The sequence below is a fragment of the Arabidopsis lyrata genome (assembly GCF_000004255.2).
Source record: "Arabidopsis lyrata subsp. lyrata unplaced genomic scaffold ARALYscaffold_6, whole genome shotgun sequence".
Classification (NCBI taxonomy): domain Eukaryota; kingdom Viridiplantae; phylum Streptophyta; class Magnoliopsida; order Brassicales; family Brassicaceae; genus Arabidopsis; species Arabidopsis lyrata.
Genome location: NW_003302550.1, coordinates 13502889 through 13556059, shown reverse-complemented (window position 1 = coordinate 13556059; position 53171 = coordinate 13502889). Strand labels below are relative to the sequence as shown.

At 38.0% G+C, this 53171-nt stretch overlaps 7 protein-coding genes across 23 annotated transcripts; 2 read left to right on the top strand and 5 right to left on the bottom strand.

The window, feature by feature from the left end:
* The first annotated feature begins 5249 nt into the window (after positions 1-5249).
* On the top strand, positions 5250-6770 carry LOC9308373 (MLP-like protein 34). The gene is made up of 2 exons (XM_002874367.2): positions 5250-6214; positions 6302-6770. Exons 1-2 carry the CDS (start codon positions 5998-6000, stop codon positions 6577-6579), a joined length of 495 nt encoding a protein of 164 aa, XP_002874413.1. The 5' UTR covers positions 5250-5997; the 3' UTR covers positions 6580-6770.
* A 64-nt stretch (positions 6771-6834) lies between these two features.
* On the bottom strand, positions 6835-12350 carry LOC110227323. Of its 12 annotated transcripts, none has more exons than XR_002331083.1 (6): positions 10060-12350; positions 9585-9990; positions 8853-9212; positions 8244-8621; positions 7876-8146; positions 6835-7771 (listed from the first exon to the last, which is right to left on the bottom strand). XR_002331083.1 is itself a non-coding variant. In XM_021021293.1 (3 exons), exons 1-3 carry the CDS (start codon positions 8341-8343, stop codon positions 6850-6852), a joined length of 675 nt encoding a protein of 224 aa, XP_020876952.1. In that variant the 5' UTR covers positions 8344-8456; the 3' UTR covers positions 6835-6849. The 12 variants fall into 12 exon arrangements, 1 of the variants encoding a protein (XP_020876952.1); XR_002331081.1 differs by having other exon boundaries at positions 6853-7283; positions 7631-7771; positions 8244-9212; XR_002331082.1 differs by having other exon boundaries at positions 6853-7771; positions 8244-8999; positions 9078-9212.
* Positions 12351-12450: 100 nt separating this feature from the next.
* On the bottom strand, positions 12451-14861 carry LOC9308372 (bifunctional L-3-cyanoalanine synthase/cysteine synthase D2). Of its 3 annotated transcripts, none has more exons than XM_021021295.1 (10): positions 14720-14861; positions 14393-14450; positions 14142-14309; positions 13796-14059; positions 13571-13708; positions 13432-13483; positions 13154-13233; positions 13022-13081; positions 12844-12924; positions 12451-12748 (listed from the first exon to the last, which is right to left on the bottom strand). In XM_021021295.1, exons 2-10 carry the CDS (start codon positions 14429-14431, stop codon positions 12656-12658), a joined length of 975 nt encoding a protein of 324 aa, XP_020876954.1. In that variant the 5' UTR covers positions 14432-14450; positions 14720-14861; the 3' UTR covers positions 12451-12655. The 3 variants fall into 3 exon arrangements, with proteins under 3 accessions (XP_020876954.1, XP_020876953.1, XP_020876955.1); XM_021021294.1 differs by having other exon boundaries at positions 14393-14444; XM_021021296.1 differs by having other exon boundaries at positions 14393-14437.
* A 12509-nt stretch (positions 14862-27370) lies between these two features.
* LOC110227333 lies at positions 27371-28829 on the top strand. 2 transcript variants are annotated; one of them, XR_002331098.1, is made up of 3 exons: positions 27371-27901; positions 28008-28629; positions 28717-28829. XR_002331098.1 is itself a non-coding variant. In XM_021021323.1 (2 exons), exons 1-2 carry the CDS (start codon positions 27512-27514, stop codon positions 28095-28097), a joined length of 480 nt encoding a protein of 159 aa, XP_020876982.1. In that variant the 5' UTR covers positions 27371-27511; the 3' UTR covers positions 28098-28829. The 2 variants fall into 2 exon arrangements, 1 of the variants encoding a protein (XP_020876982.1); XM_021021323.1 differs by having other exon boundaries at positions 28008-28829.
* Positions 28830-32473: 3644 nt separating this feature from the next.
* Positions 32474-35322, bottom strand: LOC110227318. Of its 3 annotated transcripts, none has more exons than XM_021021273.1 (7): positions 35233-35322; positions 35018-35125; positions 34890-34949; positions 34692-34781; positions 34337-34611; positions 34164-34248; positions 32474-33235 (listed from the first exon to the last, which is right to left on the bottom strand). In XM_021021273.1, the coding sequence occupies exons 3-7, from the start codon at positions 34917-34919 to the stop codon at positions 32576-32578; spliced, it is 1140 nt and encodes a 379-aa protein (XP_020876932.1). In that variant the 5' UTR covers positions 34920-34949; positions 35018-35125; positions 35233-35322; the 3' UTR covers positions 32474-32575. The 3 variants fall into 3 exon arrangements, with proteins under 3 accessions (XP_020876932.1, XP_020876934.1, XP_020876933.1); XM_021021275.1 differs by having other exon boundaries at positions 35239-35322; XM_021021274.1 differs by having other exon boundaries at positions 34890-35125.
* On the bottom strand, positions 35263-38360 carry LOC110227328. The gene is made up of 6 exons (XM_021021310.1): positions 38068-38360; positions 36062-37817; positions 35850-35975; positions 35639-35761; positions 35441-35566; positions 35263-35355 (listed from the first exon to the last, which is right to left on the bottom strand). The coding sequence occupies exons 2-6, from the start codon at positions 36341-36343 to the stop codon at positions 35350-35352; spliced, it is 663 nt and encodes a 220-aa protein (XP_020876969.1). The 5' UTR covers positions 36344-37817; positions 38068-38360; the 3' UTR covers positions 35263-35349.
* Positions 38361-38432: 72 nt separating this feature from the next.
* Positions 38433-40094, bottom strand: LOC9308371 (aquaporin TIP2-3). Its single transcript, XM_021021325.1, has one exon. It carries the CDS (start codon positions 40041-40043, stop codon positions 39627-39629), a length of 417 nt encoding a protein of 138 aa, XP_020876984.1. The 5' UTR covers positions 40044-40094; the 3' UTR covers positions 38433-39626.
* Between the last annotated feature and the right edge of the window lie 13077 nt (positions 40095-53171).

Below are 53171 nucleotides of genomic sequence, written 5' to 3'. Positions count from 1 at the left end.
TTTTATACAAAAATTGTGGTATTATTGGAAAAAAATAAATTAGTGATAATAATTTTAGAACAAAAGTTTAATAGTTAATCAACTAATGCTATTTTTGGAGGTTTATGGACTGTGTGCTATAATTGTCCATAAAACTTGTTTTAGTGCTATTTTCGGGAATTCCTCTAAAAGAAATTTTCACATTTTCTTATCTTGTGTGAAAAATTGTAGAATGACATGTTTTGTGAAACAGAGGGAATAATAAAATTCTTAATGGATTTAAGAAGATTTGGTAGTTAAACATACATTCACTCAATTCAATATAATCTTCGTGTTGTCGATTCTTCTGACTATCAACGGTTAAGAAAACTATTTTTCTTTTCGATGACTATATAACACGACGTCTTGTGATTGTGAATAAAGACATGATAAACATGTTGTGTTCTTAAAAACCTTTCTTATGGAGTTAACAAAGCCCCATGTTATTAATAGGGTACATGTCATTTCGATGTTCAAAAAATCTCTAAATAGTGAATGAGCATTCGCAAAAGACCTAACATCTATATAAAAATAAAGATTTTACAAGGCATCTAGGCATCAATTAATTATTTACCTGTTTTTTTTTTTTTTTTTGTAAAATTGAAATTTAAAACAAAATTTTTTAAAAAATGGAAAATATACCTCGTGAAAATGCTTTCTTTCTAGATAAAAATTTATGGAGTTCACCTGTCTAAGTAGAAATCTTGTAATGTTTTTCTTCTGAGAAAAAAAAATTAAGAATTCAAGCCTTAACAATTTCGAATAAAAATATAAGTTCAAAAACCTTAAAATGTAAATTAAAGCATATAAATATGTACTAAGTATAAACATTTTCTTATACAAGCACATCCATGTTAACAACCTGCTCATTATCAGATTCAAATTTGATATCAATGGCAATATATGCTCTTCATTAGAGTCAATGATAGGTTCAAAGGCCATGAATACCTCAACGTGTGTTGTTTGTAATTTAGTGGGATTATGGGCTAAAAGTGTTTAATTCCTATTATTTAGGTGTTAGTTATTGTTTGATTATGTCTGTTTTTGTTTACGTTTGTGTAACTTGGTATGGAGGGAAACTTGTCTTAAGTTACTTGTGTTCATTTTTTTTATTTTTATTGTCTTGATCAACACTTAACTGGGACCTATCAGTCAATATCTCCTCCTCTATGTTTGTCATTTAGAGCGTAAATATGTTCAACATCATGCTCTTCATACCTATCACCTATGAAGTTGCTTTGTACAAAAAAAAAAAAAAAAAAAAAAAAAAAAGTTGCTTTGTACAAATTATTCTTCTACGTTTCTTTCATATCCATCATCTAATAGCACGTAAATATTTTTTGTATTTGAAATTGTTGTTGAACTTCGCAACCTGTTCCAAGCTTGGTTCGGGTCCCGACGTTCTAGCTAAAGTTCTCCACAAGTATTTGTGCTCTGTTTACGTTGTCTGTTAGCTACTTCAAAACTCTTTTGTACATATTTATTTTCTCAATCAATTTAACATTTCATCAAAAAATTTGTAATTGAACTAGTAGTTGGCATTGAATTGAATATATACTAGACTATAAAATTGACTAACATCTAGTATATTCCTTTTTTTAGTACGAATTCCCCTATATAAGTTTTAGACTCAAAATTTATGTTCTAAGTTAGATTTTTATATCGAAAAGATGCACTTTGGTCATCATAAGAAGTAGAAGATTTAGGATAATCCATTTTGGAGAATATCGATTCCGTTGGAAAGATATGAAGAGCTTATGGAATAAGAGAGAAGGCCTAACATTGGAGCACATACAAGCATTCAAAGAGTATGTTAATATTGTTTTAGTAAATGCTCCACACTACACATGCTATCGTTTCCTAACATTTGGTCGCTTAAACATCGATAAGCCTAATCCATGCAAAATAACTGGTTTTGATTATTGGACTATGGTTTTTTGAGGTGACCTTAATTAGCAGAGGTAGGTTGTAGGTATTGACTGTTCTAGGTATTAACTTAGAACAGTCAACACGTTAGACTCTCCTAGCTTTCCATAGCCACCGAGATCTCTTGATTTGGTAATCGGGAAGACCTCGAACGGACGCCATACTTCTGAGGCATAGAAACAGTCTTGAAACGGGATTTGATCGTCTTTTACTCCTTTTTGCTTGAAAACACATTATTCATTCTTGAAGCATAAATACTTGAAATCATCCTTAAAATCTCCAATATCTCATGTTTTCTCCATGGAAAACCTAAATAAAACATAGTAAAAGTGGGCTAAAATACGATGTTATCAACTCCCCTAGATTTAGACTTTGCTTGTCCTCAAGCAAACAAGAAAGCGAGAGGTTTGAAAAACCTTGGGAATTCTCTTAGTATCAGAGACCATGTACTAAAAGATATCCTTCGGACGCATAAAGATAGGGACAACACGTTAGAATATACTCACTATAGACGACTCAAAACTTTCACCATCCTTATCCTTCCATCTCGAACCTGTAAGAGAACTCTGAAATCACATTAGTTAACTCTCTACATTCATTAATAAGTGGCGTGAGCCTTTCTCATTAGAAGATGTCATTCGGGGTAGACGGCACTTGTAAGAAAGGGGCTTTTTGGTGTTTAGTGGTGGAGTTTAAGTGTTTAGGATTCCCGTAAGTCTCGAGAATGCAGGATATGTCGCAAAACCGCAAGAGAGAACGGATCTGTTGAGGTCCACAGTTTCCAACTACTTCTTCTTGAACACCTCATCTCCTTACTTCTTTTCGTCTTTTCGATTCCCCCAGACTTAGGCTTTTCTGTAATGATTCCATCTCTCCTCTAAGTGATCCATGTCTTTCCTTGGGATCTCTCTGTACTTATAAGACTTTTTTTTTGTAACCGCTTCCATTTTTTTTTTTTGAAAGGAGAAGCGGTACTTATTATATACACGAGTCTTATAAGCACGAAATAAGTACCTTTTGAAATCGGATCCCAAGGAAGAATAAGCTATGTACCAAATCATCGCATCCTCTCTGTAGATTCTGGATCTCCGTCTTCGTGGCGGGAAACCGTGTCGTTCCTTTCTCTCCGATGTTTTTGCACATAACTGCTAAAATGAGAAAAAGAAAAAGAGAATGCGTGAGGTCTGAAAAGAGGATATGGTTTTAAGGGTAGGAACCACTGAAAGTGAGTGGCCATTCAGGATCAGCAGAGAGTGGTAAAAAGGGATAAGAAGTCCTGAATGTATATGCTCGTTTCCCCGATCTAACACCTCTTCATGAGAAAGAATTAAGTTCAGGTTAGATCGTCCAAATAAAATAGAGTTAACTTCCGGTCAAACAAAGTCTTGTAGCTAACAATCTCCCTCTGTGTCAGAAAGAATGTCATTCTAGATTTTTATTTTTTTGTTTCACAAAGAATGTCATTCTAGTAATTTTTTTACTAAATTTTCTGATTTACCCTTAACCCAAAGCTACTTTTCATTGAATTTCAATCATTAATCACTTAGTAAATAGGTACACATGTATAATTTAAGATTTTCATAATTTTTGTTAAATGTGTTGACATTTTTTATGAAAGAGAGGGAGTATAAATGTGACATTTAAGGTTATCAACAAGTTTTATCAATATCATAAATGTGATGACTACCACATTTGATTAACTCCGGAGAAGTGGCATTTAATTTGGGCCTCGAATATTAAGTACATATGTACCTACAAAAAAAAAGTTACTTCTAAATAAAGTATTAAATAAATTATTATTATAATTTTTTATATAGTTGAAATGTAGTAAATCTGAAATACATTTTTTTGTCAACTAAAATATTTGTTTTTATGTTTGTTTTAGATGTTTTTTAGAATGAATAAAATTTTTGATTCCCTTCATTCTCTTGCCAAAATATTGTAGGAAATATTTCTTTTAAGTTTGTTAAACTTTTTAGAATGAATGAAAATTTGAAAAATTACTTTGTTCAATCAATTTTTTTCTAACCAATGGCACTTCACACAATGACAATGGTAAAGAAAAATATCAATATTGTTTCTGAAATTTACCTAGTTTGACCCAAATTTAGAGAAAAATAACTAAATTAACACCCAAATAATGTGGTTTACTAGAAGAACATAATTTTTATGTTAAAAAACCAAATACCCATCTTATTTTGAATTCTATTAAAATAAAATAATTAATCTATAATAATTAAATTAAATAGAAAATTAGAAGAAAAAAATAAATAACAAAAAAAATATTAAATGAAAAAAAAATACAAAATGATAAAATAACAAAAAAAATATAAAACCAAATATATATATATATATATATATATACAAAAAATAAAAATACAAAATGAAAAACTATTAAACGAAAAAAAATACAAAACGAAAAAAATACAAAAAAAATAAACAAAATACAAAGCGGAAAAAATATTAACCTAATCCGCAAAAAAAAAATAAAAAAAAACAAACTTATAGCCTTCTGTCATTACCTATTGTGCATATTAAAATTATATTTTCATCAATAAAACTGACATCATACAAAAACAGGGCTCACGTTGCTTCAATAGAGAAAGAAAAAAAATAGGTCACGTTATTTTGAATAAAAACACTAAAATTGTTATGTTGACATATAATGATTTTAATGTCAAATATGGTAACTGATTTAAACAAGTCAGTCATGAAAAGAAAAAAAAAATGTCATCATTCTAAGTCATATTCTACTTATAGAAAGCAGCCAGAAAAAAAAAAAAAAAAAAACTTTCATCATAGGAATTCAAAATTTCAAATCTGTCGTAACACAAAACATTATAAAGGTCATTCCAACAATTTTGTTTGTCTTTTAGCAAATCTGTCATCAAAAGACAGATATGTGGTTATATAACTTAATTTGTTACTCTGTCATTACATAAAAAAATTATATTTAAAAGAAATTTGCTGACAGCTGTTACACGATATCATTACATATAACAAATCTGCTATCATTAGACGTCATTCTAGTTATTAATTTTTAGTCAACAAATCTGTTACAACATGACAGATTTTTCAGAAAATTATAAATATGTCGTTTCATACAAAATAAATCAACCACACATTACAATAAGCCTGTCACAAATTTTGAAAGTCTGTGGTTGAATAAAAAAAAATATCTCTAATCTAATAAAGTTGTTGACAAAAATAAAAAATATCAAAATCTGTCAACAAAAAATAAATCTGCTACAATTGTTTTTAGTCTGTCATAACCATATTTTAAAAAATCTGTTCAACCAAATAAGTCTGTCAAAAGAAATATGTCACGAACACATAAATCTGCAGTATATTAATTAATCTATCACAACTAGACAGTAGCTTTTGTAAAATTGCTGGAATTAATTTTGAAAGACATTTTTGTATTTGTTTTTTTTTTTCTACACATGAGACAAGATTATTTGAAACATGAAAATAACCCAATTAGCCCAAATTTTTTTTGAGACAATCTAGTAATTAAACTCATAATTTGGATTAATTTAGTATCTTTCCATATTGTTTTCTGACGTTTTCATCAGCTGTACCATTCAAGCAAATATTATTTCTTTGCGTGACAACTTAAGACAAATTTCTAAAAGAATAATAAACATGGCAAAAGTTTTTTTTTTTTGGTCTTTTCTTTTGACGTTTTCGCCACACTCGTTTTTATTATTCTAGCAAAGACTGATTCTTTTGGGATACAACTTTGAAAATTTTCTAAAATATTATAAATTCGCTGGAGTAGGTATTATAAAGGTATTAAAATCTTAAAGATCATGTCACATATGGTTGAACAGTCCGCTGGAGTTATTAATAAATTTTATATATGGATCTGCTTTGATCATTTCTGAAATTTCGCTGGACCCTGAAACTATAATCTATGCAACAAAAATATATATTATCTATCATATAACCACTTGTGGAGCCTATATGATTAAAGTGATCAAGTTTCATATCCAAAACCTTTTGTGGAGCCTATATTGCTAAAAAGGAGAGAAAAACAGTCGGTGAATAAATATGGCAGACACGGTGGAGGCGATGCCCAATCCTTCTCTATTAGGAGAGCTTGAGGTAGAAGTTGAGATCAAAGCTCCCGCGGCAACATTCTACCACATCTATGCAGGAAGACCACACCATGTGGCTAAAGCCACTCCTCGCAACGTCCAATCATGTGATCTCCACGATGGGGAATGGGGTACCGTAGGCAGCATCGTCTTTTGGAACTACGTTCATGGTAATCTCTAAGATATCCTAAATATTTTGTGACTATAAGATTTGATTAAAAAAAAAAAGATTTGATAGGTGAATGTTTTGGGTGTAGAGGGGCAAGCAAAGGTGGCAAAAGAGAGGATTGAATTAGTAGAGCCAGAGAAGAAACTGATAAAGTTTAGGGTCATAGAAGGAGATGTTATGGCCGAGTACAAGAGTTTCTTGATCACGATTCAGGTGACCCCGAAGGAAGGAGGAGTTGGAAGTGTTGTGAAATGGCACCTTGAATACGAGAAGATTGATGAGAACGTGGCTCATCCAGAGAATCTCCTCCCTTTCTTCGCCGAGATGACCAGAGAGATCGACGAACACCTCTTATCCGAGGAATAAATAGACTCTTGGTAATATTTATATATTGTGTGCTCTAGTTGTAGATAAAGTTTATGCGTTTGTTGCATGATGATCATATGTTTGAGATTGCTTATAGTTGACCTCATGTTTTATTTTGTGAGTTGCAAATTCTAAGGTTATGCGTTTGTTACATGATAATCATATCTTTGAGATTGCATAGTTGACTTCAAGCAACTAATATATATTGGTTAAATGTAATAAATGTATTGTTTTTTTTTTTTTTTTTTTTTGTCGTCAACTTAACTTTCATCATATTGAAACTGAAGTTACATCATTCCATGATATTACAAAGTTTAATTTTCTAATTCTGGCATCTTTAGCTAACCTATCAGTCACACAATTAAGCTCGCGAGGAACTTTGAAAAAACTTATACAATCACAGCAAGCGTTTTTATATCTATTACATGAGCTAAAAGAGCTGAGTGTTCTTGCTGTTGGCGAGAGGCCTAGCTTGGCTTGCTGAAGTCGTGAGAAGAGATTAAGTGCATCTCCACAGAACGTAACGTTTTTATACCCCATTCTGTTTACATGAATCATTGCAAGCCTTAGCGCCTCTGCTTCAGTTTCCAGCGCTGTATTCATGGGATTGATAGCAGCCATTCCTCGGAGTACAAACTGCGCATTTTGATTATATAGGACCCATCCTATGCCTGCTCCATCTGTTGGAGAGATCCAAGAGCCATCTACAAAACATACATAATTTTGCTCTTTATGAATAAGATCTTTGAGGACTCTGGAAGCATGTAATATATCCTGAGGAATGTTTCTATCTCTGGTTTGACCTCCTGCTGATGTGTCCTTATTAACTGTGAGGCTTTCTTTCCATTGCTGGTAATCCAACAGAGCTTTATTAATAATATCTGGAATAGGCGAATAGCCCATTGCTTATTGTTGAAATATAAATCATTCTTCATTTTCCAGATACGCCAACCAATGAAAGGGAATAAACTTACATCCTCTCCTTGGTTTTTGCTCAAACTCTGTAGTGATTCCAGATTTTGACTAAAAGAATCATGGATAAGGAAAGTACCTGGGGCTGTTTGGTTTAGGACATGCTCCCAGATCTCTCTGATGACTCTACATTGGAATAGAAGATGATTGACTGTCTCATCAAAATCTCCACATCTCTGGCATATATTGTCAGCAGTCATCCTCCTTTTCCTCAAATTATCTGCAGTAGGTATGGCATTATGAAGACATCTCCACCAAAAATGCTTAATTTTCTAAGGGGCATTGAGCTTCCATATGGTGGAGAAAAGATTTTGAGATGGAAACCTGATTTGTAAGAGAGAAACGGCTTGAGGTCTCTGCAGATAGTTTACGCCAGAGCTGGTATCCTGATTTAACTGTGTATCGACCATCTTGAGTATATATCCAATGAAGTATATCATTTGCACCAGTAACCGAAGGCCTCAGATTTATGATACACTTGATATCTTCATGGTCAATAAGCTGTTCAATCAAATCTTGATTCCAGGTACCCTGTTGTAGCAGATCAGCTACTGTCAAATTTGGGTATATATGTTGTCCAGGGCCTCGAGCTGGTCTGGGAGGTTTTAAAGGCAACCATGGATCCTTCCAAACATTAATTGCTTTGCCATTCCCTACTAAATATTTGAGACCATAAGATAAAAGGTGTGTACCTTGAGTGATACTCTTCCAAGCATAGCTATCTTGGGTTTTTGTTTTTGCTTCAAAGAGGGAATGCTTAGGATAATACTTGGCTTTAAATACCCTTGCCATCAGTGAAGTTGGTTGGTGAAGTAGTCTCCAACTCTGTTTTGCTAATAATGCAATGTTGAAATCTTTGAGGTCCCTTATGGCCAGCCCTCCATCTCTCTTTAAATTAGTAATTGTCCTCTATGCAATCCAGGGAATCTTATGTTTTTCTTTAGAGCTAGACCACCAAAAACTTATCATAGCTCTTTCAATCTGGTTAGTGATTTTCGAAGGCAGTGAGAAGCAGGACATACTATATGCAGGGATAGCTGTAATGATGGACTTGAGAAGTACTTCTTTGCCTGGAGGTGAGAGAAATTTTGTATACCAATTTGACATTTTCTGATCAACTCTCTGAGCAAGATATGAAAAAGCATTCGTTTTATTACGTCCCACAAACTCCGGGAGGCCTAAATATCTACCAAAGCCCTTAGTTTTATGAATTCCCAGAATCTGACTAATACATTTTTTTGTTTCTGAATCAGTTCCTATACCAAAAGTAATTGCAAATTTCTGGATATTAACAGCTTGACCTGAAATTTTCTCATATTGATGGAGGATGTGAAGTAGAGATGAACACTCGCTTTCTGTGGCTTTGCAGAATAGCAAAGAGTCATCTACAAAGAGTAGATGTGAGATTGCAGGACCAGTTCGGCTTGCTTTGAAACCATGAATATTTCCTGATTTAATGTTCTTTTGGATTAAAGCAGATAGACCCTCTGTACATAACAAATATAAGTAAGATGATATGGGGTCACCTCGACGAATGCCTCTATGGGGAGTAATATTCCCAACAGGCTGACCATTTACAAGAACTGAGTAGGTAACAGTAGTGATTCACTTCATAATCCATTTGCACCAAGTCTCTGAAAATCCCATCCTTTGCATCACAGCTTCAATAAAAGACCATTCAACTTTATCAAAAGCTTTAGTAATATCAAGTTTAGTAGCAATAAAAGGTTGAACACGCCTTCTAGTATTGAGAGAATGTATTAACTCATGAGTAATCAGAATATTATCAGTAATCATCCTTCCTGGAATAAAAGCAGTTTGGTTTTCAGAGATGATAGTGTTCAACCAAGGTTTGAGCCTTTCTGCTAGAACTTTTGATAAAATTTTATAGGCAACATTAGCAAGACTAATAGGCCTATAGTCCTTGACTTCAGTAGGATGGTCTATTTTTGGGATCAGACAGATATGTGTATGATTGATAGCAGGATCCAAATTAAAATTTTCAAAGAAAGGCTGTGCAAATTTCAACACACCTGATCGAATAGTAGCCCAATGGCGTGGTAAAAACCTGGATTTAAGCCATCAGGGTCTGGAGCCTTTTCTCTTGCCATTTGATGAACAGCTCTATATAGTTCTTCCTCAGTAACAGGTTTTACAAGATCATCATTCATTTCCTGGGATACACGAGGTTGAATGTGCTGCAAAGCCTCAGCCATATCTTCTTGACAATCAGAAAAGAAGAGAGCATCAAAATAATCTATTATTACTCTGTTAAGATCCTCTTCAGAGTACCAAACCTTGCCTTGAGAATCTGCAATTGCCGTGATTCTATTGTATCCTCTTCTTTGCTTTGTTTTCTCATGAAAAAATCTTGTGTTTCTGTCTCCCGCCTAAAGCCATTGGATACGACTTTTGATTCTCCAATACTCCTCTTCCATCCTGTATTCAATTGTTAGCTCAGATTTTAAAGCTTTTATGCGATTGAAATCAATGGGAGAAGTATTATACGCTTGCTTGATTTTTTCCTTTAGATCTTGAATTCTTTTAGCTGAGTTGTGGAAATTATACGACTTCCAGCGGGACATACAAGATCTGCATCTTTTCAGAGCTTCATGAAATTGATCTCCAGGTAGATCTTGACAATCAGCTGTCCAAGTTTTTTTCAGTTCTTCCTTTAACTCCTTGTTAAATCGCCAACGATTATCATATCTGAACAAAGCATATCCTCTTCTTTTTTTTTAACACCCGTATCAAGCAACAGTGGACGATGATCAGATCCTATCCAATCCAATAGCTGTACATAGGCTTAAGGAAAAGAAAAGCATCTAACCAATATGCTGAAGCTACAGCTCTGTCAATTCTTGATTGGACAGTATGTGTGTATCTTTGACCATACCATGTATATTTTGCACCCACTGTTTTCAAATCATGAAGACCAGAGGATTGGAGCATTCGCCTGAATATTTTGAAAGAATTCTCAGACCGTACTAGACCTCCTATTTTTTCAGCATTACTCTTGATATCATTGAAATCCCCAAGAACTAGTCGAGGCTTGCTGCGATACATTCCTCCTTGGGCCTAGACCATCATTTTCTCCCACATAGCATTCATGTGTTTCTGATCTGGATCGCCATAAACATAAGTGAGGCAAAAAGTAGGATGACTAGAAGAAGATACATATCCGTGTAGTTTAGAGTAGGAGGATCCAAAAAGTCAATATGCACACTGTCATTCCAAAAAATAGCCATTCCTCCACTAAGGCCGTCTGAAGGGATAATATAGCTATGATTATAGCAGAGATCCGTAGCTAGACTATTCACATAGTTAAAGCCGTTCATTATTTCTATGAGGAACAAGATATCAGGTTTAGAAGACTTCATGATATCTTTTAGGTAAGGAATTGTCAGAGGGTTCCTCTTTAGCCCCTGACAATTCCAGTGCAATATCCTCATTCTGCTAGTGGTGGCTTCGGGGTTGCCACCTCCCCTGCATCCGTTGTCTGTTCAGGTGCCTTTGTTCTTCTTTGAGATGTTGAAGCTTCATCTTCATCGTCAGCCACGTCAATCTTGCGTTAAATTCCTCTATCTTGCTGTGTCATTGAAGCAGATTCTATTTTACGAATGGTAAAGGTTTGATTTATTCCTGCTTGGACTTCAGCTGGATGAAAATATTCCATGATATCTCCTTGAGAACCCGTGGGTTGATGATGCTCTGATGTGTCCATATTGATATTGGATCCCACTGTTTCACCCATGGTATCATCAGCTACTTGTGTGGGTGTGTGAGATTCAGAATCCATCTGGATATTAGTATCTCTGTTTTGCTCCATATTGGACTCATGTATAGGAGCTGGCAGAGGGAGTGGTTCCACTTCCTGAATGTGGGTGTTGCAAGTTGCTGCCATATGGGTGAGGCTCCCACAAGTAGAACAAAACTTTCTAAGTTTTTCATAAATATAGCGAATCAGAACAGGCTCACGATGATCTTCCAAAGTGAAATAACGTGCAAAGATTAACTTTCCTGATATGTCAAAAGGAACACGAACCCATACTTCACCAGCTTTGTCTGCAATTGGTTGTTGTATGAAGACTTCCTCCACATGATTTAAACCCAAAACACCCCCAATCTCCTTAATCGATCTATCTTCCTTGCAATCATCAGGTATATTTAGGATTTTGATCCAAAAACGGATTACACAGAGATAATCAGGATAATTCCTTCGAGTCCATTTGTCAACAACCACCAGCCAATCTTTATAGGTCCATGGTCCCTTGTCCAGAACTGTAAGCATTTGATGTTCATGTTGAAAGAAAATTTGGACAGAACCATCTTCATTGATTCGGCTTGTGATTCGCCCTTCAAGTTTCCAAATTTTTGGCATAATGACCTTGATACCTGCTGGGTTCTGTGAGGGATGCAAACCTTTTACCACAAGACTGAGGCGATGATCCGTTTCTCGCTTCTTATTTGCCTCTACGGATAGCGTCAAGGGTGTCCTCTCCGAGCCTAAATTGAGATTTTGCAAAGCAAGCCACAGATCTTTTTCACCCATGATGAGAAATTAATAGATCCGATAACCGGAAAGAGAATCCGCTGCCGGCGGAAGTCGAAATCACTGAAGAAATTAAGGCGGTGAACTACTGTTGAGTCGCTTCTAGAGTCGCCCAGAAAGAGAGAGTTTTTTTGTAATAAATGTATTGTTTTTCTTTACAAATATGAAAAATCTAATCGATTGAATAGAGAATTTTAGATAAAAGAGGAACTTTGCAATTGCAATTGATACAAAAAATAGTTAAAGATAGAGTAATTGTTGAGAATGTATAAACACAGACCAAACCAAAAATGTTCATTAGAAACATCAAACCAAAGAGTCAATGGTTTTCCATGTAAATGATTCTGTTTTATCAAAGTTCATGTTTTATACCGGGGATTACAGTAGAAATATACAAATAGTTAATGAAAAACCACAATTATAATTATTCATCATCGAATGTCTAAGTTATCTAGATTTTACAGTGACCAGTAGTAATCAAACTGTAATCTTGGTAGCAACATCTCTTAACCAAACCAAACCGAATCATACGTCCCCCATAATCCAATTCATTCAATACTCAATAGGCAAATTCTCTGCTTCATATCTAACCGAATCGAACAATTTAGTCGATAGATAACGTTCTCCCCCACTGGGAAAAACCACCTGCAAACCAAACAATAACCGGGATATTAACAAACCCGGTAATAGTTCGGTTAAGTCAAAGCTTATGGTCAGTCAGAGTCAGAGACAGAGCTTACTGCAATGAGTTTTCCTGTGTTTTCTGGCCGCTTTGCAACCTTTAACGCAGCCGCTGCTGCGGCTCCAGAGGATATTCCCACCTGCCAAATGAGTGATCACATTTAACAGAAACTTCATTTTTGTTTTTGTCAAATTTCGGGTTTATTACACCGAGAAAACAACGTTAACCGAGTATACCAATAATCCTTCTTTGAGGGCAAGAAGCTTGGCTGTTTCAATAGCTTCCTCACCTGTCACCTAAATCAAAAGATTCCAGATCTTAGATTGCTTGTTCAAGATCAAGAAGTAGATCATCTCAGGCTTACTTACTTTAATAATTTCATCAACAATTGTTAAGTCCAAATTGAATGGGATGATTCCAGAGCCAATTCCCTGGATCAAATGTGGACCTACAAATATGAAGTCCCAAGAACCGATATTATCATTAGAAATGTAAGAACTCGGACAAAAGAACGATGATCTTGAAGATAACTTGGAGCGTATGTTAATGTTCTCACTATATATATACGTTGGATCTCATACCAAACAAAAGCTAAATAATATTTGTTGCATAAGATCTATCAAATATCAAATGCTCATTTTCTAACCTGGTTGGCCTCCGCTAAGTACCGGACTTTCTTCTGGTTCCACCACACAAACCTATAGATCAAGATTGTAACCGAATTATTTAAAAAAAAAAAAACCAATGTGTTAGTTGTTTTCAAGAATTGGTGAAGTTTTTTGAACCTTTATGTCTTTATTCTGCTCCTTGAGGAACTTCCCTACTCCACTAGCTGTTCCACCAGTCCCAACACCAGCAACCAATATATCTACTTTCCCAGCTGAATCTCTCCATATTTCCGGCCCCGTGGTTTGGTAATGAATCTGCAGGATACAAACTTGAATTCAACCATAACAGAGAGACTCAAAGGATACATATTCTTGGTGGATGCATGATATTATTATACAAACTTCGGGGTTTGCAGCATTTTCAAACTGTTGTGGAATGTAACCACCAGGAGTTTTGCTTAATATCGCGTCGGTTTTCTCCAACATTCCTTTAAGGCCTATCCGCTGTTCCGAGAGATGAAGCTCTGCACCTAATGCCTTAAGAATGATTCTTCTCTCTAAACTCATAGTTGAAGGCATCACAAGGATCACTTTATAGCCTCTTGCAGCTCCGACACAGGCTAAACCAATCCCGGTGTTACCAGCCGTTGGCTCAATCAATGTACTCTATATAATCAATAAAAAACAATTTAATTCCATCTATGAAATTGGAGAAAATTATATGATAACTTTAAATGTTTCTATTAACCTTTCCGGGAGTAATCAATCCTTTCTCCTCTGCATCTTTGATCATACTATACGCGATTCTGTCTTTGACACTAGAGAAAGGCTCCATCATCTCAAGCTTTGCAGCGATACGAGCCACGCAGCCATCAACAACATTGTTCAGATACACCATTGGTGTGTTACCAATCAACTGCACAATCATATCAAATGATCTTACACACGTTCTTTATTTCAAGAAAGTAAAGTGATACATAAGAACTTAGAGATTTTTACTTCAGTGACATCGTTCTTGATCGAGCACCGATCTTCCATGTTGTTCTGTTTTCTGAAACTACTGAAAATTTAATATTTGGCTACAAGGATTATGGAGTCCAATAAGGCAATAACCATAGAAGAGGTAAAGAGATTATGTCCATAGTATGAGATTCAAAAGTCAAATTAAAGGCTCTATTTACCAATTCACAAGATTCATGAACAAACTTGGCACTCGGGATCAAGAAAGGGTAAGAAAACAGAACAAAGAACAGTGAAAACTGAAAACCAGATAATTTATATATCAAAAATCTAACAGAACACAACCGAAAACAAAAAGAGTCGTACCTTGATGGAGTTTAAACGAATCAATGAGCTAGTTAGTGAAGAAGAAGAAAAAATTTAAACGATTTTAAGTACAAATCAAAGACCAGGCTGTATTATAGATTCGAATTTATATATAGAGACTACCCTACTCGCATGTGGTGCACACTGAACGATGTTAAAGTATGAAGACGAGTTTGTGTCATCTTGTAATAATAATGTTAAATATTAACATCTAAAAGTTTTTGTCATATTGTGTAATGTGAAAATAACGTCCAATACTATATGTTTGTTTTTATTTTTTAATGTGAAGATAACATTTAACATTTTATTTAAAAGATTTAAGAGCATTATGGTCCTTTTCTCTAATTACATTACTAATCATGTGTTGTCCCTTGTCCGGATAAGATTATGACAAACGATCGAATAATATTACAACAAGTCGTCACAGATCAAATTTTCGTAACCACATCCTTTTTTTTTTTTTTGGACGAAAAAGCATATAATTAGTAAGTAACACATTACACATCAGTTTTTTTTAACCACATGCTTTTCTTAACACAAATCAAATTTTGAAATTTTCATAACCACATGCATTTCATTTTTCTAGAATATAATATGTCGTTATAGTAAGTTAGTAGCACAATTTGCAAACGTAATCGGTAATCCTTCCATTGGTTGCCCAAATTACTTCAACTTGCAGAAACGGTTTTTGGTCAAATGTTTAAATGTGATTAATTTATTATTATTAACAAGAGTAAATTGCATGGCAGAGCATAAGACCAAGTTTTAATTTCATGTTTTGGCAAAGTGAGAATTGGCTTTCAAGTTTTGATAATTTAGCCAAAATTTGACCATTTTACCCCTACCAGCGTACCGATGCACTGTTCACTGTACGGTTCAGTTTAGCGGTTCAGTTACGTACACTGTTCCGGTTAAGCAATATATTTCGTTCTTAATTGATTTCTGCGGGAGTACAGTGACAAATGGGGATTAATAACATTAAAAAACAATGAGACATCAGGATTTAATTGAAAAGACTTAGAATCAAGTAGGAAAGATAGAGATGAACATGGTGAATAATAGAGAGAAAGATGATTGATTGTAATGTGATAAAAGTTACAAATGGTTTGGGGCTGCACACGATTTATATAGGGAGCTCACTAGGTCAAGATGGGTATGCACATAACCTTAAAAGCATCCTCATTCAGCCTAGTGAGTCACCGTGTGCTTTAGCCACTTTCCAGCTCATGACAACGGTCATACACTACACGACACGGCCGTACACGCGCTTAGCACCATCCGGATAAGGATGGTCTCCTTCCCGCGTCCGTACGGTCCAAGATGACCGTTACCTCTCTTCCTCTTATTCAAACCAGTTACTTGCATAACAAGAAACACATTTCATTCATAACTATTACTTAGTTAGAATAAAATGTCTTCTTGATCAATACTCCCCCTCAAGTTTATACTACAATAATCATTGTTATAAACTTGACACTTATGCGAGTGACCTCGTTAAAAACCTAAGATTGGAAAACCACGTGGGACAAAACCAATCTTAGGGAAAAAGAGTATCATTGACATAAGCAGGGAAGTTCTCTCAAGGGTGTGTTAGGTCTACAAGTCCGAGTTTGCCATGAATAAACTTGCAAGCTTGGGTACTTGCTGCCTTGGTAAAGATATCGGCCAATTGGTCCGAACTTTCAGTGTAACACGCACTACAAGAAAACAAGCTTTTTGTGACTCCTAAATTAGTCCTGAAACGGTCGTAAAATCGCTATTTGCGACTATTTTGTGACTATTTAAGTTGGTCGCTAAAAAACAGTCGCTAAATAAAATGGTCGCATAAATGTCGCATATTTATGACGCTTTTGAGACGGATTTATGTAGTCGTACATAAACGACGGTTTAGTGACGGATATTAATAGTCGTATATTAGAGACCAAATTGTGACTGTAAGTGGAATGGTATATTAGCGACCTTTTAGTAACAAACTACAAAAAAAAAAATTTAAAAAAAAAACAAACTAATTTTAATATACAAATTAAATAAAATGAAAGAAATATAATTTTATTTATTTTTAAATTCATTACAAACAGACAAATACAATATATATATATATATATATATATATATATATATATATATCTATACATTTATACAAAATTGACATCGACGATGGACGGAGCGACCGTAGGCGTCGGAGAACAAAACCATGGCGGCGGCCAGAGGATCTGAGATGCAACGGTGGAGGGTTCGAGTTCACGTATGTTGGGGGTGAATTGGCGGAGGCTTCCAGATGTGGTGGTGGTGGTGAACGTCATCGTCTTTAACAGTGGTCCTAAGCTACCACCACGACCTCCGACGTCTCCAGTTCTTTAGATTCACCATTTTCGTTAACGTTGATTCTTCAGATCTACTAATGAAACCCAAAATACAAATAACGAATTCTTCAGATCTGCCAAAAAAATAATTAAAACACATAACAAAATCTCGATTTCCCTAGATCGATCTCCATATTTGAAAAAAGAGAGAACTAACCTTCTAGGAATCATTGATTGATTGAATAAAGATTTAATCCTCTGAGTTTCATGATTTCACATGAACTTGACGAAGAGGATACGGCGAGAAAGAGAACAGAGGAGAAAAAGTAAGGAGGAAAAAAAATTGATTATAGAAAAGGAAAGAATTATGGACGAGAGAGAAGGGAAATTTTGAGATGATTTTGTCCGTTGGATGGACTCTATCGACGGTGTTTGGTAGCCCAAAAGGCAATCCTTGTCATTAAAGATTAGCCAATGAGAATTGAGAAGTGTAACTAAGTGTAATATCGGTTTTTTAAGAGTAGTCAAAAAGTGTAACTCTTTTGTGACTAATGTTTATGAGCAGAATTATATTCATATGAATTTAAAGCTTAATAACCAAACAAGATCTATGTAAAATGTTATAGTCACTTAAATTACAATACTAAATAACATCAATTAATGTGAAAAACATGAAATGCAAAAAAACTAAAAAAAAATTAAAACTATAAGTTAACATCACATATAACCCTTATGTAAGTTTAGGAAATTTGTTTAAAACATTGAAAACTTGTAAGTGTTTTTTGGTATATTAATGAATCAGTATCTATAGTAGTTAAAATCAATGTAGAAACCATGAAACTTAACATATTAACAATTTTTTATTAGTAAATATCTTAACAAAATCACGAGGGTTGCTACAAGGTTGCAAAATCGCCTCAATCTCAGTTGTCAGTCACAATTAAGTAGCATATATGTAGGTATTTAGTGACTTGTTTGTAACTTTTCCTTCAGACGGTCGCAACATGCTACTCTTTTGTGACGAATTTTTATGAGTCACAACCCTATTCATATGAATTTTAAAGCTTAAGACCCAAAAAGGTTCTGTATATAATGTTACAATCAATGAAATTGTAATACTAATGAAGATCAATCAATTTAATAAGTAAAAACATGAAATGCAAAGAAAATTAAGAAATTTCAAAAACCATAAGTTAACATCACATATAACCCTTATGTAAGTTTAGGAATTTTGTTTAAAACATTGAAAACTTTAATTTTTTTTGGTATTGTAATATTTCAGTATCTATAGTAGTTATAATCAATGTAGAAACCGTGAAACTTAACATATTAACAATTTTCTATTGGTAAATCTCTTAATAAAATCACGAGGGTTGCTCAAAGGTAGCAAAATCGTCCCAATCTCAGGTGTCAGTCACAAATAAGTCGCATATATGTGGGTATTTAGTGACTTGTTTGTAACATTTCCTTCAGACAGTCACAAACTGCTACTCTTTTGTGGCGAATTTTTATGAGTCACAACACTATTCATATGAATTTTAAAGTTTAAGACCCAAAAAAGTTATCTCCATAATGGTATAATCAATGAAATTATAATACTAAACAAGATCGATTAGTTTATTAAGTAAAAACATGAAATGCAAAGAAAATTAAGAAATTTCAAAAACCATTAGTTAACATCACATATAACCCTTATGAAAGTTTAGGAATTTTGTTTAAAACATTAATAAATTCAAGTTTTTTTGGTATTATCATGCTATAATATCTATAGTAGTACAAATCGTTGTAAAAACCTTTAAAACTTAACATATTTTCAATTTTCAATTGGTAAATATCTAAATAAAATCGCGAAAATTGTAAAGTAGTCACAAAACAGTCACAAGTTTTGTGACGCTATTTTATGACACAAACCAAATAAATTTTAAAGTATAAGAGTAAAAACAAATTGTACATATGATTCTACAATCACTCAATGTTAGAATTTTAAAAGAGATGTCTCAGTTTAATGAGTAAAAACTTAAAATGGCTAAAACAATTGAAGTCACAAATACGTTGCAAATATGGGACTACGTTGTGACCAAAGATTCCAACTAAAAAAGTGTCTCTAATTCGTCTCAATTTACGATTATTTTGCGACCATACCAATATAGTCAGTTAATAGTCTGATAACAGTCGTGAATATCAGACGATTTACTGACTACATTTTTTGGTCGTAAATTTGTGACTGTTTTGCCACTACTTTGTGTGTAGTCGTTCATTAGTCGCAAAATAATCACACAATCGTTACAAATATTTGTGACCAAAAAAGAGTCACAAAAATGTAGTCCCAAAATGCAGGTTTTCTTGTAGTGACGGTAAGATAGTACCATCTTGGATCTTCTCTCTAGTCTTGTGGCAGTCTATCTCCACATGTTTGGTTCTCTCGTGAAACACCGGGTTGTTGGCGATGTGAATAGCCGCTTGGTTATCGCAATGAAATGTGATGGGCGTCTTTTGCTCTATCCCAAAGTCTTTAAGAAGCGCCTTTAACCATGTCAACTCATTTGTAAGCTTCTTCATAGCTCTATACTCCGCTTCAGCACTTGAACATGACACCACCTTTTGCTTCTTTGACTTCCAAGTCACTAAGTTTCCCCCAATGAAGGTGCAAAAGCCGGTTGTCGAGTGTCTATCATTACGATCTCCACCATAATCCGCATCACAATACCCAACTATCTCCGTGCTTGAGTTCTTTCCCATCCAAATGCCTTGGTCGGGGCTCCCTTTGAGATACTTTAGAATCCTATCTACCATACTCCAATGGTACACCGTGGGTTCTTTCATGTGTTGACTCACCTGATTCACTGCAAAAGAGATATCAGGCCGAGTGTAGGTCAAATAGATTAACTTACCCACAAGTCTTCTATATTGCTCCGGGCAATGATATGGTCTATCATCCTTCTCCCCCTTTCGATTGACCTTATATCCTGGCTCTAATGGTGTTGAAACCGGTTTGGCTCCTAGCTTTCCCGTAAGCTTTAGAAGATCGAGTGTGTATTTCCTTTGTGAGAGAAATAGACCCTCCGGTGATCTACACACTTCGATACCTAAAAAGTATTTCAACACACCAAGATCTTTAATGTCAAAAGCATTGTGTAAAGAGGTTTTGATAGACTTAATACCTTCCTTGTTACTCCCCGAGATGATCAAGTCATCAACATAGATTAAGACAACTACAATGCCTTGATCATTTTGGAGAGTAAACAAGGTGTGATCAGATTCTGATTTCTTGAATCCATTAGCCTTTAACGTGGAGCTTAGCTTATGGTACCAAGCTCTTGGAGATTGCTTTAGACCGTATATAGCCTTGCGGAGTCTTAACACTTTTCTCGGAGCTACCAAGTTCTCCAAACCCGGAGGAGGGGTCATATAGACTTCTTCTTCCAGCTCTCCTTGAAGAAATGCGTTCTTAACATCCATTTGCCATAATTCCCAATCCAAGTTAACAGCCAAAGAAAGAACTACTTTCACCGTATGTTGCTTAGCTACCGGAGCAAATGTCTCTCGATAATCATCACCATACGTTTGAGTAAACCCTCTTGCCACTAATCTCGCCTTGTATCTTTCTATGTCTCCATTACTCTTATACTTAATAGTAAACACCCATTTCGAACTCACACACTTCTTGCCTTGTGGTAGCTCTTCTTCATCCCATGTATGATTTCTTAACATAGCTTGTACCTCATCATCAACCGCATTGTCCCATTCCTTGATTCCCTTAGCTTCCTCATATCTTTGTGGGACAAACTCCACGTCTAGCTTGCTAAGAAAAGCCTTATGTTCTTCGGGAAGAAGGTCAATCGAACATGTCGCTTGAATTGGATGAGCCACGGCTTGACAATTGTAGTACACTCTAGTATTCTTCCAATTAGATGGAGATTTCCTCTCTCTCATGCTCTTTCTTGGATTCTCTCTAGTGTAGATGGAGTCTTGTGTTACTTGTGGAGCTTGATATGTCTCATCATCGCTTGAAGATTCAATGACCTCCCTTTTATTAGATGGATTCTCTTCTACCACTTCTTCACTAGACCTTTCTTCTCTATCCATTCCTTGTTGGTTATCCGAAGCTTCTTGTGATATGTCATTACCCCTCTCTTGAGCTATGTCATTACCACTCTCTTGAGCTTCAATAGTACTATCATTTGGTGTGGCTTCTCTCTCTTCTTGACGAGAGCATCCATTACTCAAATGTTCAAGAATGTGCCTAAGACTTCTAGCTCTATCCGAAGTTGAATTTGGTAAGTCTTTCACACCTTCCCAACTCTTCTCTCCGAAATAAGCTTCATCTTCCATGAACTTTACATCCCTAGATACATAGTACCTATTCATGACCGGATCATAGCACTTATAACCTCTTTGCGTTGTTGAGTATCCAATGAAAACACACTTAGTGCTTTTCGGCTCTAGTTTGTTCCTCAAGTCACCTGGAACAAAAACAAAACACACACTTCCAAATACCTTTAAATGATCAATGTTAGGACTTTGGTTATTCAAAACTTGAAAAGGAGATTGATCATTAAGGATACAGGTTGGTATTCGGTTTATGAGATAACATGAAGTTAACACGGCATCTCCCCAAAACCGCTTTGGCATGTGTTTCTCAAACAACATCGCCCTTGCCACCTCCATTAGGTGTCTATTCTTCCTTTCGGCAACACCATTTTGTTGAGGGTTGTATGGGCAACTTGTTTGGTGTAGAATTCCACATTTTTCCAAGTGTGTTTTGAGCTTAGTACTTGTGTACTCTCCTCCATTGTCTGTTCTAAGGATCTTAATCTTGGCATCAAAGTGATTAGTCACATAATTTTGGAAGTTTATAAATGCATCATAAACTCTATCCTTAGATGGAAGCAAGGTTACCCAAGTATACTTTGATTTCTCATCTATAAAAGTGACAAAATATTTATGATTATCTCTAGATGCACAAGGTGAAGTCCAAACATCCGAATGCACAAGATCAAAGCATTTTTCATAAATAGTATTTGATTTGGGAAAGACTACTTTGCAATGTTTTCCTAAAATGCATGCTTCACATTTAGCACAATCATAAGAGAAACCCGGTAAAAGTAAATTCAAAGCTCTAGAATGAGGATGACCAAGTCTATTGTGCCATAAAACAACCGAAGCTTTAACATTGTTCGCAATCATATAAGAAGCAACATTATTAGAGATAGAGTTAAGAGAAGTGTCTTCAAGCACGTAGAGATCATCTTTAGTACCACCTTGTCCAAACACATTACCACTCTTAATATCCTGCAATTTCACATCATTAGGACTAAAAATAGCAAGACAATTTAAGTCTCTAGTAGTCTTCTTAACTGAGAGTAAGTTCGAAGTAAACTTAGGCATATAGAAAGCACTAGAACGTTTACTAAATAGGTTTATACTACCTATTCCTTCAATCGGCACATTCTGTCCATTCGCAACTTTAACACTTCCTAAAGCCGGTTTAATGTTCTCTAACAACTTAGGATTACTTATCATATGGTGAGAAGCTCCTGAGTCTAATACTAATGACTTTGGATCATGAGAATTAGAAGTAAAGAGAGAAATACCGCCGGTAATGAATTTTGATGCGATTGATTGAATGAGAGATTCGAGGTCCGCCTTGTTCATCACAATGGTTTCTTGAGTTTGAGACGATGATCCACAGCCCTTATCTTGAATCGTGGCTTGCAACGCCTTCTCTTGTTGACCATACTGAACAATAGCCCTCTCTTCATTCTCTTGTCCACCGTCACTCACATTGGCCACATTCGCCTTCGACTTAAGATTCTTGAACTTCTCCGGCTTCAAATGGGGGTGTAGAATCCAGCAATCTTCTTTGGTATGACCCTTCTTGTTACAATGGTCACAAACCGACGCCTTCTTGTCCTTATGTTTCACGAACCCCGCCTTGTTTGCCGTAGGCAGATTTTCACCTTTAGTGCCGAATAGCCCTTGTGATCCAAACTCCTTTTGTATCTTTGCACACACTTGCTCCAAGGTAGGAATCTTGTCATCCCTTAGAATGTGTTGAATCACATCTGTCTAAGTAGGATTAAGCGTCATCAACAACCCGAAGACACGATCTTGCTCTCGGCGATCTTTAAGTGTTGTGGCTTCGGTGGTGAATGGCCTTAGCATCTCTAGTTCAGCAACTAGAGACCTATACTTCCCAAAATGAGTATTAAAATCATTGTCTTCTTGACTTAGGCTTCCGAGAGTCTTCTTGAGCTCATATACCCTTGTCAAGTTTGACTCGTTACCGAAAACATTGGCAAGTGTATCCCATAGCTCTTTAGATGTCTCGCAATACGAATACCCTTCCAAGAGTGAAGCCTCAAGAGAGCAATGGAGAGCACTCAGAACCGTCAAGTCTTCTTGCGTCCAAGTCTCTTTGACCAAGCTTTCTTCCAAAGCTTTCGCTTCTTCATAGGTAGACTCAATGTATCTTGTGAGTCTTCTCCCACCCAATACATTCGTCGTTGTTCTCTTCCATAAGAGATAGTTGTTTCCATTCAAAGCAACCGGAAATTTCAGATCTTTGTAAGCCTTGTTTACTTCTTGAACCACAAGCGCCATCTTACAAGAGTAAAGACTCGATTTTGAACCGTTCAAAACTCAAACCCGAGATAAAGCTTCAACCTTTAGTGATAAAGCTTCAACCTTTAGTTATGAACCCAACCTAAACTCCTTAGAAAACCTTTAAATCGCTTCAAAGATATCCTAACTCTTGTGAATGGAATCCTCACCAAAGACTTTAAGAAACTCTACCCCAAGAACAGCAAAACCCGGAAATAAGATGAAACCCAATCTCGCAAACCAAGGAACAGAACTCAAAGAAGAGAAATCGAAAAGCTAAGATTAAGAGGGAAAAGATTCAAGAACCGAACGTTCTGATACCATGAAAAGATTTAGAATCAAGTAGGAAGGATAGAGATGAACATGGTGAATAATAGAGAGAAAGATGATTGATTGTAATGTGATAAAAGTTACAAATGGTTTGGGGCTGCACACGATTTATATAGGGAGCTCACTAGGTCAAGATGGGTATGCACATAACCTTAAAAGCATCCTCATTCAGCCTAGTGAGTCACCGTGTACTTTAGCCACTTTCCAGCTCATGACAACGGTCATACACTACACGACACGGCCGTACACGCGCTTAGCACCATCCGGATAAGGATGGTCTCCTTCCCGCGTCCGTACGGTCCAAGATGACCGTTACCTCTCTTCCTCTTATTCAAACCAGTTACTTGCATAACAAGAAACACATTTCATTCATAACTATTACTTAGTTAGAATAAAATGTCTTCTTGATTAATATTAATGCCCAAAAAGTTTAGACATGACTCATGTCACAATTAATGCAAAAGTCATCATTACTTTTTCTAATATTAGTTTATATGTGTGAATAGTTGTAAGAGACAAACCTGATCCATCAAACAAACAAATTATTCTGAACGAATGTGATGCTGGAGACGTTTTGATCTTTTGATTTACAAAGTTTGGAGCCAAGACAAGCATTGATCGTGTAAGTAATGAAATTGGTTAAGAAGTTTTTTGTTTTAACACACTAGGGTCTTGATTGTGTTCGAAATCAACATTGTTTTTGTATAAAAACCCAGAATATTTTTATCTCCAATTTTTTTTAGTTGAAAATGCTAAATGAGGATAGATTTATGTTTATAAGTGTGTAGTTGGGATTTCTTTTTGTTTTTGTAGATATAGTCATGCTTTCATTTGCATTTAATGGGGTTCTGCTGAATTTATGATGCAGGTGGGTAATGGATATTCCCGTATTTACTATGGTGGGTGCGTGGAGATGCAAAGAAGAAGAATGGAAATTTGAACCATGGGAAGGCTGGTTTGGTCGTTGTGTACGTGTTAGGGAAAACATGACGTACACGGAATTTGTACGTACATTATGCGAGGTTTTCAGTTTGAAGTCCACCGAATGCAATCCAATAATTAGTTACTGGATGCCGGGAAAGATGTCAGTGATGATAGAAAGTAAACGCCCTCCTGTCTACATTGACAATCAAATGAGCCTGGATACCTTCTTTTTGATTCGTGGTGGGGATCCTAGTGTCACCTTGTTTGTCTCTTTCATTACAACCGTCAATGCACTCGGGAATACTGTCCGTATGACCGATGGTGGCGATGGTGAGAGTTACCGTGTGTGTGGGAGTGCAACGACACCAAATCCCATCGTAGCGGCTTCAAATGTAGATGGAAATAATGAGGCCGTAGATGAGCAAGACGACGTTGAAGACGATAAAACAGATGAGGATGAAGAAGAGGAGGAGGACAACGAAGATGGTGCTGGGTATGATGATTATCAGGGTGATGATGGATCTATGGGGGGGAAGTACCCTCGATCATACTATAGACGGTAGTGAAGGCAGTGGCGAAGATTACGATTACAACAAGTGGAACGATGTAATTATTGAAGAATATGGAATAGGGAATGTTGAGGAGGACGTCATTCTCACTCAACAAACGGTTCAACATCCAGGGGAATTCAGTCGTCTATTGGCAGAGTGTACGTACACAAGTCATCGTGTACTTGGGGGAGATAACTCGGTTGACCGTACACCAACGGTGACTCCAAGATGTACGTGTCAACATGGTTTGTACCAATGTACGTACACAACAGAATGTGTACAAGATACAGGCTGCGAAGGTAACACCGATACCAATATTAATGGTATAGACGAAGTCTGTGGGGATGATGTTATCGACCGTGGTATTGGAGCTTCCCCAAGTGGGACACTGAATGATAATCGGCTAGTTACTGCACCTGGCGGAGATAACATTTCTCATTCGGGTGACCGTACACCAACCGTGACTCCAAGACGTACGTGTCAACATAGTTTGTACCAATGTACGTACACTACAGAGTGTGTACAAGATACAGGCTGCGAAGGTAACACGGATACTAATATTAATGGTATATACGAAGTCACTAGGGATGACTTCATCGACCGTGGTATTAGAGCTTCCGCAAGTGGGACACTGAATGATAATCGGTTAGTTACCGCAGCTGAGGCTTACGAAGTGTATAATGACTTTTCTTCATTACATGGTGGCGAGTTGGAGATTCTCGATAATGATGCTGCACCGGTATTCGATGATTTAGCCAATTTACGAGATGATGAGACACAAGTTGAACTGAGTACAACAGGTGAGACTTTGTATGTCGGGAGTGTTTTTAAGAACAGAAAAGTCATACAACAAACAATGTCTTATCTCGTAATCAAACAATGCTTTTGCTACAAGCAACGTAGGTCATGTCCTACAAGATTGGAGATGGTCTGCGTTGATGATACTTGTCCATGGCATTTGACAGCTCAAGTTGTCAAGAATTCAGAATGTTTCAAAATCACATCGTATGATACCACCCATACGTGTGACATCGACACTCGTAAGAATTATAATAAACATGCTAGTTATAAGCTTCTCGGAGAGGTAGTGAAGAGCAGATACAGTTCTACGCAAGGGGGTCCGAGAGCTGTCGATTTACCACAGTTGCTCCTAAATGATCTCAATGTTCGGATTTCTTATTCTACCGCTTGGAGAGCTAAAGTGGTTGCAGTGGAAAATGTAAGGGGGGATGATATAAAAAGTTACAGGTTTTTGCCTACCTATTTGTATCTTCTTAAATTAGCTAATCCGGGTACGATAACTCACCTACACTCTACACCTGAAGCTGCTGGTACGCAGCGCTTTAAGTATGCTTTTGTATCTCTCGGGGCTTCTATAAAAGGTCTGAAGTATATGAGGAAGGTAATTGTCGTAGATGGAACGCAGCCAGTAGGACGTTACAAGGGATGTCTCCTCATTGCATGTGCCCAAGACGGGAACTTCCAAATATTTCCAATAGCGTTTGGTGTTGTGGATGGTGAGACTGATGCTTCATGGGTGTGGTTCTTTGATAAATTAGCTGACATTGTTCCAGACAGTGAAGATTTAATGATTGTATCGGACAAACATTCTTCAATATATAAAGGCCTCAGTGTGGCTTATCCGAAAGCTCATCATGGAGCATGTGCAGTACACCTTGAGCGAAATATCTCCACCTATTATGGTAAGTATGGTGTATATGGATTATTTTTCAGCGCTGCTAAAGCTTACAGAGTGAGGGATTTTGAAAAATACTTCGAACAGTTAAGGGCTAAGAGTGCTGCATGCGCAAATTACTTAGAGAAAATTGGATTTGAGCATTGGACAAGAGCTCACTGTAAAAGGGGAACGCTACAATATCATGTCTAGCAACAATGTCTTAACAAAAGCCAAATCATATACGATTGTGTACATGATAGAGTTCATTCGAGAGGTCCTAATGCGATGGTATCATATACGATTGTGTACATGATAGAGTTCATTCGAGAGGTCCTAATGCGATGGTTCGCAGCGAGGAGGCAAAAAGTGGCTAGGTGTAAGTCTTTAGTGACGCTTGAGGTTGATGAGCGTTTTCTCCAAGATTTGCCTGCGTCAGGGAAATTCGCGGTTAAGATGTCTGGACCGTGGAGTTATCAAGTTACAAGCAAGTCAGGTGAGCATTTTCATGACTTGTACGTGTACGTGTCTTAGGTACACAAAGTTGAGAATCCCATGTGAACACGGTCTAGCAGCTGCAATCGAGTTTGGAATAGATCCGAAGGTTGTTGTCGGATGGTGGTATGGCCTTCAAACGTTTTCTGATTCTTTTCAAGAACCGATTCTACCTATCGCGGATCCGAAGGATGTTGTCATCCCACAACATATATCGGATTTGATACTAATTCCTCCAAACAGTAGACGACCACCAGGAAGACCAACAACCAAAAGGATTCCATCTAGAGGTGAAAACCGGGTAAGTGCTATCATTCAAACATGTACACATTTTTCAAATATCCCACAACATTATGTTTTGAGTATAAGATGTGTTGATTATTAACTTATTGTTGTTGTCACTTCAGAAAAAGAGACAGAAAAGACTTATTCCGAATCAGTGCACACGATGTAGACAAGCAGGTCATAACAAGAAGACTTGCAAAAATCCTATTTAGATCTCCTCATAAGCTTTATGTCGCCGCGAAGACAGTGTACGTTTATGTGTGGACCGTGTGTACCAAAGTGTTGTGACGGTGTACGTACATTTAATGTTTGCCATCGTATAACTATGTACATTTTTGTTAGTGTACGTTTTTGTTAGTGTACGTTTTTGTTATGTCTGTGTACGTATAATCTTCATGAAAAAAACGGTACAAACGGTTACACACATTTGTATCTCAACCGTTGGAACACTTTCGCACTACCCACTGCGTCCATTATGGAATTTCCTTATTTAAGCCACATCTCCTCCTCAATTTTATCCACGTTCCTTCAAACGAAAACCCTTTCATATTCGGCAGTTACATCAATCAAACACAAAGTCTTTCGATTGTTCTTGCTAACCGTGTGATGGACGGGTATCACACCATCTCCGAATTGTGTCCTCATATCACTGGGTGGACAATTTGTGTATTTGTCGTGAGAGTGTTTAAGAAGTTTGTTGCGCCCAACGTCTTCGAACTCGGCCTTATCTTGGCAGATAATTCGGTAGTTTCCCTATGCCGTGTTTGTGTTTTTTTTTATCATACGTCAGGTTCAATTGTATATAAATCTGTTATATATCATATTCTGTAGGGATCCCGTTCCCGTATCGAGGCCACCATTGATCGTCGCCTTGCTCCTTTTTACCTAGACCGAATCAAAGAAAATGAGTGGAAAATTGTAACCACTTTCTTGGTCCTTAACGTCGCTGACCCAGTGAGAGCAACATCTCATGACTACGGCATATGGTTATGGATCAGACCGTCGTTACTAACGCCTTACCAAGGGACCCAATATCATTTTACGATTTCACTCAATTCGACTACATTTTGGAGAAAACAGTTGATAAGAAAGTTTTAGTCGGTGAGATGTTTTTTAAGTTACGTTTTATGGACACATTTTTGAAATTATAAGTTTATTTCTATTTTTTTGGCCCTCGATGTAGATGTCATTGGAGCGTTGGTGGAGGTTGGCCACTTGACCGGAGACTTCTACGGTCTCAAGCTTCCTTTCAAGATCAAAGATAGATAGTAAGTGTTCTTTCGACATTTGATTCACTTACACTTTTTAATCTAAACGCTGACTTGATTCTTCTTTTAATCTAATGTAGCAACGAAGTTTTGGAATGCGAAGCACAGAATGAATAGGCGTTGGAATTCCAAACCTTCTTTCAGAGTCTAGGTCAGCGCAATGTTGTTGTCGCACTCGTCTTCTGGCGTTTAACCGACAGAGCTAATCCGAAGGTTGTGAGTCATGGTCCTGTGTCAAAGGTCTTTGCCGATCCGGACACACCGGAAGTGGAAGAGATCAAGCAGGTCGTTTTTTAGTAAGGGGGATTTGTTTTCCGTTTTCTTATTATTAAATACCATATTTATATTAAGTATTGTTTATTAAACTACATAAAGTTGTTGGCGTTTTCAAATTACTTGACTTTGAATAATAAACTATTGGGTAACTGTACGTACATTTTATACGTACAGCGTGTACAATTACAATTAATTTGGAAGTGTACGTTTTACTAGCTTTTCGGTTCTTCAAACAGCAAATTCTACGAATCCCGTGTAAGTACATCAACACATACATATATCATAATTGTTGTCCTCAAACAACAAAAACTTCATTCATTCATAATTAAGTGCCCGAAGAAGGACATACAATGCAGAAAGACAAACAACTTATATTAGATGCGGAAGCAATAAACTAAAAAGTAGAGCCCGAAGCATACACATGAGCCAGAAAATTGTATGCCTCATCCGTCATAACAAAGTCATATCTAATAGAAGACACACATCTCCCTCGCGTACCAGTAAAAGAAACACCCTCTGCAGCCGGAACTGTATGTGCAAAGGCCAACACATGCCGGTGTGTGCACATACCTCCATGAACGTTGCCAGAGCCGAGGACCTTCGGTGTGAAGCTGGCTTATGTGATACATCACCAGCTCCCCCACTGCGTGAGCTACCGTGACTGTGGGTGTCATCACCCAGAACATATCGCTGACTGAAAGAAAGTCAACATGGTTGCCAGTACAAGTTAGGAATAAGCCGGACGCAAAGCAGGCGAGAGGGTTGGATGGAGAGACGGAGTTGAGTAGTGCAATGCCATGGGCCACCGTTACGAAGCTGCTTGCCTGGCGGAAACCTTCGAGGTATATAGCCAGGATCGCACCCCTTTCCAGCAAGAGGCTGAAGTAGGCCCTGAAGGGAGACTCCGGCTGCACGAAGTGAGGCCATGTGATGAAGTCGTCCATCACTATTGTGTTTACGTCACTTGCTTCGACCAAGCGGCGGAGGGTCTCGATGGGAGTCTGAGATACAGGCACGTAGTTGATGAGGACAGAAATCGGGTTTGGTAATTGTATTGCAAGGTACATCTCGGTTGGAGGGGTTGCGGGGAAAGCCATGTTGTTTAGAAAGGAGGTTTAGAAATAATCTTGCAGTTGATGAATGAAGGAGGTTTTAGAAGAATGTGAGCAAATAAATTAGTGTGTGTGATATCGTTTATATAGGGGCAAAATATTGAGTTCATGTATATGGCTACATTTGGGGGGGGGAACGCATTAAAAAAGTCTCATTATTTTAAAGTTCCTCTTATCTGACAAATGCCAGTGTACATTAATTGCAAAACGTGTACGTATATTAGGGAGATTTATGCGAAAAGATAGAGGTCATTTCTATGAATAGAGCTTGACAGTATGCAATAAATAACCACTCCAAATCTTGTAGATATGGGTTATTACAGGTCAAATCAATCAACATTGCATCATCATTTACTACCATCTCGAAAGTCACTTCTCATATTTCTAGTTTCAAACCAACTAAAATACTTGTACAATAAAGTATACCCGTGTACGTATGTCTACCCTTATTACGTTCTTTGACCAAAAGTTTGTGTTGATGTCTGTCGCCGAATTAGGGGGAAAAGATTGAGTTCATGTATATGGCTAAATCTGGGAGGAACGCATTAATAACCAAATATCTTTCTTTCGCAATTTCGTTTTATCTGACAAAAGACAGTGTACATTAATTACAAATTGTGTACGTATATATGGGGATATTACTTTTTTTTTCTGAAAAGATAAAGGTCATTTCAATGGCTAAATCAGGTCAGTATGTATTTAATGATAATTCGTAAGCCTGTGTAGACAAGGCACCATTATCTAACATTAGGAAACTTGTTTATCAATTTACTATAAAATCTTATATTACAATTATTTGTAACCATTCATAAGATTGAGTATTATATGAGAAACAAACAAGGATGTAGATAAAAAGACATGCATTACTGATAAGCAAAGTACAATTGCAAAGGCCACATATTATAACATAAAAACTTAGAAATTCAGAGAAAATTACGTAAGAACTGCCTAGAGAATTTGGCTAATTCTTCTTGCACACCACCAGAGGTAACATACGTTGCAAACATTCTTGAAGGGTCCAGATCTGATGTAACACAGCTCAGCGCAAGGAGGCGTTCGAATACCACGTTCCTCAGGGTACGGAAAGGTTGCGCCGTATGTGTTGTTTAACCTAATTCCATATTATTTTATTTCGTCTAGGAGTTCCTCACAATTGTCACGTGTTTCTTCTGATTCCAAAGCGTAATGGTTGTTTGCGAACAGGCGTAGGTACACACCACCCATGTGAGCATTGCCGTCGCATATGCACAGAATTGCGCAGGCCAGGGTTGCATCGACGTGCCTTGGTACATTCCGCTGTAAAAGAACAATGGCGCCTTTAATGTCAGACTCATGGGTAACTAGACGCAGTCCTTCATGGTAAATAGCAATCGTGTTACCAGCCTCTAGACACCTTTTGAAAAAGGGTCTATATCGACCTTCAGCGTTGATGTCATTCGGATCATGGCCTGCCGCATGGAAGTCATCGGGATCACTGCACATGGTGTAAATATTAGCATCTTTCAGGACATCTGGCCTGTAGACAATGTTTCTTCCACGACGCCCTGATCTTAACAGAGGTCCGAGGTACCACCAACATTTGTCAGCCATTTTTTTGGCTATCTTGGCTAGCAAATCTTCAGGTAGATTTGGTGTAGACATTTCTTGGAATTTGGTGTTTCAAAACAATGCAATTCCTACTCTTAAATAAAGAACAATGAAGTTAGTTGGTTAAGTTATGGTTGTAGTTAATGCAATCTTACGTAAGTGATGATGCAGTGAGGGAGGGTTGTCAAATCAATGTAAGTAAAGAAATAGTTATCTTATTATGAGAAAAATTGACTTTTGTGTAAAAGACGTACTTTATGTAAGATGTACGTACACATGTTGGTTTTTGAATAAGTGTACGATATGCAGATTGTTTAGAGAAGATAGTTATAACGATTACATAAATATTTTTAGGATCTCCATAATTAATTACGTTGTTCTAATTAGGTTGTTGAAAATAAGGAAATAAGTACTAGGAAATAATAATAATTCAACATCCAGGGATGATTACAATAAACGCCGATTACTACACTTGCGCTTGCCGTGCTCGTAGATTTCCGCTGCGTACACCTGACGGTAGGAGGCCATATCTGCTTCTTGAATATTCACCAAGTCTGACATTGGGTTACCAAACGCCAGCAACTCCAAGAACTTCATTGCGTAAGGCCCGCAATCTCCTGTACTTGGGTTTTGAGCGACCATCACATTTCTCTCATAGGCAAAAGGTTCAACTGAGTACTTCTCAGGCAATACATCCGCGCACATCGCTCTCACTAGGTACGGCATCATCTCGCAGACAGGCTGCATCTTTGACCATGCAACAGACTCCCGCGTGTGTTCTATGAGAGCGTCATAGACAACTATATGCCGGGCTCTGAGGTAGATTGCCAACCCAACCCAATGATCACCTTTCCAGTTCATCGGAGCATATACCACGTCGACATCCTTGAACCATCTACGACTAGGTTCACGGTGTATGTGTATTCCATTGGCCATGTCGTATAGCCGGTCGCCCCATTTGAACCCAAGCTTATTTATACAATTCCTGAAGCTGACAGCACGCTTAGTAAGCTCATAAAGCAGGAAAGAGTCCAAAACAACGCATCGGTTTGCTATCATTTGTTGACCGTTCTTGTGCCACATCAAGATTGCGAGCATTTCCAAGACCTGAAATGATAATAGCATAGACAGTTAGTGTACGTACACTAGCCCTGAGACGGATCCAGATATCCGGCAAAATTGGGTGTATCCGGATCCGGATCCGGATCCGCCGGATCTACAGTTTTATTATCCGGATCCGGATCCGGATGAACCGGATATCCGGATCACGGATACCCGTTAAAAAACCCGGATATCCGCGGATATCCGGATCCGAATAAAACCTTTTTTTTTTTTTTCGTGAGCCCATTTTTTTCTTGACACGCTCTCCTTCAATACTTTACCCAGCTAGAGCACCAAACGCAAATAACCAAATCACAGGAGCGTTGTATTCCTATACCAATAAAAAACTTTGAATCATCGAAACTAAGAAAAACTATTCAAGATCTGTTACTTTTTCATTGTTTGATTCACCAAATCCGCCGGCGATTCACCGAAAACAACAAATCCACGACGAAAAGATGGGATGAAAATTAGAGAGCCAACAACTACAACAAATGATTTATGGATTGGGGGATCGAAACTAGAAATTAAAAGATGTAAATTCTGCAATTTTTGGATATAGGTTTTGTGGTGAGGTGAAGAGATAATGTTGGAGGTTGACAGGTCTCGTGGGGAAGAGAGAGTTGGAGAGATATTTTAGTAAATTATTGGGTTTGGGCTTTATATCATTTGGGCTTTAGAATAAAATGAGTTTCAAATTTGACTAACTATAATGGGCCCAACTATAAACATTTAATAGTACCGGATCCGGATATCCGGTTCTAAAATTTTGAAGTATCCGGATCCAGATCCGCCCACCCCGGATATCCTGTTTTTCGGATCGGATCGGAGCGGATCCCGGATCGGATCCTGGATCCCGGATAATAAGTCCTTGGCCTAACGTACACAATAGGCATATTTTAAAAATGTACACAAATGTACTATTTCAACTTACCATATTATCCACCCACTTTCCTTGTGCTATAAGCATGGAGAAAAACTCGTTGTCCACTTTGCGATACCCGAAAAGAGTGTGCTTCCTGTATATCCAATATTATAGTATGACTGGTTGTTATAGAAAACCAATGTATCAATTAAGGGATAATTTTGATAATGCACGATACTTACACATTCGGACCGCGGAGGACATTGGTTAAGAGCTCTAATTTGGAAGCCTCAACCTTCTCCAAGGGGTTGTAAGGGACATTTCCAGCCGCTATAACCACCTCTGAATCTTCAGCTCGTCCAGGAACATCCTCCACGAGGACTGTTGTTTCCTTAAAACCTTCCGGAAGGGCTTCATCCACCTCAAAAATTATTTGCTTCTTCACTTTTTTGGGTACAACCGGGGTAGGAATTTTAACTGCTATTGCTTCGAGTGAAGCATCGTTGTTTGGTTCATCCTGTAAAGAAGTATTATTGTAAACACCATGATTAAACAATTTCAAAATGTAATGATAATATTTGCTGGCAAGATACTCACAATATTTTTCAGTGTACCAACTGTCGTGTCTGCTTCATCTAACCCTGGGTTTGAATCCTCTTGTTCTTCCACCCCGTCGATAATCCCCTGCTGCTCCAAGACAAATTAACGTGCAGAATTATTTAAATGTACGCATACAATCCTATGTACGTATGTTAATAATTGTGTATAATTTTAAACCAAACACGAGATTTTTACCTCCTTTACATTAGCTGCATCCACATCCATGGAGGCTTTCGTTGCCAACTCCTATAACACCTGCATAATAGAAGATTATAAATTTAAACAAGCCTACACTATTTTATTTTAAAATATAGTTAGCTTACATTCTTAACTACTGCAAATGGTGAAGGGGGATCACTAGGGGTGCCCTCAAGTACTGAGTTATCCACTTTACTCTCTGGAACAACATTGGGTACATCTCCCGCATCAACCTGTGGCAGTAGTTATCAATTTCATCGGCTATATCCTCTATTTTGTTATGTCTGAAACAATCAGTACTTATACGTACACGGGAAATAAGAAAGACAAATGTACGTACACTTACACCGGGTTCCTCGGTGTGTTCAGCCTGAGAAGATGTATCTCTATCATTATCCTCACAAATTTCTGGTTCCTCCCCAACATTTGCTTCACTCTCAAGACCGGCACCATGTTCTTATCCCTGAAACAAATATACCATACACGTCTTAAGCTTTATGTGAGTACACATATGGAAAACTACATTTGACTATTAGCAGACCATATACCTGTCTAGATGTTGCAGGTAAACCTGATGGATTTTCTACCATCTCTGTGTCAGCAGTTGGTTTTTCATCTGTCCCTAGCTGTGTACCAACTACGACAGGCTCACCACCATCAATTGGTCTTTTATCCTAAAACATAGTATACCATACACTTCTTAAGCTATATGTACGTGGAGAACTGAAAATAATTGATACGCGTACACTTATGGAAAACAGTATGTGACTATTAGCACAAGACATATCTGTGTCAGCACTAGCTTTTTCCTCGGTCCCTGACTGTGTACCAACAAGGACAGACTCACCACCATCACGTGCTCCTTCATCCTGAAACATAGTATACCATACACTTCTGAAGCCTATGTGTACGTACACAACTGGAAATAATTGATAAAAATATTTGTACACGACATACCTGATGGGAAGGTGTAGGTCCACCAACTGAAATGTTAGCTACTCCAGTGTCAACCATATATTCGTCTCTGTTCGAAAAATCTCCTCCATCATTTGCAGTAAAACCACCTTCATTGTTGGCTTCATCCTGTACCATAGCAGACAAGTTACAGTTATTAATCTTCATGTACATACATTTAAAATACTATATATAAATGTACGTACATGCCATACCTGGTCATCTTCCTCAGAGGAAGAGTTACCATCAGAAAGCTGAGTAATCTCCGCAATTGACGTCATATTCTTCAGCCTTGAAGACTTTCTTGTTCCAGACTTGAAGACTTTCTTTGTAGACATCCTTTTAGATGCCTTCTTCACACTCATCGGTGCCTTAGCCACCGATTTAGTTGGGCCCTGTGAAGCATGGGAAGTTTTGGTTGGTTCTGTCTTTTTGCCCTTTGGATCTAAGGCAGCACGTATCTCCTGACGGACAAATTTCTTCAAGTCTTGTTGCATTTGTTTATTTTGTGCTTCCTGCCTCTTGAAACACCTCCTAAGTTCAACTACAAACTTCTCAAACTGGGGATCTTCAAAACAATCCTCAGCAGTGTCCTCATTTTCTTCTTCCACAACAAATTTCTGTTTTTTCAAAGCAAGTGCATTCGGGGCTGTTACATTTCTTTTCCTCTTCTTCACACCTACGATAGACCAGTTTAATCATTGATTGGTCTTCAAGGGACAATAATCAGAAAGTATAAAAACAACATTTACACTCACGTATCTCTCCAAGTTGTGGTGGGTGCTCCTGCTTTGGAAATGCAGCATAACCTCCAACCCATTCTTCCTCCTTCCACTCATAACCAGCTAACAACAATCGCTCAATGTAAGCAACTCTTGGATCCTCAACTTCATCATCTCATGACAGGGATGGAGGACAAATATTGTCCTCTGGTTTCACAAGATAGGTTACCTCAACCTACACCAATAAGTTTGTTAACCACTTAGAGAATGTACACTTACTTTTTAAATAATGTACGTACATAAACAATTGTACATACCTCTTCAGCAGCCTCACACTCCAAGATGCTGGATGTCATGATTGCCCGTAGTGAGGCAAGATGATGGATAGACCTCTGAGTAAATGTCCTGTTAGCTTCATCATCAGGTACTAGCTTAGCAAGGGATGGGATTGTTTCAAACGCAAACAGCTGGAGTGCTAATGGGAATCCATGTAGTGCATAAGACCCATCCTTTACACACCTTATCAGTTTTTGAGCATCTGAAGGGGTTTGGAATTTTGCTATCCTCTCCAAAGTACGGGTAAAAGACACCCTTCCCCAAGGGTATTTGCAGAAGAATTGCACGCTCTTCGTCATCTCAACAGTGAACTCAGAAGGCCTTATGGGGTTATTATGGCACCCTATCACACCATCTACCAAGATTATAAGAAATAAGACCAGCTGCTTCCACCCATCCATATTTTCCTCCTCCTTCAGCCAGACCACCAAATCATGCACTGTTGGATTCGGCTACGTCACAAACTTCTCCTCAAACAGAGTTTTCCAGACACTTTGACTCCCAGCTTTGACCTTTAGCACATCCGTCACGTCTTTCTTGTTGGGATACGTCCCACATTCTAGACCAGTTACCAGACTAAATTCTCTTAATCCAAATTTTATTGGATGACCGCCGAAGACCATCCACATCTCATTCACTTTACTCGTCACTAACTGATGACATATTAGTCCAAGAACAAGCTTACCTGAGAAGGAAGACTTGTTAGCAGGTATCCTAAAAAGGTCCCCAAATGGAGATTCGAGAAGAAACTTCATCTCCTCTTTTCCCTTAAGAACTTGCGCTATGTCAGAAAGGTACTCCGGTTTGGAGTACGCGTTCATCTTCGTCTTCACAGGGTACCGGTCTAGGGCAAAGAGTCTAGGTGGTAACTCTTCAACTATAAGATCTTCAGTCGGAACCACGCTTGTACTGCCTGCAATTACAAGTAATATACAATTAAGTAAGGATGTAAACAATACAAATTCGTGTACGTATACAGTAATTATCAACATTATATACTCAACATCTGAATTTTGGCGGAAAAAGAAATTTCCAATTCATCTTCTCAAATTTTCAAACTACAGATTTAGCAAAATCCGGCAACTTCTATCCCTTTAATCAAACAAGCTTTAATATTCCGATACACCCAAAGAAACTACAAACGAGATAATATCAGAACTTACCCAATTCCTCCGGCGGCTTTGTCGGAGAGAGTTTCTTCCTCGGGGATACTCTGAGTACCCGCTTCTCCTTCTCAGGGCCTTCCCGCGTATGCTGCTTCCTCGGTACTTCGTCGTTTTATTTATTCCCAGCCATCTCGAAGGTTTCTATCTCGCCGGAGGTTTCTCAGGTCGTCTTCGCCGGAAAAACTTCAACTTTCTATTCGCCGGTTTTTGGAGTTCAATGCGATGCCTCAAATCAAGTATCCAACAATTCGAACGGTGATGTCGAAAAAAGAAGATGGATGAATGAATTTCGAACTGATTTCAACTTCTCTCTCGAATCTCTCCGCCTCTCTCTCCTTCTTCTTCTTCGTTTTCTTCGACAGTTTTTTTTTTTTTTTTTAAACCGCAACAAAAATCAAAAGAAACTAAACCGGTCAGTAACTGTGCGGTTTGGTTTAATTCGTTAGGGACATTTTCGTCATAAAATGTTGTAACTGTCAAAACATGAGAATGAAATCTCACTTTGCCAAACTGTGAGACAAAATCTTTTTTTTAACCCAAACGTGAAAATTTCTTTAATATTTTTGTCATATAAACTAAACCGAGTGAAACCAAAACTTTACTATTTAATTTTTTCTTACTGATCAAACCGAATTTGGTAAAACTTTTCTTGTCTAACCAAATAAACTGAAATTCATAATTTTGATTAACATAGATAATTTACTGTGTTATTGGTTTATTGATTTGTAAATCCAAATAGGATTTGAAAATCTTATTAATAATGAAATCAAGACATATGAATTTTGAAATAACATGTGTTTATCTATGGATTTGAATCCTTCTATTTTTTTTTTCTTTCAAATCCATTTAAAATATAATTTGAATTTTGAAATCTAAAAGCAAATGACAAAACGAATAACATAGGATTTTAACTAATATTTATAAATTATGGAACCAATATCACATGATTTTAGTTAGGATTTTAAAATCAATGATTGAATAACAAATAATTTTTATGAATTTCCAAATCCTTATAAATCCATGAACCAATAACCCATCATAAATTTGTTAGAAATGATTTACCAAATCAAACCGAAAGTTATGATTCAAACCAAAGGGAACCGGAAAACAACAATATATCTCTCTGGTTATTTTCCACCTAATAAACCCAACTCATAAGAGTTATCAAATCAAACCTGGAAAATATATGTTCTATATCGGTAAAAATTCTACTAAATAACGTACGTAAAACCAACCAAAAAAAATAAAAACCTAAATACGGTAACCTACAAACAGAGCCGGCCCTAGCCACAAGCTAGGGAAGCATGTGCTTGCGGCCCCGGATGTAGTTATTAATATATCGGCCCTCTTTTTTCAAAAACTCTCTTATAGCTCAACTGGTTAAATGCTTGATGGAGGAATGTGAGGTTGAGGGTTCAATTATCACAATTGTAGAAATGCTTTAAAAAATTTTTTGGGAAGAATTAGCCCTTTTTTTTTAAGCTTGTGGCCTTCAAAATGTTAGAGCCGATACTGCCTACAAAGCTGATATATATTCATGATCCAAACCGGAGAAACTAGAATAAAGCCACTCCTATGCCTACTACTATACGTACCTTTCCATTGGTAACAAAGACGAGGAGAAGACAAGCGACGATGGAGCCAAGACACTGAGCAATCCAGTAGAAGAAACCTGTGATGAGTGTTATGTTTCCGCCGATGGCAAGGCCAAGAGTCACTGCTGGGTTAAGGTGACCACCGCATATATTAGCCGCAATGGAAACTCCAACAAAAAGAGCAAACGCGTGAGCAATCGCAATCGCTACAAGACCAGCCGTGTCTAAGGCTCCATCAGAGGTTAGTTTGTCAAACGCTATAGCAGAGCCAACACCGGCGAATACGAAGAGAAGAGTTGCGATAAACTCAGACAAGTAAGCTTTTAGAGATGATACACTGAATGAGTCACCCACACTTCCAACTTCGATCTTCACCATTTTTTGAAAAACTAGTTTTTGGTTTTGTTAACTCTTTCTATTTTCTGTTACTTAGCCTTTGGATGGGCTCTTGTTTATATATAGCGAAGAGCAATTGACAAAAGGTGGGGTTGATAATGATATTACGTGGCAGAATCATTATTGGATGCCGCCCAAACGGCCTCTTATTTGATTAATGGAAGGTTAGCAATATTAAACATGTTTAGTGTCAACTATAGTGGGATTTAATAACATGTCAGGATAAGAATCTTCTGTTGGCATTTTGATATTCCGCATTTTAAAATTAAAGTTGTGTCACACCAATAATGATAATGGTCTTTGTTATTTTTGTGTTTCTTATTGGATTAGATAAGTAGGAAGGTACTAAATTATTAGTAGGGATTTTAAGTTAAATCCAATTTGCTTGTTTTTTTTTTTTTTTTCTTTTCTGTGTGGAGTTTGATTGAGAATATTTTACAAGGAAATCTAATTTTTAACTAGCTGCGATTATGACTATTCACAAAACTAACATTATACTGAATATAGATATATTTGTATAAACTTACATATTGTATTTCTAACAACAATTTGTATGCCTTCTTGAAAATTTAGATTTCATAGAAACAAACATGTAGTCGCTATGGAATATTTGGTGTACTATTTTCTTTTAAATTAATCTTCTGACGTTCAACGTTGTATTAAAATCACGAGATGTAAGGTACATCGAGTTTAAGGAAAAATGAGGTAATAGCATGTGCCATGGAAATGCAAATTTTATCCTATTTAATATTTATGAATAGTTTTAATTATAGTAAAATATTTATTTTTCATAAATAAATTTGTATTTTTAGTAAATATATATTTAATATATATGTACAATATAGAATAAATCTATGCATAAAACTAAATAGATATATATATATATATATATATATCTATCAAAAATAAATTCAATATTTATTTGTGTTTGGCTATTGGTTTTAGAATATTAAGAACAAAATCAAAAATTTTAAAGTGTTACAAAAAAATAATAGAACTAAATAAATGTAAAATTGTTATAATACATCGTATTGGACATATAACCGGGCCCAATAAGCCCATCAAAGTTATTCATTATGTATTGTATCCCGATGTACTTCTATATATTCTCTTGGGGATCAATAAAATAATTAGTTCACGCCGGTACTGTTCTTCGGTACTGTTCATCGGTACTGTTCATCGGTACTGTTCATCGGCAGCGTGAGTTACCGAGGTCTTAAGCTCCCGGTTCAATCCGTTCAACCCCAATTGGTGAAAGGTAAAAAACAAAACCTTAAAAGCTTAAAGACCAAAAATCGAACTTGAACCTAATGCAAAGCGAAATTTTAAAAACGGATAATGATTGATTAAGTGATTGCTTTTGCTTGTATGATTCGATTGCTTGACTCGTTTAAGTTGTTAGAAAAGTTATTGCTTAAACCTAACTTTCAAACTCGAAAACACTTAGCCATGGCTGAAACCTTAAAACCTAAATCAAATCAAATCCGAAATCCCTAAAATATAAATCGATTGATTGAGGTTGTTTAGGTTGTTTAGATTGATTATTTCTATGATTGATTGCATGCATAAATTGATAGAAATCAAAACCTAAAATCGCATGAACCCTAAAAAAACGTTTTTGCTTTTGAAAACCACAAAATTCAAATCGTTTTCCTCAAAGAGAAACGAAAACCCTAATGCGTTTTTTCAAACGTTTTCAACCGCATGTCTACAATCGCGAATTCAAATCGTTCTCATCATCGAAACATAAACCCTAAAACCGATTAAACCTAGTGGTTCAACCGCTTACTTTTGTAAAATCGCGGCTCAACCACTTCTATGTCCAAAACCGCAATTTTCGTGTATCTCCTAAACCGGAAATCATTCTCGGTTAACTCTAAACCCGAATATCAATTCGGTTCATCGGTTAAACCGTTTATCAATTAAAACATATATTAACTTGGTTCATCATTTAAACCGACTCAAAATCAATTTACTTTTGGTTAACTAATAAACCGGATCTCAACCCGGTTAACATAAAAACCAAAAATCCCTAAACCAGAATCTAATATTCCGGTTTAACTTTAAACCATTAAACCGTATCCTTAAAATTTACGATTCCCAAGAAAGTTTCCTAAATTAGAAAGTTTCCCCAGATTAGAAACTTTCCTCAAATAGAAACTTTCCTCATTTAGAAGGGTTCCTAAAATAGAAACTTTCCTTATTTAGAAAGTTTCCCAAATTAGAAACTTTCCTCAAATATAAAGTTTCCTCAAATAGAAACTTGCCTAAACAAACCCCTAATGAAATCAAGTTCATGTTTTCAGATGTCAAACATTCAGAAAGTCGAGTTCGAGGCCCTCAAGGTCTCCGGTGAAAACTATCTCGAATGGGCCCTGGACACTAGGATTTTCCTCAAATCAAAGGGACTAGGTGAGTGTATCAAAGCGGATAACACCACATCTGATAAAGACCGGTCCCAGGCGATATTTCATATCCGCCATCATATGGCCGCGAGCCTCAAACAGCAATATCTTACTCTTGAGAACCCACTCGAACTTTGGGTGGCCTTGAAAAAACGGTATGATCACCAGAAAACGGTGCTCTTGCCACAAACCAAGTTTGACTGGAAGGAACTCCGGTTCCAAGATTACAAATCTGTGGATGACTACAACTCCGAACTCTTTCGGATAGTTTCAATCATGAAACTATGTGGTGAAGAGGTGTCTGATAATGATCTCCTCGAGAAAACATTATCCACCTTCCATACCCAAAACATTGTGCTTCAGCAGCAATATCGTGCAATGAAACATACATTGTACGAAGATTTGTTATCTTGTTTGCTCTTGGCCGAGTAAAACAACGAGCTGTTAATGAGGAACAGTGCCCAGAGGCCCCCGGGATCGGCTCCAGTACCAGATTCCCGCAAAGAATCCTACAATGTCCAGCGAGACAGATCCTCAGATCGTGGTCGTGGACATGGGAATGGACGTGGAAAGCGTGGACGCGGAAATGGACTTGGCAACCGACATAACCTCGGTTATGGTTCCGGTAAGGGCCGTGGTATCTCTAAATTAAACCGCCCTGCCCACCCAACCAATCAGTATGCCTGCACCAGATGTGGAATGTTCAATCACTGGACAAAGAACTGTCGTACTCCCAAGTTTCATTGCGATTTGTATCAGAAAAATGGGAAAGCACCTGCTGAAGCTAACATGGCCCAGCAAGTTGATGCTGACGACACCACCACCGAGCCGACCGATCCCATGGATTACGAGATCTCAGATCTCCTCGATTGATTCTATCATCTGAACACTTGCTTATTTTGATTTTGTTTTTTTTTTTCATTTTGGGGATTTGTTTTATTTTTCATTTGCTATTTATTTTCAGACAAGAGTTATTTCATAAATTTAATCATGCAAACCGCGAATATTAGCACAATAGCGGATACCTCAAACTTAATAGAAGGCCACGGCCAGGCCCATGTGTTGTTATCAAACGGCACACATCTGGAAATTCCAGATGCATTATACTCACCCAGCTCAAAAAGAAACCTTTTAAGTTTTAAAGATATCAGACTTAATGGTTTCCACATAGAAACCCATGGTGAAGGGAACAAAGAATCCCTACTGATCACTAAGATCACTAAGTCCTCGAGACTATACCCGCATTATCTACTGGCCTTTACTATGCTAAGGTCAGTATGATTGAGGCTAATAATGCTCTCAAAGCCCGGTTCAAAGACTACACTATTTGGCACGACCGGCTTGGTCATCCCGGTACAACCATGATGCGTAAATTAATCCAAAGTTCTCAAGGACACACCCATCGAGAAAACCGAGTCTTCCCTCAGCACCTCACGTGCACAGCTTGCTCCCAAGGGAAGTTGATCACCCGGTCTTCACCAGTAAAAGTGTCCAAAGAGACATTACATTTTATGGAAAGAATCCAAGGAGACATCTGTGGTCCCATTCACCCACCTTCTGGGACATTCCGGTACTTCATGGTACTAATAGACGCTTCGACCCGTTGGTCGTATGTCTGCCTATTGTCTTCTCGGAACCAAGCTTTTGCTAGGTTGTTGGCTCAAATCATCAGATTACAAGCCCACTTTCCAGACTTCCCACTAAAGACTATACGTCTTGTTAATGCTGGTGAATTCACTTCCCAAGCGTTTAATGATTACTGTATGGCCATGGGGGTGACCATTGGGGACATGCAGTATTACATGCTGCCGAATTAATACGCATCCGACCATCTAGTGAGCATAGATATTCCCCATCCCAATTATTAACGGGTCATGAGCCAGACATCTCCCATCTCAAAACATTTGGGTGCTCAGTCTATGTACCCATTGCTCCACCACATAAAACCAAAATGGGACCTCAAAGGAGGATGGGAATATATCTTGGTTTTGATTCTCCCACCATCATCAAATATCTCGAGCCGACCATTGGAGACCTATTTAAGGCCAGATATGCGGATTGCCAATTTGATGAATCGGTATATCCAACATTGGGTGGAGAGAAACACAAGCTGGTCAAAGAGCTATCATGGAATCAAACATCCTTAAATTGGCAAGATCCTCGGACTCTAGAATGTGATTCAGAGATCCAAAAGATTATACACTATCAAAAGCTAGCTAATCAATTGCCAGATTCCTTTACTGACCCGAACAAAGTAACCAAATCGTACATACCAGCTTGTAATGCACCAGTACGAATAACTATCCCAACGGGACAAGCTCAAGTTGCTACAGAGTCTGCATCACGAAATAAACGTGGCAGACCTCTAGGTTCCAAAGACAAGAATCCACGGAAATAAAAAAAAGGTGCAATAGTTGAAACCGGGATTCCCAATATAACAGACATAGCCGCGGCTGAGACTCACTCTAATGAACCACCAGAAGAGGTTCGGGACGCCGAATCTCTAGGTTCTGAAGAGATCGATAACGATGAGATCTCTATCAATTACAACATGTCTGGAACCCAATGGAACAGAAAAGAAGTCGACTTGAATGCACTCTTTGCATACAAAGCAGCACTTGATATTGCGAACACGCAAGAGGATCTAGAACCCACGTCTATCACGCAGTGCACTCATAGAACAGACTGGCTAAAATGGAAAGAAGCCATAAACGTGGAGTTAAAGAGTCTCAAACTCAGGAATGTGTTTGGTCCGATCATCCGGATACCATTCAATGTCAAACCAGTGGGCCATAAATGGGTCTGTGCGTAAGAGAAACGAGCTCGGTGAAGTCGTTCGTTATAAAGCATGGCTTGTCGCACAAAGATTCTCACAGAGACCCGGAATCGATTATGAGGAGACTTATTCTCCGGTGGTGGATGCAACTACTTTTCGATTCCTCATAAGTCTGGGCATAAGAGAAAATCTAGATTTGCGATTAATGGATATTGTCACCGCATATCTCTATGGGCCCCTGGACAATGAAATATACATGAGATTACCAGATGGCATAGAGCTTAAAGATAAGCATGCATCTCGAGATCAGTACTGCATCAGGCTGAACAAATCCTTGTATGGACTGAAACAAAGTGGACGTATGTGGTATAACCGGTTAAGTGAATATCTCATCAGAGAAGACTACAAAAACGATCCCATCAGTCCATGCATTTTCATCAAGAAATACTCAAACAAAGGATTTGTAATCATAGCAGTTTACGTGGATGATCTAAATATCCTCGGAACATTTGGTGAAATCTCCCAAACAGTCGACTGCTTGAAAGCAGAATTCGAAATGAAAGACCTAGGTAAAACTAAATTCTGTTTGGGTTTACAACTTGAGTACGGCAAAGGAGGAATCCTTGTGCATCAAGCGGCTTATACTGAAAAAGTACTCAAGCGATTCAACATGGACCAGGCCCACCCATTGACCAGCCCAATGGTTGTTCGGAGCCTAGGATTGGACAGTGATCCACTCGGTCCCAAGAAGGACGATGAAGAAATTCTCGGTCCAGAAAAGCCATACCTCAGTGCTGTAGGAGCGTTAATGTACCTGGCTAATCACACTAGACCAGGCATTTGCTTTGCCGTGAACCTCCTAGCTCGCTTCAGCTCATGTCCAACTCAGAGGCACTGGAACGGTATCAAACACCTCCTAAGATACCTTCAAGGTACTAAAGACTTAGGACTGTTTACACTAACCACAACAAGGATGGACTAGTTGGTTTTGCTGATGCAGGATATCTATCAGATCCGCACACTGCAAGTCTCAAACTGGTTATGTGTTCACGCATGGAGGAACAACTATCTCTTGGAGATCGATGAAGCAGACAATCACTACCACTTCATCAAACCATGCAGAACTTTTGGCCATTCACGAAGCCAGCAGAGAACGTGTTTGGCTACGATCCATGACTCAGCACATCCGGTCAGATTGTGGTATGGACGAAGACAAGGAGCCTACGGTGTTGTATGAAGACAATGCGACATGTATCGCTCAACTCAAGGAAGGTTATATCAAAGGAGATCGGACGAAGCACATCCTACCGAAATTCTTCTCAACCTCGGATTGGCAGAAGGATGGTACGATCAGCGTTCAACATGTCCGATCAAGCGAGAACTCCGCTAACCTTTTCACCAAATCATTGCCCGCTTCAACACTCCGGAAGCTCATCCAACAAATAGGAATGCGTAAACTTAGAGATCTACAGTGATGCTCTAATCAGGGGGAGTAATGCGTGTTGTACTCTTTTTCCTTCACCATGATTTTTCCCACTGGGTTTTCCTGGTAAGGTTTTAATGAGGCAACATTCCCCAGCGCATTATCGAGATCCCGATTGACCATCAGGACCGGTTACTCTGTCCAAGGGGGAGTGTTATAATACATCATATTGGACTTATAACCGGGCCCAATAAGCCCATCAGGGTTATTCATTATGTATTGTATCCTGATGTACTTCTATATATTCCCTTGGGGATCAATAAAAAATTAGTTCTACAACAAAAATAAATAAAAATCATGACAATTATGGGCTTGCAAAATCAGCAAATATAATTCAATTTTAATATATAGAGGATGATCAAAAACGTATTAAATTAGTTTTACTTTTAAATAAAGGTTTGACATTAAGTAATTCGTCTATATTAACCTACATGTGGTGCTATACAATTCATGTAAATTATACAAATTAAGCGATTAGATACTTACCCAAACTTTGATGATAATTGTAGTTGATATTCGAATAGTATTAAGTTAGAAAGGGTATTTTGTTGAATTCGGAAGGTGATCCACAATGATGGCCGGATTATCTAAATGTTATTTTTATATTGCTGAGCCAACGATTTTCACGTTATATTTAGACGAATAAAAAATATTATACGAAATTAAAACCTGACATATTTTGGTTTGGTCATCAAAAGGTTATTTACTCAATAGTTTATGTAGTGAAAAGGTTTAGGATATGGATAACATAAATTAATAATCGCATGTTCTTTTATGTAGTTAGCAGTGTAGCTGCCACGTAGCCCGGGACCGAAACCCAAATTAACATTCGAACCCATCCGTTGGTTGAGTCAGTAGTGTTTCGTCATCATAATTAAAAGATGCACAGCCATTGAATATTTATATTTAGACTATCTACATTGGTTTTGATTTTACAACACCCAACATTCCACATCATCTTCTCTCTCTTCCACAACATCTTCTCTCTCTTCCACATCATAATTCAACACTTATATAATTTTTACTCTCTACAATAGTTTTGTTTAATAAAATTACACCACCTTACCCTACAATTTTTCTTTTCATATTTTTCATTTTATTTATGTTTAAGTTTTTTTGTGGTTATATATTATTAATCACAGTTAATATCAAATGAATCTAAAATAAGTAAAAAAAAAATTTATCTTATAAATTTTTGTATTTATTTTATATATCATTTTATTTTATTTTGTAAATAATAAAAACGAGAAATACAAATAGTCGTTATGCAATACAATCAGCACACAATACAAGTAAGGAAATACTCATAACTTAATTGATACAATAATCTCAACTCACAAACTTATAAATCTCATTCACCATCGAACATTCCCCTCTGTGCCCATATGTGTTTGACTAGATCTGCTTGAAGTTCGTGATGTACATTTTTATCACGCAAATTGGATCTATCACGCACATGATTTGCAAATACAGGTAGCACTTCGGTCAAGAATGGTTATTGTGTACTAGACCCACTTGCCTCAGATTGATCATAATCATTCCAATGTTGAGCATATGTCTCTCGTTCATCCTCAACAATCATATTATGAAATATGATACATGGATCTGGCATGCTTTTTTTGGATGTCCTGGCATCTCATGATCTATGGATCTGGCATGCATGAGGTCAAGGTGCCAGGACATCCAAAAAAAGCATGCCAGATCCATAGATCATGAGATGCCACTGCTTCAAGAATAACAGTGGTGGTTCCTTTATCGCCTCGAGTAAATTGACTTTCCCACGCCGTAGGACAATTTTTCCATTCCCAGTGCATGCAATCAATCCCAATCATCCCCGGAAACCCTCGCTAGAGATTACAAATCTGGACTTGTCCAAGAAGCTTTAGGGTAAGAATATGTACTTAGAGGCTGGAAGAGTGCTAGGCCCAATGCAAGCTTATCGAACAGAGGCGCGACGAGGATATCAAAGCCGCGAAGCAAAAGGAAAAAGTGGCTTTTCGCGAGCACTTTTTAGTACGAGACTTTCCTCAACGAAGTAAGCAAAGTCGAGCCCGCCGCCCTATGGGCTGCAGAGACAAAAGCCAACTACGAGCTTCTCAAAGAGATCAAGAGTGGGGAAATCATTGATACTGATCAGGAGCTCAGAACTGTCAGGAGAGACGAAGAAAAAACAGCCCAAAAGGTTGCCGAGGTGAGTGCGCTAAAAGTCGTCTCTCTTGAATTTGCTCATCTTCAGGTTGACATTAGTCACGTACAAGAGAAGGATGCAAACCTTCCCAAAGAAGAATTCGTTATCGGCGAGTCCAGGACTAATCGAATCACTCTGAATGGACATGAGATTGCTGCGATGTGGTCCGTTGATGTGGAAAAGGAACCCAGAGCATAGGAGTAATATAGATTACTTCATTTCTATCCGGGGTTCTGATGGTCCTTATGACCCCCTCAAGATCTATCCGGGGTTGTGATGGTTTTTAGAGATCTCTCGACGGTTTTTGGTCAGGAATTCTCATAGACTTCATTAGATTTTCAAGCGTGGGTCAGGAATTCTCACTGTGGGTCAGGAATTCTCACCGTCATCATCGTATCACTTCAGATCTTATTGGTATCCTTTCGTTTCTTAGGGAAAAGGCATACGTCTGTTCGTCGGAACTCCTGGGAACCTCCAAAATGTTCTTACATTGTTCCTTAATTCATATTTCTAGATCTATGTCCTCGCCTTGAATTTCTAATAACTGCTATGGCTCTGAAGCGAGCTCAGAAAGAGGTAACCGTTCTGGAAGGGCAATTTGGGAAATAGACTACGTCCATCCTTGGCTCGTGGAAGCTAATTATAACAAGAGGAGGATGCGAAAGCCCAAAAGAAGTACTTCCCCTTCCTGGATCTGCGTATCGAGCTCGGAGTTTCTCTTCCCAAGTTGTGCCCAAATGTTATCTATATTGTTTTATGCCGTCAAACTTCAGCCGAAGAAAGCGGCTACCTTCTATCTCTTGCCGACCTTTAATATTTGTACACGATGAAGAGGAAACCAACAAAAGGAACCTTCTATCTCGGACCTTGGAAACAGTTTAAAGTTTTTGACAATTTCCTAGATAAAGACGAACAATGGAGGAAGGAACAATGGTGAATGTACATGCTATTTGGTTTTGGACTGGAACGCTCGCAATGGTAGTTAGAAATAGGGGAAGACCAGAAATTCCTTTATAACTGCATTTATGATTTCTTCTATGCGGACTGACTTGGGTTTTACACTTTCTCTTGCAGTTAAGTTCAAGCAAGGTTCGCATCCCATACTTTTTCCCAACACTTAGTCGCCTTCTATAACAATCAGATTGCCTAGGATTTCTTCACTTGTGAAGGAATCAGGAGATCGGGAAAATGAATCCGCTCGAGGATAGACTTAGTTGTTGCATCACCTCTTCCCAACCCTCTCCTACTGCAAGTAGACAAGTTTCCACCATTATGCCGCGAAAAGAAGAATCTAGAAAAAGAGAGAGCTCGGAGAGCCAAGGAGAGGAGCAACACAAGCAGCGATGTATCAAGCTCTCAGAGAGAATAAGGGTAAAACACTATCAACCAAAGGGAAAACTTCGAGCCCATCTTGCTCTTCGGATATATCAAGAACTCTGGATCCGAAGAATTTAGATGGGGGATCCTCTGGTATAAACCTACGAGATCGGGTAAAGACAAACCTAAAGAATCATCCAAGAAAGCCCATCCTCCGACCCGAGATATGAAGATAAAAGCCTTAGATACGGATCTACCATCCTTTTATCGCTCATCCCGTCCCCGTCTGCCTGAACTGAGCGAGAAGTGTCCTCTACTGGAGGTAGGTCGCCTCGGGTCAAATCCATGGTTGAAAATAAAAAATCTTCTCGTGGTATCGTAATCCGTGCTCCGAAGGAAAGTGGTTCAAAAGACAGCAATAACCGCGAGGCTCCATTACCCATATATCTCGAACTGTGAATTATAGTTTTGATGGCCCCGAATTTATCCATTGACCCAAATGAATCAGGTACTTCTCCAATGTCTCTTGCTGATATGATGAGAAAATTTGTCCGCCCAGGGTCGGTAATCCCCCCCCCCCATTCAGCAAGCTCAAGGACATCAATTGAGAAAGTTACTTCCGCTGTGCCGGCAAACATGGAAAGTTAATAAGATCCCGGTTTACTTTCTTCTTGTCACCGCAAGTCATGAGGACTAGATTGCGAACTCCCATTCTAGGGAAATTAATTCATTGTAGGGTCGAATTGCTGACATGGAGAAAGGAGGTTCGAGAGAACAAAATCATCGAGGAAAAGAATGCGAGAGCAGTCAACAAGGCGAATCAGATCAGGGATATGATGAAGGAGGCGGAGGCTAACTACAACGAGCTATAGGTTACAAATCTGGACTTGTCCAAGAAGCTTTAGGGTAAGAATATGTACTTAGAGGCTGGAAGAGTGCGAGGCCCAATGCAAGCTTATCGAAGAGAGGCGCGACGAGGATATCAAAGCCGCGAAGAAAAAGGAAAAAGTGGCTTTTCGCGAGCACTTTTCAGTACGAGACTTTTCTCAACGAAGTAAGCAAAGTCGAGCCCGCCGCCCTATGGGCTGCAGAGACGAAAGCCAACTACGAGCTTCTCAAAGAGATCAAGAGTGGGAAAATCATTGATACTGATCAGGAGCTCAGAACTGTCAGGAGAGACGAAGAAAAAACAGCCCAAAAGGTTGCCGAGGTGAGTGCGCTAAAAGTCGTCTCTCTTGAATTTGCTCATCTTCAGGTTGACATTAGTCACGTACAAGAGAAGGATGCAAACCTTCCCAAAGAAGAATTCGTTATCGGCGAGTCCAGGACTAATCGAATCACTCTGAATGGACATGAGATTGCTGCGATGTGGTCCGTTGATGTGGAAAAGGAACCCAGAGCATAGGAGTAATATAGATTACTTCATTTCTATCCGGGGTTCTGATGGTCCTTATGACCCCCTCAAGATCTATCCGGGGTTGTGATGGTTTTTAGAGATCTCTCGACGGTTTTTGGTCAGGAATTCTCATAGACTTCATTAGATTTTCAAGCGTGGGTCAGGAATTCTCACTGTGGGTCAGGAATTCTCACCGTCATCATCGTATCACTTCAGATCTTATTGGTATCCTTTCGTTTCTTAGGGAAAAGGCATACGTCTGTTCGTCGGAACTCCTGGGAACCTCCAAAATGTTCTTACATTGTTCCTTAATTCATATTTCTAGATCTATGTCCTCGCCTTGAATTTCTAATAACTGCTATGGCTCTGAAGCGAGCTCAGAAAGAGGTAACCGTTCTGGAAGGGCAATTTGGGAAATAGACTACGTCCATCCTTGGCTCGTGGAAGCTAATTATAACAAGAGGAGGATGCGAAAGCCCAAAAGAAGTACTTCCCCTTCCTGGATCTGCGTATCGAGCTCGGAGTTTCTCTTCCCAAGTTGTGCCCAAATGTTATCTATATTGTTTTATGCCGTCAAACTTCAGCCGAAGAAAGCGGCTACCTTCTATCTCTTGCCGACCTTTAATATTTGTACACGATGAAGAGGAAACCAACAAAAGGAACCTTCTATCTCGGACCTTGGAAACAGTTTAAAGTTTTTGACAATTTCCTAAATAAAGACGAACAATGGAGGAAGGAACAATGGTGAATGTACATGCTATTTGGTTTTGGACTGAAACGCTCGCAATGGTAGTTAGAAATAGGGGAAGACCAGAAATTCCTTTATAACTGCATTTATGATTTCTTCTATGCGGACTGACTTGGGTTTTACACTTTCTCTTGCAGTTAAGTTCAAGCAAGGTTCGCATCCCATACTTTTTCCCAACACTTAGTCGCCTTCTATAACAATCAGATTGCCTAGGATTCCTTCACTTGTGAAGGAATCAGGAGATCGGGAAAATGAATCCGCTCGAGGATAGACCTAGTTGTTGCATCACCTCTTCCCAACCCTCTCCTACTGCAAGCAGACAAGTTTCCACCATTGTGCCGCGAAAAGAAGAATCTAGAAAAAGAGAGAGCTCGGAGAGCCAAGGAGAGGAGCAACACAAGCAGCGATGTATCAAGCTCTCAGAGAGAATAAGGGTAAAACACTATCAACCAAAGGGAAAACTTCGAGCCCATCTTGCTCTTCGGATATATCAAGAACTCTGGATCCGAAGAATTTAGATGGGGGATCCTCTGGTATAAACCTACGAGATCGGGTAAAGACAAACCTAAAGAATCATCCAAGAAAGCCCATCCTCCGACCCGAGATATGAAGATAAAAGCCTTGGATACGGATCTACCATCCTTTTATCGCTCATCCCGTCCTCGTCTGCCTGAACTGAGCGAGAAGTGTCCTCTACTGGAGGTAGGTCGCCTCGGGTCAAATCCATAGTTGAAAATAAAGAATCTTCTCGTGGTATCGTAATCCATGCTCCGAAGGAAAGTGGTTCGAAAGACAGC

What these genes read in the sequence shown, in the direction of transcription:
- LOC110227318 (XM_021021274.1), bottom strand. Translation starts at nt 34,919, where the DNA reads ATGGATGTGGATGCAGCTAATGTAAAGGAG. An exon ending in ATGCAGCTAATGTAAAGGAG is followed by an intron (nt 34,782 to 34,889) that starts GTAAAAATCTCG and finishes GTCTTGGAGCAG; the next exon opens with CAGGGGATTATCGACGGGGT. An exon ending in GTCCTCCGCGGTCCGAATGT is followed by an intron (nt 34,249 to 34,336) that starts GTAAGTATCGTG and finishes TTGGATATACAG; the next exon opens with GAAGCACACTCTTTTCGGGT.
- LOC110227333 (XM_021021323.1), top strand. Translation starts at nt 27,512, where the DNA reads ATGAGCGTTTTCTCCAAGATTTGCCTGCGTCAGGGAAATTCGCGGTTA. An exon ending in CATCTAGAGGTGAAAACCGG is followed by an intron (nt 27,902 to 28,007) that starts GTAAGTGCTATC and finishes TTGTCACTTCAG; the next exon opens with AAAAAGAGACAGAAAAGACT.
- LOC110227323 (XM_021021293.1), bottom strand. Translation starts at nt 8,343, where the DNA reads ATGGCAAGGGTATTTAAAGCCAAGTATTATCCTAAGCATTCCCTCTTT. An exon ending in TTGGAAGAGTATCACTCAAG is followed by an intron (nt 7,772 to 8,243) that starts GTACACACCTTT and finishes TACCTACTGCAG; the next exon opens with ATAATTTGAGGAAAAGGAGG. An exon ending in CCTAAACCAAACAGCCCCAG is followed by an intron (nt 7,284 to 7,630) that starts GTACTTTCCTTA and finishes TATGTTTTGTAG; the next exon opens with ATGGCTCTTGGATCTCTCCA.
- LOC9308373 (XM_002874367.2), top strand. Translation starts at nt 5,998, where the DNA reads ATGGCAGACACGGTGGAGGCGATGCCCAATCCTTCTCTATTAGGAGAG. An exon ending in CTTTTGGAACTACGTTCATG is followed by an intron (nt 6,215 to 6,301) that starts GTAATCTCTAAG and finishes TTTTGGGTGTAG; the next exon opens with AGGGGCAAGCAAAGGTGGCA.
- LOC9308372 (XM_021021295.1), bottom strand. Translation starts at nt 14,431, where the DNA reads ATGGAAGATCGGTGCTCGATCAAGAACGATGTCACTGAA. An exon ending in AGCAGAATAAAGACATAAAG is followed by an intron (nt 13,484 to 13,570) that starts GTTCAAAAAACT and finishes CTTGATCTATAG; the next exon opens with GTTTGTGTGGTGGAACCAGA. An exon ending in CCCTCAAAGAAGGATTATTG is followed by an intron (nt 12,925 to 13,021) that starts GTATACTCGGTT and finishes CTCATTTGGCAG; the next exon opens with GTGGGAATATCCTCTGGAGC.
- LOC9308371 (XM_021021325.1), bottom strand. Translation starts at nt 40,043, where the DNA reads ATGGTGAAGATCGAAGTTGGAAGTGTGGGTGACTCATTCAGTGTATCA.
- LOC110227328 (XM_021021310.1), bottom strand. Translation starts at nt 36,343, where the DNA reads ATGCAACAAGACTTGAAGAAATTTGTCCGTCAGGAGATACGTGCTGCC. An exon ending in CCTCTGAGGAAGATGACCAG is followed by an intron (nt 35,976 to 36,061) that starts GTATGGCATGTA and finishes GCTATGGTACAG; the next exon opens with GATGAAGCCAACAATGAAGG. An exon ending in ACATACTGTTTTCCATAAGT is followed by an intron (nt 35,567 to 35,638) that starts GTACGCGTATCA and finishes ACTATGTTTTAG; the next exon opens with GATAAAAGACCAATTGATGG.